Here is a 72,089-nt window from a genome sequence, read left to right as displayed (position 1 = left end):
CAGTCGCTTGGATAGGAATGTGGTGATTTTGTGATTTATGATTCCATGAGCTTAGGGTAGGTTATCTACATATAGTGTTAGGAAGTGGCTTGCAATGGGGGCTAGGGCCCTAAGTGGCTACTAGGGTAACTCGTTGTAAGTTTTTTTAATAATTGAAAGCATTACACCTAATATTGACTTAAATGAACCTAATAAGATAATTGTTTGTTCTCGCCCATGCCTTGAGTGCTAGTACAGACTAGGATGGGAGTAGAGAGAACGCTTGGTTGTGACCTTGCATTTTGTAATATGCCTCATCAGTATGAGAGGATACTAGTGGCCACATAGGGATCACTAGGGGGTCGGGATCTATAGAGAGACTACCAGGGTAACTCTAGCGTGATCCGTGTGATGACACTTTCTTGCTTACATAGTAGGTTCCTACGTGTCTTGTGTGCCTCTGGGATTAGATGTCAATTTGTGATTGGAACCCTTTGAGTTAGTATACTTTTAGGATTCCTAGACTTAGAGAGTATTTGTACTATGTGATTTGATAGCCTATTTGGGACTTGAGATTATCTCCTCAGCGCAGTGGGAGTGGACCATTTAGGTTCCACGTAGTCGGGTGGTAGTGCTTTTTCACTCTTACCATTTGGAATCCGTTTGAGACATCATGGATGATGCATTCTTTCCTTGCATCCATCTTCATTCTGTTCATGGATTATGATGGTGGACAGGTATCCTTATATTGATGATTAGCATATGTTAGATTATGTTATTTACTTATCTTATGTTTTTAATTTCCATGTTAGAATTCTTTCTGCACATGATGTAGTATGTTTTAGGAGTGACATTCCTACTATGTTAATACCGATGATCTCTTCAATGATTTGAAATGTTATACATAGAGGGATGGCTAGGGCCCATGATGGTCTAATGATGCTATTTACTGCTGGAAGGAACCCTGCACTTAGTTAGTTATGTTTGTGATATATGGATATCTTTTATGATGGATGTTTATATCTTCTATGATGATGTATCATGTATGACATGTGGTTTCATTTACTTTATTACACTTGCATCATGAATTAAAATAGGTTGATGTACTTTATTTTCACATATGTATATTCTTTCATATCTTTAATACCCTGTGACATGTACAATGGATGATTGAGCATTCTAAAATGTAATTTTTACTTAAGGACATTTGGACCAAAGTATATTGTTTAAAAAATGTTAGACTTATCATTAATTTATGCGGATGTAGTATTAGATGGAATCATTAATAGTTAAATTAGATGTGATTCAACGTTAAGGAATCCTTGAAGACTGTAACCTTTTATGTAAGTTTATGTTTACTTTCAGTTGAATGATGTTATTGCTTTCACTACTATGTTATGAATAGTTTTAACTTTCATGTTTCAAAAAAAAAATGCTACCAAACTTAGCGAAACTTTAGGTTAATTCTTTTGGATCCCTTGGCAGGGCATTACATTAGAAGTTGGTGTAAAATTAGAAGAATTCAAAAATGGTAGTTCAACTTTCGGGAGGCATAACTTTTGAATCATGTCTCTAATTGATGAATTGTTTACATTTTTAAAAAGCTCTCAATGTTCTCTATAGCCCTATGGACCAAGTTTGATCATCCCCCATTTTTTGGCCCTGTACAAGGCTACTTAGTGCCCCAAATTTGACTTTAAAGTGCTCTTAGGAGGTCTCTAGGAAAATTAAAACTACAATAACTTTCTAACCATAAAGCCTTTTAACCTGATTCTTTTTCTGGAGCATTTTAAATTACAAGTATAATTATCTCTCCAACTTACACCCTCTAACTCATCATAATTTTTGCTCAATTACTAAATAACTCATTTTTTGCATTTACATGTTTCCCAAGGTGCTTAAGGTTCTTAAAAACTCTAACCCAAAAAACTAATAGTGGAACTATGAGAGTTGGAACCTTTATTTGACCCAAATGGGTATTCAAAAATAAAAACACATTAAACAAAAACTATCTCTAAGAATTATTTTTTAGGTGATACAGGAATGCCCTTACACCACTGGATGCTCCTGCATCATATGTAGAAGGCACTACTTTCATGGCATGTATCCAAGGACATCCCAGTATCATGTTGTAGTTCATTTCAATATCTAGGACTTGGAATAGTGTGTTCTCCATGGGAGGACCCACTCTAATAGGTAATATGATAACACCCTTGGAGAAATGTTCACCATCATCATAGGCTTTGACTAGGTGGACCTATTTTTTTACCTCTTTCTATGGTTTTGAGCATTCACACCAAATTTTGAGTCATTCCAAGTCCATATGCATTATTCTTGGGCCCTCTCCATAACTGTCTACCAATTTTCTATGGCTTTCTACCAAGTTTGACCTAGTTTTGACCAATTTTGACTACATTTGACCATGTCTTACTTGGTTGGCCTATTTTTTGACCTCTTTCTAGGGTTTTATGCATACACACCAAGTTTTGGGTCATTCTGAGTCCATTTATACTATTTTCAGCCCCAAAAACATCTTGGGGAGTAATTGGTCATGCCAAGTGCACCCATGGCATAGTTGGTCATGCCAAAGGTACCAATTTTGTTTGACATAAGTTTCTATGGAAATAATAGTCACCTTTACAATTTGTTATTCACAAATTTCCTTTGAAATGATTGATTTGTTTTATTTTTGGGGTTGTTACTTTAGATTGTGAAAAGATTATGCTCTTTTCTTATTTTCTTTCTATTTGATTATGGATTTTAATTATGATGTTATGTTTAGAAAAATCAATAGTAATTTAATGGGAAAGAACAAAAGATGAACAAAGAGAGGCAAGAAGGATGAGACAAACGGAGCATACGAGGAGTTTACATGGAGGTACACCATCTAATGCACTTCATGAAAATGATGAGCATGCAAAAATAAAAATTGACACGATGATAAACGTACCTAATACACAAAATTAAAATGATCAATGTTTGTCAATTCAAATGCATGTGATGAGTGCATCTAATGAATGCAGTGAACATACTCTATTTATAATTAATGTGATGAATGCACCTAATGAATTTGAAGAAGATACACCATTATAATGCACATAATATACCTAACGAAAACTAAGAGCATGCATTTATCTTAACACATCCTATAATAATTCATCAAAAATTAATGTTTCTAATTAACATTGATGAAAATATTGCGAGACCAATGCAGATAACATTTATGAAAGAACTTGTAGAAGAATAGTTGAAAGAATTTGGAATAACTATTTTTGAATCTTAAACCAAAGTGAAATATGCCAATTAGTTTGTTAAATGAGAAAATTCTAAAATTTAGAGAGATAGTGAAATTTTGGGGTTAAGGACAACTAGGAATAGTAGTGAAAGAACCATTGTGAGAAAATTATTTTATGCGTACCAAACCATTGATACAAAAGCATGTACAAAAGATTCTAATGTTACTTGACATGTCCTCACATCATCCATAATAGGAGAGGAAGTTATTTTTCTTTTAATAAGAAAAAAAATTCATTAAGGATATGTAGATCAACATTACATTTCCTTAGAGATGCGAGAGAAAATTGAGGATCCTAACAATAATTCTCTTTGGGCATTCTCGAGTAGACTCCCACGCAAAATAAAAGGTTTTTGTTGATGCACTAAGAATGTTAATTAATAAATTTTGACATGACAACACAAGGGCTTTACCCAACCAAAGAGATGTTGTTAGAAGGAAAATTGGAATTACAAATCATGATCCACATCCAAAACACTATTTAGACATGACTCAAATACAATTTTATGAAAGGTTTCTTCAAAGCTTTCCTCAAAGTAATATTAGCCAATGATTTTTTGAGACGACAAAACTATTTTATGTTAAGATTAATCATTCATGTATTATGCATTATTGTAGGATCCATGTTGAAATTTTCATGCATTATGATATTTATCATTATATATATTGTACTTTGACACTTACGATATTTTGAAGGAATATGGTCTACAAGAACATCCTAAGTCACCTACAAAGTTTATTTCAAGTGTATCATGTAGATGAGATGATGGGTGCATTTATTATATGATGATGTATTTGAAAGGTCTTTGTCCTACATGTGGTGGTTTGCATTAGATGCATAGATTCCTACATGTAGATAGCACACATAAAATTGGTAAAAGCACTACTTTTTATTGAAAATACAAGTCAAACACATATGGTATTAAAGATGGAAATTGATAAAAGTGGTGTGAGTTAGTGAAAATGGATAAATGTATTGTTTATTTTATGAATACTTCACTCGAATGTTCACAAGCACACTAGACCAAAGTGTCCCTAAGGTACATGAAGCAACATTGGGAAATGATTTTTAGAGGCTCGTATCTCACAGCTCATGTGAGGTATCAACAAATTGTCAGGTAGTACAAGACCATATGATGGAAGCCTATAATAACCCATCTTTTTTTTAAGAGATTACCCTTTATTTTACATTGGAAAATTTTCTTAGTTTATATCAAAAGTGAAAATTTTGTCCAGTTGTAAAAAACAATAATAGGAATCTTTGAAACCATTTATTGTGCGATCAAACTATCTACTTTGTTAGCTCTAGTTTTTTGGGAAAATACTAGTGACAACACTATTTCATCCATAGAGTTTCTCAAACATTTAGGAGAACATTGGATTGAAGTGTCCCTAGGGTGCACTACGAAACATTGGGAAGCCATCATTTGAGGCCTATATCCTTGAGCTTCTATGAGGTATCGGTAAATTGTCAAGCGGTAGAAGACAATGTAATGGAGTCCTACAATAATCTTTCATAAATGTAGAATATTCCCCTTCATTTTAATTGGGAAACCCAGTCTTATTTTATATCAAATGTGGTAATGTTTCCTAGTTAGAATGAGCAACAATGGATATCTTTCTAACTATTCACTATGGGATTGAACCATCTACTCCATTAGCTTCAATTGGCTAGTTAAATACTAGTGGCATCCCAATTTTTCCATGTCATCACTCAAATGTTTTAAAGCACACTAGACAGAAGTGTCTCTAAGGTGCACTAAACAACATTTGGCAACTATCTTTTTAGGCCCATATCTTGGATCTTGTAAAAGGTATCAAAAAACCATCTAGTGCTTCATGATCATGTGATGGAGGCCTACAATAACCTATATCACTTGCAAGGAGTAAATTATGAACATTAGTAGTCAATACAAGTAGTAGTAACTATACATTATTTTTTGGATCTACTAATTATGTATTACTAGTCAGTCCACTAATTGTACATTATCAACTAGCATAACTAGTGCAGGAGCACCTAGGGTTAGGATTAGAAACCCTATCAAAACTTGTATTGTAAATGATCCTATCCATTTCATCAATCTATAAAGACTCGAAGAGGGTATGAAGAGTGTGTTAGAGTGGTTTTTGTGACAAAAGGGTGTGTGTTTATCCAGAGAAGTTCACCAAAGTTGGCCAAATTGGGCATAGCATGCCAAAATACCCCACAAAGCTTATAAATGGTAGGAAAGTATGTAGACATGTCTCATGCATCCAAGGAAGACATTTTTCATGAATCCAAGATGATAGAGGAAAAATTACTCAAAAGATGAAAATGTGTCAATGACAACATTGCAACTTTGCAATGTTGTCATGACAACATTTGGACAAAAAGTGAACGATTGCACAATTTTGATTAGGGGTGAATTCCAATAGTTGGAATGGTTTTTTTGGGTTATGTAAGACCAACCATGGAATTTTGGAGCAGTTGGTTGGAGTTTTGATTGAAGTTCAATAAAAAATATAGTGTAATTTTATTATAACTAATCATAGTTTTCCTTACAACTTGAGAAACTCCATTTTAATGGATTGGATTTAAATTTTTCTTGTTGAATCTCGTTAGTAATTTCTTATTCCTTTCTCTATATATACATTGATTTTAGTTTTTGTGGATTTTTGTTTAGTCTAGCAATAATTACAAACTCACTAGCCTGTGTATTGTCAAAACTAGAGTTTGGTTACTAAAAGGATATTTTCTTCAAATTGAACCATGGGAACTTCATGACTCTTTGGGATATGAAAATAACCTCATTGTTCAATATATTAGATTAATGTGTGTATAAATATAGAATTTCAAGTGATGAAGGGGATATCATACAGAATACAACCAAACTTCTACAAATAAAAGGGAAAATCAATTAATGTCCAAAAGGGGACATTACAAGTGGTATTAGAGCATGAACCTACCAGCCTGAAAAACAAAATAAGGAAATAAGAAAGAGCACAGGCAAGAAAATGTACTGCTCGTGAATCGAACTAAGAGGTGTTATTTTTCATTCAATGGATAGTGGGAAAAAATCAGAATCAACGAAGTCAAAGTTTTCACTAACTGGATGTATCGAATATATGCAGTGAAAAAATTTGTTTTCTATTAAAATATAAATCCATCATTGAATAATTTCTTAAAGATCATAATCAATTTAACCAATGGAGTCAGGGGAGTATAAAAATGTATATCACACCTGAAAGAAGATACATATACTATGAGTGCGCTGCAAACTTCAAGACATAATGGCATTTTTGAATATCTAGGAATTTGGAAATAGAACATGGGCACAAAGTTTTAGAAAAAAACAAGCTCCAATATGTTTAAAACCCTACAGTATTGTGGGTGGCAGTCTTGAATCCCACGGCCAAACAAAAGAGAGAATAATTGAAAAATGAGACACCAGATCAGATTGTTTGTTGGGAATAATTGAAAAACATGCTTGAGATAGTAATGGAGAACAAACGAATATCAAAGAGGATTGGGATGAAGAGGCTCCCAACTAAGCATGAATTCAATTCAACAAAAGATAACAAAAATTCAAGGCACGGCAGTGAATTAGATATGGAGAATACCATCGATCAAAGTGGGAAAAAAAAAGCTTGGAAAAAAAATAAGAAAGGAACTGATAAATAATTCTCGCTATGTACATGAAGGACCAACATTAGTACTGTAACCTTCTACCTACAGCCTCCGCGTCATAGGGTACAGACGATACCACAATCATTGTGCCAATCTAACGTCGGTGTTGTTCCACCATATAGCAGGCCACTAGATCTATTATAACAAGTTCTATAATAATTATTTGATAGTCCATCTATACATTGTAACACTCTAAAAAAAATACAAATAAAAGTGGACATAATACTCCTAATTTATAGGAAGATGTCAACAAAGATTGATTTGAAAATGTTTGAGGTGTGCAAGAATTCATCAAGTAAAGCGGTTATGGAGAAATATTTTATTATTGAGAAGTGCAATGAATAATAAAGATATTACTAAAGCAAATAAAATGCATAGCCGCTAAGAAATTTTGAATCCAAAAGAAAAGGAATGGGAAGTTTTATCGCAATATATTAGAGATAGTGGATTTGTTAACAAAGAACTACACTCAACCCACCAAATAACGAGGCAAAGGGAAATTTACATATTTGAGTGAGATAGACAAGATTTTCAATAAAATGATTAAGACTAAGAACCATGGTATTAGCAATTGCGCTCCTTGTTCATCTACAAAAACTAATATAGTTGGCTCAACATGCCTGGAGGGTATGTATGAAGGAAGACTCTTAGAAAAATGGAAGAGATAATGCCAATATTTTACAGTCACTTTTATTACTTAAATCATCGAGCAAGGAAGAATAATAATTCACCAATATGATGAGTTTGATAAAAAGATGAATATTAAAATTCAAAAGTAAATGCTCCTTATTGGCAAGGGATATAAAAAATGAGCATATATTATTACTATTGATAATAATAAAAATTAGACGTTAGTATCTCTGGCTAATAGAAATATCAAAAATTGTGTGTCGCTCCCAAGCATGTATTAAAGAAGGGTGTCAAAATATGGGAAGAAGTATAAAAGAGATTTTAATCAATTAGAGATTGGAGAAAACATAAAAAGCATGCGAATTAAATTGAAAGTAATTCCTTCTAAAGGAAGTCACGTATTTTTCATATTAAAAAAGCCAAAATTAGAGGAGGACCATAAATTATGGAGACCACCAAATATAAAGCCTTGAATCCCGAAATTATAGGGAGTATGATATGAAAGGTATTTCATACTAAGGTAAGTAATTTTTAATTAAAAGTGTTTCTTCTATTCATTGAAGTAGGTTATTATATGAATTTTCTTTTATATTGTTATATACATTTATACATATGAATATATTTGTGCATAGAAACTTAGAAAACATATTTATGTGTTGATTTTATTAATGTTAAAAATAAAAAAATAAAAAAAATTATTTAAAGATGTGATATTATAAGAATAATTAATATAATTCTTATGGAAAGAAATAATGGATCAAGTTCTATAGTACCAGTGTAGGAACCACACTCATCTCTATATGAATGCTTGCATGTGACTATAAAGGTAATGAGGTAAGTTATTTATTTTATTCATATATTTTAATATGAAATAATTGTTAGTGTCTTTGTTATTATTGACACATTTTGTTATTGTGATGAATATTGAAGAGTTTAAATGCTTACTATCAATGATTCTAATCAAATAATTACAAGGAAATGACATTGATTTATAAGTTGATAATCAAATAATGTTGTTAAAATAAAATAAAATTATCTAAGGTCATCATCTTCCAAGATGAGATAAGGCCTGCGATGGAATGGACTGGGGGACATCACTTGAGGTACTGGATGAAGCCTACAGGTACTGGGTAAGGCCTACGGTGACAGGATATCTCAAGGTACATCATACAAAGGCACCTTCTTGGAAATGATGATCGGAGAGAGGTAACGATAATAAGGGTGAACGGTGAGGCCCACTGATTGGGTAACAGGGCACCCTATTATAGTTTCTCCTCCCATACACAAAAATTGATGAGTTAATAAACATATACTTTCAAGTCAGTAAATTGAGACTATAAACACCTTGTCAGGAGATTGATTTATATATAACGTGTACTAATGATTTTTTTGGTTGCACGTTCACAATTAAGGAAATGCATAATGTGTGTCTTATGTGTTTGCATCGTGTTTGCCTCGTGTCTTCATCTGTCTGCATCGTGTCTACTTCATGTTTTCATGATCTATCTACATCATGTATGCTTCGTGTTTTCATTCAATGTATATTTCATAAATCTTTTGGTCTTTTGAATGCAAGTACATTTTGTGTCTATGACAAAGCTTGTGTATGAAAGATTTTGCTTGAGGGCAAGCAAATTCGAGAGGAGAGGACTGTGATTTCCCCACTTTAACATATAATTCAAGTAATAAATAAGTATTATATATTAATATTAATATTAAAATAATAATATTTATAAGTAATATTATATTAAAGTAATATATATAAAGTGATACTATATTATAATCATATAATATTTCATCATATTTATAAATATTATATTATATTATAATCATATAATAATATCATATTAGAATCATAGAATAAGTACGAGTCTAATAAATAAAGATATTATTTAATAAATTAATAATGTATTATAATATAATATAATATTAAAATATATTATATAGTTGATATAATATAATATTAAAATTAATATAATCAAAGCTTAGTAATATATAAATATATAATTTATATAATTATATAATTATTATTATTAATATAAATAACATTATTGAAAGGACATGACTCTATATAATGTATGTATAAATATAAAATTTCAAGTGATGAAGGGGATATCATACAGAATACGACCAAACTTCTACAAATATAAGGGAAAATCAATTAATGTCCAAAAGGGGACATTCCATCCAAGGTTTTATTTTTTGTAGGGGTTATTAGTCTAGCATTTGGAGATTTTTGTTTATTTCTATAGAGTTGGGAGATTTGTAGAGGTGTGAGCTTTAAGATCTAGCGAGTTTGATCGAGTGGGCAAAGGTGATTTGTACAATCAGTTGCAAAAGATTTTGGCTTCCAATAACCCATGTATGTTAAAAATATTACTGCATTTTCAACCCTAGAAAGGGATAGGGATTGTATATTAGTACTTATGTTTGGTAGGGTAGTGTGAATAAATTGAGTTTTTCTCAAAAAGTGGAATACAATTTTCAATCATTTGTAAAAGAGTTTAAATTGTAATATCTTATGTATGTTGAAATTTTCATTATGTTTTCTACCTAAGTAGAATCAATTGGGTTTTAAATTAGCATTTATATTTGGTAACATTATCTAAATAAATAGGGTTTCTCTCATAAAGTGGAATAAGATATGCATAGTCATCTACTAAAAATTTTGATTTGCAATATTATAGGTATGTTGAAAATAATATTTATTTTTCTTCCTTGGAATTTGACCAAATTTTTATATTGGTGCTTACATTCAATGGCATTATGTGAATAACCAAATTTTTGGACCTAGAGTGGAATACATAGCTGCCAACTAAAACTATTGAATTAATACTAAAGGGGTTATTCAAATATCCTTAGCCACGACAATTTGAGCATTATTTGGAGAATAATTTGTAGTTTCTTGGATACTTATGTGTTTTGATTGAAATGTACCTAATTTCCCTTTTGTATGGACTATGAGATGGGATGTAGATTTATTTTTAATTTCATCTTTAAAATCCTTACATTAATTAGTAAATATCTTAGTACATCCTCTTGTCTACTACCAAGCCCTCTACTTTTGTTGAACATTGTTGTTTAAGAAACAACAATGATATAACTCTAAAATAGATTTATCTCTTGAAAGATTGATGTGAATCAATCCCAAGGTTCCTTTAAGTTGTTTGTCAAGCAATTAGTTAGCTCAATTGAAGACTTTGTCAAACAGTCAATTGAGGAATTGAAATCTAAGGCATTGCATTACTTTGATATGAATAATATGTTGGAACATTTTGGGCTCATGATGAATAACTACATGTGATTGGTAAGTGTGCAAAGCTGGCTTGCAAAACTTGCATAACTGAGTAAATTGCTAAAACAAAGATTCTTACAAATGGAATGGACTTAGGAAAGTGTGCAAATGGATTCATCAAGACTTAGAAATGGGAACACAAATTATTTTTAGTATAAAATACAATGGTATAATTGGTTTAGGGTCATCTATCATGGTTTCAAAATTATAGCATCACCAATAGGATCACCGATCAATCTGCACATCTGAATAATAGTGAAACTTTAAAAATTACATTTGAAATCACATTTGTAAACTGATCAACCAAATCCAACACAAGCTCAAATCTAAAACATAGAATGTCCCTGACCCCTATAATATAGCAGTGAAGGTAATTTTGATGTTTTGGTCAATGGGGTCAAATTTATTCAAAGTCAAATAGGACTTCTCGAATTTCTAAATAAAGTGCATCACCAAGACAACAAAGAATAACCAACTTTGGGAACCTTAAAACCCTATCAAAACATGTTAAAATGACTTAAAATCTAAAACATAAATTCTCTTATATGCATGATAAGAATTCCCAAAGTGGATATTCATGTAACTTTACTAGGGGCAAGATATTCAAATGCAAACTGGCCCTGTGAACATTGTTTGACATAGGCGCAAATGCAATTTCTCAAATGTTCCAAATGACATCTCACGAACTGATTTGGAATTGAAAACTAACAACCTAACATGCATGTATATATTGAATGCAATGCGTGGAGCACCTAAAACACATTATAGGCCTCAAAATGGCAGTCGGGTATTTAGGCACAAAAAGCATTTATAGGGAGTACTTATGCAAAGTTTTTAGATACGATACTCAAAATCTATGTGAATTTTTGGGTCTCGATAGGATGGACTCTATTAGGATTCAATGAAATAGTATCAATACATATGAGTCCCTATTAGGAGATTTCAACCCTGGTAAGAGTTGTGCCAACCTTGTTAGGAGTTAAGAGAAAGAAAACTATACTCACAAATCAAATAGCCTCAGACTGTCTTGCTATACAATCTTTAGGATAACATATCCAAGTGCAAAAAAATGACTAAACAACAACTTATTTTCCAATATATTTCCTTTGAAGTTCATAGTTCATCCTCAACATCAATCTCTTCTCTAATCATAGACAAATTCACAATCAACCTTACATATGCAATAACCATTTACACTGGACTACACTAATACTTTACAACAATGAAATAAACTTTCCTTTATACCAAGCCCTAAAAAAAGTATTGAGTTTGCCTTGAGGATTTCTTAATTTATAATTAATAGTATAGGACCATATTAAGATATTACATTTACACATTAAATTTCAAATAACACTTCCCATAAATATATTAGCAATAGTTGACCTTCTATAATGCCCTGCCAAGGGACCCAAAAGAATTAACCTAAAGTTTTACTAAGTTTGCTAAACTTTTTTTTTTTTAAACAGGAAAGATAACATGCACATCAAACACATAGTAGCAGAAACAATAACATACAATCAACTAAAGCATACATAACAAGTTACATTTCTTAAGGATCCCATGATGTTGAATTACATTTAAATCTAATCTACTACTAAATCTAACAACTACCACATCCATATGAAAGAATAATAGAAAGTCCAAAGTTGATAATATACATTTTTTCTGAATGCCTCTTGGCAAATTAATTCGGAACGCTCAATCATCCATTGTACATCTCACAGGGTATGAAAGGCTAAAAGAATATACATATGTAAAAATAAGATACATCATCCTCCTCGAATCCATGATACAAAGTACAATAAAGTAATGAAACCATCCACCATACATGATACATCCATCCATCATAAAAGATATAACATCCAACATGAAATACAACTATCCATCATAAAAACATATCTAACTAAGTGCGCAGTTCCTCCCAACCATCAATATTATCATTAGACCATCATGGGCCCTAGCCATCCCCCGCGCATAATATCCCAAGCCACCTAACAGATCGTCAGTACTATAGTAATAGGGATGTCACTACTAAACATACTACAACATAAGCATAAGGAAATCTAACATACTAATCATCAATATAAGGAAATGCATCAGTAAATAACATCATCTAAACATGATAAACCAGCATCCCAAGAAGCTCTAGCCATGGTGACTATGGATGGATCTCAATGGTAAGAGTGAAAAAGCGCTACCACCTGACCACGTGGAACCTAAATGGCCCACTCCCACCATGCTAAGGAGATAGTCTCAAGTCCCAAATAAGATATCAAATCACATAATCACAAAAACTCTCTAAGTCCAGGAAATCCTAAAAGTATACTAACTCAAAGGTTCTAATAAAGAATGACATCTAATTCGCACAGGCAAACAAGACAAGTAGCAATCTACTATGTAAGCAGCAACTGTCATCGCATGAATCACATAGAAGTTACCCTGGAAATTAGCTTAGGACTCCAGGTTCCCTATTGATCCCTATGTGGCCACTAGTATCCTCTCGTACTGACAAGGCATACTATGAAATGCAAGGTCGCAACCAAGCATTCTCTCTACTCCCATCCTAGTCTGTACTAGCACTCGAGGCATGGTCGAGAACCTACAATTATCTTATTAGGTTCATTTTAATCCCCATATAGTGTAATATTTTCACTTATTAAAACCACTTACAATGAGTTACCCTATTAGCCACTTAGGGCCCCGGCCCCCATTGCAAGCCACTTCCCGACACTACATATAGATAACCTACCCTAGGCTCAATAAAAGCACAAATCCATAATCATATAAAAATCACCTCAATCCTCTACAAGCGACTTGAAAGCATCATAAAGATAAACATGATAATCACATCAGTTCTCCATGAGCAACTGGAAAGCATCAAATGATAAGTTGCAATATCCATCGGTTCTCTAATGAGCAACCAAAAAGTATCCCACAATATCCATTGGTTCTCAACGAGCAACCATAAAGCATCCCAAAATAATACTAACAAAGACTCCAAAATGGTCAAGTCAAACATGACATCATCAAGAACAAAGCAAACACTTCAGTCCCATCAAGGTGACTAGAAAGTAACCCAAGGATAATTGATCAAGACTCAAAAAAGGTTAAGTCAAGTATCTCATAAACATATACCTCAGCTTCACACAAGAAGACTGGGAAGCAATAATAACAGTAAATGCAACCATCTCACAGAGCATAACATCACATCACCATGGTTGGGCATAAAAGATTGAAATCAAACATTAGCATGACATCACAAACACATAACCCCCGAGCCTCTAGTAAACATCCTAGAACTAGTCAAACTAGGACAAACCCCAAAACATAGACAACACATAGAAAACAAAACAATCTCACAGATGGGTTTAACTAATAATATGTTGTTGAGTTAATGTAAGGTTCTTTCAGTTTTCATTTTCAAAGTACATTACAGGTAAAATATTATCAGTTAACCCTTATATGTTAACCCATTCATCTCCTTGAATAAGATATAAAGAAAATTAACCTCCCATTATATTTAAATCAATTCCCTAAAAAAATTAAAAAGGTAATTTTTAAATTATTAAAATAATAATCATTGATTTTAAATAAGATAATTTGCAATTTTATTAAAATCTGAATTATCAATAATTAAATAAATCTACATCTTTGTTTTTAAATAATTTCTATTATTTAAATAAGTCAATTAAATCATATTTAATAAAGTTAATTAATAGTTATTTATAAAATAACTAGCTAATTAACATTTAATTCATTATTAAAACTTTAAAACTATTAATAAATTAAATTATAATCAACAACTATATTAATAAATTATTAATTATTAATTACTTAATAATTAACAAAACTATTTAATAAAATTCATTAATAACTTAATAAATTAAACTATATTAAAATTTATTAATTTTTAATTAAATTTAATAATTATTAAATTAACTATTAATAAAAATCAATACTGATAAACTAAATTTAATATATAAATATAATATAATATAACTATTATTAAATATAATAAATTAAAATTTAATAAAAACTTCACCATACGTTTAGGGCCTACCGGCCATAAATAAGCCATGCGGCCCATTTTCCAAATGCAAGTACAGTGCGTAGGAAAATGTGCAGGTTGGTCGCTGACAGTTATAAGGTAAGGTCCTTTTACCTATGGACAAGGTTTTCAAATTGATCTATTTTTCCTACAATCATATTATATAGATGAAATATAGATTCAAAACAAGAGAGCGATAAGTTCATGCAATGAAATCCAAAGATTCGATTTCAACAAACACAAAGAAGACAAAATTATCAAAATAACATAATTCTAACTGGGTGAACAAACTCAAGAACCTACCTAGTTCTGATGCTAAAATCACAAAACTCAGAAGATTTGCGAGAGAATTCACTTCCATCCAAGAACCTTTTTCTAACAATTTTCCAAATCTGTTTCTTCCAAAATTTGCTCCCAAAACTTACTTCTAAATTTCACGCCCAAATTCCTTCTCCCAAAATTGTTCCCCCCCCCCCCCCCCCCCCCCAAAAAAAAAATGAACCCTCCAATGGTGATAAGGAGTTCTCTCCTTAAATCGGGGCACTAATTGTGCATTCACCCGGGCGAATTCTGTGCTCACTAGACTCGAACTCAAAATTAACTTTTCTTAATCTTTTCTCATGCACATTAAATTGAATAATTTAATAATTTTATTTAATTTTCCACTTGACCTCTTTTTAATTAATTAATTAAGTTTTAAACTCATGCACACATCATTAAAATATCTTTATTAAATTCACATGCTTTATCCTTTTAATTAATTTCTTTTATTTTCAACTCATGCATGCATCATGCGATCTAGAATCTTTTTCATAAATTAATATCTTTTCACATTTAAATTTATTTCAAAACTTAATTGATAAAATATTTATTAACTTAAATAATAATATAATTTAGAATTTATTTTAAAATGAACTCTAAATATATTATTATTAAATTAAATAAATATAATCATGTTCTAAAATTATCCTTATGACTTTTATCTTCAACTTTAATTCTTTTATTTAATTAATTAAATATAATTAAATATTAAAATATCATAATGATTTTCCATTAAATCAAATCATTAATTTAATCTTTTAATTAGACTTAATTAACAAAAAAAATCACCAAGGACTCATAAAACAACATATGAAAACTCATTAAAGAAAAATACATACAAAATCAAACTAAAAGATTATAATCATGAATTAACATCATTCGACGCATTCGGAGGGTACTCAACTCATATACTTGTTCTAGTTTTCAATTAGGACAAATGCCTTAAAGGTTTAAGATTTGGACTCAAGAATTCATCTCCCCTCTCTTACCATTGCGATAATGCGATAGGGTATGCTCATCTTAGAATTTCAAGGAAGTTAATACCTGGTACCTACAACTTGCATAAAATCCATGCATGTGCAAACACAATATTCTAAACTAAACCGGCAATGGTAGGAAGTGGTGCATCATGTAGATCCTGACCAGCAGGTGACTATGACTCCCTTCCTTAACCACATCATAAATGCCATACATAAAGAAAACAAACACGCACACCATGCACATGCAGGTATGGGGTAAGTATCCATAAGAAAACACATGTGATAATAAACCATCTAACTAATCATCATTCATAACTGAAAATATTGTATTAATCATCATGCATACATGAAATATAGCGTACCAAATAATCTCTAAAAACAATGCTACTAATAATCAAGCATAAAATTGGCCTAGAAGAGTTTGCAATGATAATAGAAATGTGAACTAGGGGCAGGCACTACACCTTCTATGAATGATGCACTAAATAGTCTTCACAAATTTCCACAGGATGAACATCTAATTCCACCAAGTTAACTGTAGCATCATGAACATTTCTTCTACCATAATCCAATCCCATTGAACTATCTTCATCTCTACCAAAAGGATATAACATAATTTCCAATACACACTTATGAGAAACTTTCTTTGAGAGTGATCTCCAAAAAAATTATAACTCATGAAAATCTTCATATCTCTTTCCATGAACATAGACATAGCATTAGAACACATTATAGAATTCTCCTCTAAGTATGCATAACATAACTCATTGACCATTAACCTTTTTGAATGAATCTTCCTCTACAACATTGGCCAAACTATCTTGAAAATTGATATGTTGACAACAACGGAAAACATTTCCATGAATGCAACACATAAGTACTCAATCATCTCCCTAACATATAACAAACTCCCCCATACAACAACATCAAGTATTCATGCTTAACAATCTTCCCCTTTGGCATTAATGGCAATATATGATAAAAAACATCAAAGTACCATGAATACCAAAATACATTTCTTCCTCATCTACATTTACTCCCCCATTCATGTTGCTCATGAATACAAACATTCATCTCTCTCTTTCATATGGGTTGTAAAGATTTTTTCATGTTATAATATCCCCCATTGATCAACAATGTATATCTCTCCCATGCATGAAGAAGGTGTTAATCTCCTCCATACATGAAGAAGGTTTTTCATGTATTACTCTCCCCCACTAAAAAAGAAGGTTTTTCATGTGATACTCTTCCCGGTTGACATCAATGAAAAAGGTGTCACTATGCCAATTTTTAAAGTTCAATAATCTCTAATCCAATCTGAAAAATCTCAAGTGTCCAAAGACACTATTTAATACCATTACCAAGAGTCTTTAATAACTTAGCTCAAAAATAGATATTTCCCTATAGGAGAAGCATCAAGAATTCAATCCAAGCAAAAGATTAGTGCTCTGATTCTCATTGGATTGATGCAATCTATACATCAACTACTCTGAATAAGTTTGGGGCATGACCCCAAGCATGCGTCTAAAATACTCGAATGTATCCTTAGCCAAAGGTTTAGTAAATATGTCTTCTATCTTCTCCTTTGTGCTAACATACTCTAGTCTAATCTCTTTCTCTTCTACCTTTTCTCTCAAAAAGTGATAATTGAAATGTGCTTTGTCTTTGAATGTAACAGTAGATTCTTTAGCATGCTAACAATACTTGTGTTACCACAATGTCTAATAACATTCTCAACAACATCAATTCCAATATCCTTCAACATTTTTTTCATCCAAATTATCTGATTACAATTATTTTTTGTAACTACATATTCTACATATGTTGTACTTTGTGAAATACAATATTTTTTCTCACTTAGCCAAGAAACCAATCTTCCTCCCAAGAAAAATGTTGCACCACTATTCTTTGTCTATCATTTACACTTCCTGCCCAATCAGCATTAGTGTATGCACATAATGTGAAATCATGTGATCTTTCATACCATAACCCATAATTTGAATTTCCCTTCAAATATTAAAAATTTATTTTTTTGTTGCAAGATGTGTCTATTTAGGATTGTTAGAGTAAAGCGTTGATTTAATTTCATTTATTAAATTCGCTTTACTCCCTTCTTAAGATTTTACTTTATGCACCTTTTGCATCTCTATTTAATAATTATTTAGTAATTATTAAATAGTTTTTCCTTTTTAGGTTTCCCTTTTTGGGTTTTGATCTCCTTTTATAAGGATTGATCTCCTTTGTATTTGATCATCTTTTTCATTTCTGAAAATACATTAGCACATTTTTCAGAGCAAAACCCTTTGCCTCCTCTTGTCTTTTTCTTCTGTGATAAGTTTTTGCATGCAGGTATTCGAAGGCTTTGTCAATTTGTGTTGATCAAATCCTTCATGGTATCAGAGCCCCAGATCTTCATGCCCTTGTTCTATTCGTGAGAGTTTTTTGGCATCAGATCTGACGTTAGTTTTCATATTTGAGCTTTCAACATTTTTTATTGGATCTGGGGAGTTACTGATTTTCGTGGCACTTTGAGCAAAAATGGATATCACCGTTGAGCTCAGAGTGTTCGAAAATCCCCATTTCCATATAAAATACATCCAGTTTGGACACTGTTGAAATTTGAGGCAAATTTTTTTTTTTTTTTTTTGCTTCAAAGTCGTTTTCACCTGGACATGCTTCTTGACACAAAGGCAATTTTTTGATTTTATTTATCGAAAAAAAAGTCTTTGTAATTTTTTACAAGAGGCATGAATGGTTTGCAGGCAATCTCTATGCCATTTCTTTTGACTGGCCCCATGATTGTTGGCATCGATAGGTCACGTTGGACCTCCTTCTTCTCAAGCCCCACATTTTGGAGCACATGCAACAAGCTTTCTATTCAATTTTTGGTCATTGGTTGGACCTCTGGAGTGTGATCTCAATAGCATTAGTGTCTTTGTTTTTGGCCCCATCTGTATTTGGAGAATTTGTGGGAGTTTGGAGCTGTGATCTTTGGTGGTTCCTATGGTTTATCATGCCATTTTTATTTTTTTTTGGGAAATTTTGATGGCTGCAGATGTAGGTGGCAGAGGAGCATCCATCCTTGGCTCCAACAGCGCCACCCAACTGCTCCTCTGCTCCTTTGGTGTATATGTGTTGGCTCATTTCTTAGCGGCTTTCTTGGCAGAGTCCAAGCTATCCAAGATTGAGTGCATTTGATGGAGATTTTTATTTGATGCATCTAATTTCATGGTGGAGCAGATTTGCATATGAATGGGATTTGTTGATGCTACTGATCTCGGTCTGTGTGTGGTTTAAGCCACTGATATACGTCTCAATGGTGGAGCAGATTTGCATGTGAATGGGATTTGTTGATGTCGTTGATCTTGGTCTGTGTGTGGTGCTATTTGGAGGAGTTTGAGTTGGCCGTCATGTTGATTAGGAGTCAGAGGCGTGAAAGGAGGCGTGATTTTCTTGAGCTCCATCAGCAGTCTTCTTGCGTTTGAAGCAAGATCTTGGTCATTCAAGCCACTTTTTTGGCATTCTCTATGACTTTGGATCTGCTCCCATATTTACAGGCATTCATTGGTGATTTTAGGCATCCATGGAAAATGAAGAAGCAAGTGATTGGTGGCAGTTTTATTTCTTGTTTGGACAGTTGCACCTCCACGCCTTCATCTTGGGCGTCATCATATGTGTTTCAGCGTGATTTCTAGTTGGCCTATTTTTTGGGCTCCATCACCATGCCCCAAGATCATCGGTGACCATCCTAGCTAGCTCTGCCCACCTTTTTGTTTGGTGTTACATTTCTTGGTGGGCCTATTTGAGTTCTTGAGATGCATGAGCTTTTTGAAGACAAATTGATTGTGTGCTTTGGACCTATGTGCTTTTGGTGGGGAGTTTGGAGCTGATTGTTTAGTACATTTTGGATGCTGAATGTTGTGGAGTAGCTTACCTTTTCTTGCTGCCGCTCTACCGCCCCCGAGCAGCCTCTCCACACTATCGTCCTCCGACAGCCCTGCCTCCTACACATGAGCCTCAGTTCCTCAGTGGTGGCCAAACCTTGTCCATGAGGAGGAGCAACTTTCTCCTTGACCTACCCTATCAGCAGTTAAGATGCACCAGGGCATGAATCAGGAGCTGTAGGTTGCAGTCCTTGATTACTTTAGGCTTGGGGAGGTTATTTGCATGGGTGTGACACCTTCTTGGACATAAAGGTTGAAGGCATAGTCTTTTATTGAGCTATGATTTTTTTCACCAAGATGAAGCATTTGAACCAATTTTGCCATTCATGAGGCATGTTTGAAGCTTTTTCCGACAACACAAGATTGGACTCATTTTTTTAAAGCTTAGGCAGCCATGACTACGTACCATACTATGAACTTATGAGAGGTATATTCCAATTTTCACATGTGCTTCTTGGCCACCAAATTTTCACTCTGGCACCGGCTCTTTTACAAGCGACATTGTTCTTCACATTGTCTTGTTTCCGGCAGCTGGATTTATTTTCCAGTCATTTTTATAGAATTTTTTTTTGCCTCGATAGCCCTTTAACTGTCAAATTTGGGCTCATCAGTTGCTGATGTCAACACCATGTCAACACTGGATCACTACTTCCTCTCACATCGGCCTTTGTTTGGACCAATCTTCACTTTTTCACTCATATCTCGGGCATATGAACTCTATTTTTTGCAAACGAGATATCGTTGGAAAGCTAGTTCCAAGCCCATCATAGTGGAATAGTTAGTTTTCAGTTTTGATGCATTTTTTATAGCTTTTTCTGCTATCAAAGTCAGGGGTACAATTTTTCACTCCGAGAGGCATATCTTGAGCATCTGATCTCTGATTTCAAAATTCTTTATATCGTTGGAAAGCTCTTTCTAAGCTCTTTCTACTGATGCATGTTGTTTTTCCACATTTTTCTCCAAGCACATTCTATTCAGTCTTCTGCATTTTTGCATTCTGGTAGATATCTTGGTTGTTTGAGGTCCGGGGATCGATTTCTTTGCTTCAAATGATTTGTCATGACTTGTACTATCTACTGTATTAGTCTTATGTCTCTTCTGGTCTATTTAGACATCATTTGTATGCATTCTTGCAAATGCACTGAGATAAAGTGCCTATTTGCATCTATATTTTCGTTTCAGTTGTTTGTCTTTGTTTGCCTTCTAATTCGAGCAGTGTCATTTGAGGACACTCGTATTGATTACTGTATTATTGGGACTCATTATGTCTTGTGTCTTATTGTACATGCACTACTTTGATAAAGTGTCATGGGGGGTTGATGTTTTGCCTTTGTTTGCCATCTTCCTTTGTCCAGTGAGTGTCCCTTCCATGACATTAGCCTCATGACGTGTCTGAGATTGATCACCTCAGTACACACACATGTACTATTTTGTGAATCTTGATCGTGGTTCCTTAACATGCAGTTCTTTCGGCCCACTTTCTCAGTTCCCTGTCACCTCTCCATGTCTGCATTAGGGGGGGATTCTACTATTGTTTCTCATGCTTCCTTGGTTTGATTGATTAGCTCTTCAGGCTTTGGTGTTTCATGCCATCTGTATCTTTGAGTTCAGTTGTTTTCCTTTGTGTGCCTCCTAATTCGATGCAAATTATAGTCTTCTCTCCCTGGTCAGGTTCTATTTTAGTGGAGGTTTTACAGATCAGCAGTTGTTACTTTTGACAGAGCTTTGCAGCTTCTACATGCTTCAATGATGTTCTCCATGATCATCTTTTGTTCCTATCTTTTGGGACATTCCCTAGTTTGGAGGCTTCTTCAGTCCTTCACTAGTTTCTTTTCAGCATGTTTTCCATCTCTTTTTGGAGTAGAGTTTTTCCCATGTGATTTTCTCTATTTCTCCTCTTTACAGAGATTTGGTTGTACTTGGGTACCTCATCAGGCTTTGTTTGCTAGGACCCATTTCTACTTTTAGTAGTAGTTTCTAGGTTTTTAGCTACTCCCTAAGTTTATCTTAAGGGGGGGTGTTAGAGTAATTAGATATTTCCTAATTAACTCTAGTTGCTTAAGCTAAACTTTAGGCATCTAATAATTAATTCTTTTATTAATTATTTTGATGCAATCTAGGTTAGACCTTTTTTAGGGTTTTGATCTCCTTTATAAGGACGATCTTTCATTGTAAACATTAACTTGAGAATTCATTATTGATATTAGCAATCTTTCTTTTTGCTCATCATGAATGTCTCGTCTATGGATCTGGAAATTCTTGCCTCCATAGCTTTGTGCTTTTCTCTTCTGTAATAGGTGTTTGCATGAAGGTGTTTCTTGGGAGCTGTGGGGTTGATCTTTCATCAACTTCAATAAGGATATGCTTGAAATGTCACCACAATTCTAATTGTATTAGTTATATTAGGTCTAGTATGTGTCAAATATTGCAACCCTCCAATCATCGATCTATATCTTCTTTGTTTTGCACTAGGAGATTCATACTTACTTGATGACTTACATGTTGTCACAATAGGTGTTCTAAAAGGTTTACAATTTTCCAATTCAAAACTTTTCAACAAGTCCTTAAGATACTTATCTTGTGATATTAAAATGACATCTTTATTTTAAACAAACTATAATTTCAAGAAATATTTGATCTCACCAAACATACTCACCTCAAATTCTTTATTCTTCTCTTCTGGAAATGTCTTTCTAGCTTCATCATTGCCTATAAAAATGATAGCATCCACAAATACTACAATAATCAGCAAACCATCTTCATTCTTTCTTAAATAGAAATTATTGTTCGCATTATCTTTCACAAATCTCAAACTAATCAAATATTTATCCAACCTCACATACCTTGCAAGCTTTGGGTGTTTTTTTTAGTCCATATAGTGCTTTCTTCAATCTGCAAACCATGTCCTTTTCTTCTGTCAAAGGAAATCTAGTAGGTTGTTCAATGTATACCTCTTCATCAAGTTCTCCATTAACAAAAGATGACTTAACATCCATTTGATAAACCTTCAAAAAAATAGCTACATATGCCAAAAACATTCTAACTCCCTCTAATCTAGCAATAGGTGCAAATTTTCCTCAAAATCAATTTATTCTTGTTGTGAATAACCATTTTGTTATGGTGTCTTATGAGCTGAAAGTTGTCTCTTTATATCACTATCCTCAGAAAAGATGTTAAATTCATTTGAAATGAATTCTCCACCTCTGTCATGATCTCAAACACTTAATCTTTAAGCCAGATTCATTCTCAACTCTACTCTTAAATATCCTGAATCTATCAAAAGCTTCGTAAGTTTTTCTAAGAAATTCTACCCACATCATTCTAGTAAAATCATCAATAAGAAGTATAAAGTACCTTTCACTATTGAATGCCCTTGTTCTTTTAAGACCACTTAGATCTGTATGCATAATCTCCAACTTCATTGTAATAGTAAACATTTTTCTTGGAAATCAACTTTCTTCTACTTTGTCAACACCCATTCCTTGCAATTATGTTAGAAGGTTTCACAATCTTAGGCACATATCTATCTACAAATGTTGTACTAATATTCACAATGTTATCAAACTTAATGTGAAAAAATATTTTATTTTGTAACCAACTTTCATCCACTTTAGCAACCAAATATGTCATCTCTATAGGTTTCAACTGAAAAACATCACCTCGTGTTCTTGTAACTGTACTAATCAAGGTACCATCTTTATCTTTGATAATTCAAGTCTTCTCTGCAAACTATAACTAATATACATTTTCAACATGTTGTCCAACACTAAAAAGATTATGTTTCAATCCATCCATAAAGTAAATACCATAAATGGTAGTTTTTCCATCAAGTGCAATAGATCATTTTCCTTTAATGTGGCATGCTACATTATTTAAAACTCTAACTATTCTTCCATCATAATTATTGAAATCAACAAATTTATCCATATCTTCAATCATATGATGATAACATCCACTATCTATAATCAAATCAAACTTGTTTTCTTCTCAACATGTGATACCAAGGCTTTTTCTTCTCTAACTTCTTGTTTCTCAAGGTTTCATCGGTTAATAGAAACAAATCCTATCTCATCATCTTCATCATTACTATTGCCTAGTAAATTTACCATCTTAAAATCAAGCTCATCATCTTCATTGATAAGAAGCAATCATGAGGTATTCTAGACTTGTAAGGCTTCCTAGGCATGTTCTTATTTTCTCTCTTAGGATATTTAGATGAATAATGACCTTTTTTTTTACATTTCCAACAAACAAGAATTTTGTTACCTTTAGTTTCTCCCTTCATAATCAATACAATTCCTTTATCAATCTTCATGTCTTCTTCTTGTTTTACTCTAGCATACTCTCCACTTGTAAGTGTACGTGTCTCTCTGTGCACACTGAAAGAGATCTCAACTCTAGGTAATCCTTCATTTTGTTTCATCCACAATTAAGATGCATGTAAATTTCCAAGAAGAATTTCTTTTGTAAAGTTAGGTGTGTAAAGAATAACTTCTTCAATCATGTGTTCCTTATGATGATAAGCAAGTGTTAAGGTTTTCACAATCTTCCCACAAGCTCATCTTTTGTCTTAATTCCACCACAACTTCTAATTCTTGCAATAATCTCAAATATTATACTATAGTATCCTCTTATATTTTTTCCTTCATACATTTAATAACTTTAAAACATACATATCCAACTCTACAATCTAGACTTCTTTGCATATTTATCACCTTCAAATATCTTTTGTAATCTAATTTGAATTTCATTTGCAAGATTTAAAGATTTTAACTTTACATATTCAAATTTTGGAAGAGATGAAAATAGTGCTTCTTTAACAATCAAGTTTTTCATAATAGATCTTCATCATATTGCTCACAAGATTCAAGATAATCATCATTTACTACATCCTTCTACTTGTGTGTAACCGGCCAAAATTCTGGACCCATGCATAACAAAAGAGTTTTCATCTTTTTTCCTTCTAACTATCATAGCTTACTACATCAAACTTTAGACTTTCTTTCCTGAAATAAGATGCCTTGAATCTCCTTAAGTTGTTATATTTTTCCTTCAAGGACCTAGTGCTCTCATACCATTATTAGAAAGTAAAGTAAATAGGTAACTGAGAGTGGGGGGTGAATCAGTTGTGTTTAAAACAACTTTATCAAATCTAAAATATATAATCAAAAGATGCAACAACCATAGAAAGATAATCGTGCACAATAACACTAGATTTGTTAACTAGGGAAACCCTTGATCAGAGGGAAACCCTAGTGGGAATGATACCCAGAAGATTATGTACTAGTATAATAGTTTCTTGTAAAAGGATGGACTTTGTTATGATCCAATGAAATATAATTAGTACATATGAGTCCCTATTAGGAGACTTTAAATCTCTTTCAAGAGATTCCAACCCTGTTAGGAGCTCCACCAACCCTAGTAGGAGTTGAAAGGAGGACAATTGAACCGACTGTTCAAACAGCCTCATACTGTCTTTACTAAATAATCCTTAGGATATCATATCCAATTGCATGAACTTACTAGACAACAACTTATTTTCCAATACAGTTCCTTTGAAGTTCATAGTACATCCTCAACATCGATCTCTACTCTAATCACATCCAAATTCTTATTCAAGATCATGTTTAAAATAACCATTTACACTAGACCACACGGACACTTTGCCATAAGGAAACAAACTTTCCTTTATACAAAGTTGTAAAAAAAGTATTGAGTTGACTTTGAGGCTTTCTCAATTTACAAAGAATAGTATAGGACCATATTAAGATATTACATTTACAAGTTACATTACAAATAACACTTCTCATAAAGATATTAACAATAGTTGACCCTTTTGGAACAATACATTGAAAAGTCTTCACAAATCTCCATAGGATGAACATCTAATTCTACCAAATTAATCATAAAATCTTGAACATGTCTTCTACCATAATCCAATCCCACTAAACTATCTTCAATTTTACCAAAAAGATATAACAGAATTTCTAGTATACGCTTATCAGAAACTCTCTCTAAGATCAGTCTCCACAAAATCTTTTGTAACTCATACAAATATGCATATTTCTTTTTGCAAACATAAACATAGCATCAGAACATGTTCTTGAATTCTCTTCTAGGTTTGTAGAACATAACTCACTGACCACAAACCTTGCCAAACAAATCTTCCTCTGCAACTCTAATTGAATTATCCAGAAAATTAATATGTTGACATCAATGTCAAACACTGGCATGAATGCAACACATAAGCACTCAATCATCTATTTGATGTACTAAAAAACTCTCCCATACAACAACATCAAGCATTTATGTTTAACATGATCTACATCCTAGAATTGTGTGTAATTTTCTTATATACACTTATTAACTATGAAAATAAAATTAAATGATTTTGATTCTTTCATTGATTGTCTTAGTGTAGTTGTTTTTGTATTTTCCTTTTCTTCCCCTTCCCAAAACACTGGTATGAAGAGTCAACTTGTAAAATCCCATAGGTTTTTCTACAGGATGTAATTTTCCCCACTCCCATGAAGCTTCTTGACTACCCTTATTTAGGTGCAAGCCTCTTAGGAATCAAGAAAACTAGTTGGGGATGTGAAAATGATATTAATGAGTGGTCGATGTCTAATATCCATCATAATAGAGTAGCTTTTCCTCACCCAAGTCTTCCTAATATCCTCCAACAACCTTGGAGTACATTTTGTCTAGGCGAGTTGCTCATAGCTTATGATCACTAGGGGTGTAAGTGAAGGACCCACAATGGCTATTTATTTCACTATGTGTTTGAAATAAAAGGAATGAGCCACAAAAAATGGGATAGCATTGGCAAAAGTGAATTTAGCAATGGATGACTCTATAGCTTCTCATGGTTGTGTATTAAACATACTATCAGTTATTCCTCCCTTTGCACCACCACTTGCCTCCCTCTGTACACTTTTCTTAAGACTAGCACTAATAGTGGATGACATAAGCCTTGATAATTTTGCACGTGATTAAACTTGGCAAACCTTGGTTCCCCATATTAGAATCCATGTGCAATCTATAGCACTCTATTCTCTCCTCTTTAATTAAATCTAGCTAGGCTATAACCTCATAGCATGCAGTACCCAAAAAAATGAGACTTCACTATTGTATAACTAACTCAAGTCATCCAAACAAATAGGACAATGCCACCCACTAGTCCCCCCTTGTTTTTTAATTGTTGACCCCTTGTTCTAACATATTGGATGAGATTTTTTATTTTTAAGAAGGCCCTTTAAATATTTACTCGTGGTTTTTTAAGGGCACTTGAACAAGTCAAGTCGTTGCCCACTATTAGCTTCAACACTTTGATTTTGACCTCTACTCTCAACACCCATTTCCAATTCATCCTCATTAGTACTACCATCACCACTACTCATTTTAATTTTCTTTGAGAATGAAGAATGAACATCACTACTTTAACAATAGAAAAAAAAATTAAAAGCATAATTTGCACTCTCCTCTCCTTGTTGCTCCTTCAAATTCCCCTTTGTTGTTGTGAGACTTAGACAAAGAATGAGAGAAATTGGAAATAAAATGGAAGTAAAGACCTTTTAGTGTCATGTTTAGTCTTTTAGGGATAAAGAGGAGGGGGCCATATTTTAATTTTAAAAAAGACACCTTTCAAAAAATTACTTCTTACTTTCCTATGTGTTTTCATTGAGGATATCCAACCATCCTAAGGGTTGTTGAGGAAAAGCTAAAGTGTCCCTTATTGTCCCTGAGACATTCAGACATCTCTCCCCTCCCAACCCTAATTTTGGATATCCCCTATATTTGTGTTTTGTCCCCTACTTGTCTACCCATCCCAAAAACATCCCTAGTATGATTTAGGGGTTTTTAGACTGAACATGTGTCCTTAAGTAATACAAGTTCACTCCCAAATAGTTGATTTTGGTTTGAAACACTTATTGATTTCCTTTCTTATGCAGAAAGGACATTTTATTTAGTGTGTGAGGTCACGAGAAGAGGGGTATAAATAGGTTGTGGAGAAGGGTGTCAACAATATGCACATCAAACATAAAAAGTTCTTCACTATTTGTGGTCAATGTTGGGAAAATTTTGACTATATTCTCTATCATTGAGAGGAGGTTGTGATAGGTGGACATCTTCAAAAGTAGTGGTATTACATTTAATTTCAAACTATCAAAAAAATAAACATTGTTCTAACTTAATTGAGTGTGCTTTTTTATTTACAAAAATAGGTGAGGACATGTGGGGGCCATGAGGAAGCACAATTAGCTCTTATAGTTTACAAATTACTTGTTTCTTAAATAAAACTATCATAGTCAGCAGTATTGTGAATGTGGTTAGAAGACGACAAAGAAAACATAGAATTTGTCTTACTCATGGACTATGGAGAAATAGGGATGGGTGTAAAACTTGTCATGGGAGGTACTAAAACAATGTTATGTATTCCTCATGTTCTTCCAACTTATCATTGTGAAGACCTATAAAACATCTTCATTTGTCCTTGGTGAACTATTATTTTCAAAAATTTGATATGGGAATTGTTGTGACCCTTTTCACAACATCAACCTATTGCAAATGGGGACCCTACCTTTTTCTTTGATAGTTATTTATATTTTAGTTTTAGACTTAGTATGAAAACATTTTGAAGTCTCAAATGTTAATAGGGTAGAAATTTGGGCAATTTTGAAGTACAAATTAGTTTTGGTTACAAGTTGTGATCCATACTTAGTTGAAACTTGATCTCAAATCAAGAAAGAAAGCTTGGGAAACATATCAACTAGATTGAGTGTTGGTTGAAACCAAAGAAAAAAGGATGAGTTTTGATTTGAATGGGTCTAATTTCCAACACAACTTTCTAGCACCAATCATAGTGTTGGATCACAAAACAGGTTCTATTATCAACCTCTTCTTGAGGCTCCAAGCCCAAAAGCACCATGATTTCTCCCAAACATTTTGGGGCTCCAAACTTTGCAAATCAAAATATGTTGGATTCAAATAGAAATTATTTGTAATGATTGAGTTCAATTATAAAACCTAGTGTGTAATCTCAAGAGAAAATGAAGAACATGTTATATATTTTATATTTTTAGACATATTTTTGTTGACGTTTTGCATTCTTGTAGAGATCAAACTTATGATGGAGTCAAGAAAGATCGTATTTATAACCCATCCAACATTTTGGGGCAAAGTTTGAGTCGCAAAACCAAGTTTAACTTAATCAAAATCAAAATGATGGGTGAAAATTTTGAGTTACTATGATGAAAATTAGAACAAGGTGAGGAAACCAATCCTTTCATCAAGTGTTTTGAACACTTAGGAAAAAAATTGTGTCAAATTTAGTGTGAAGCCCAAGTATGGCTAGAATTCTACTCACATTTTGGGGCTCCAAGCCCAAAGACATCAAGGATTCCACCTAGAAGTTAGGGCTCTAATCCCAAGCAATGCCAAAATTCTACCCAGCTGTTTGGGCTTCATCTTAAGAGCTTTCAAGAAATTTGATTGCCATCAAATTAAAACTATAAATCTCAAAGTTTGGTCAGCCTTGTGAAAAGAATAGCAAGTTGGAAACAAAGCGAAAGTCAAATCTAATTGTCCAATGTTATGAAAGAAAAAGCTCAATTGTATTATGAGGATAGGTAAGGAAAGGAGATGGACAAGTTACAAAATTAGTTGGATTTGTAATCAGATCAGCCCATGTGAAGCCTTCCATAGACGATCCTCTTGAAAGTAAAGCATGTTAAGGAGAAGTCAAACACTTCATTTCAAATCATCAATGCAATTCAAAGCCCAAATTACAAGAGCATAGAAGGCCATATAAGGTGTAAAAAAAAATTTTAAAAATTGCAAATTAAACAATCTTTAGCAAGATATTGTGAACCAAACTCATTGGAAATAGAAGGATTAAAGGTGAAAATCCAAAGTATCTCTTAGCTTTTGTTAGCAAACAAATATGTCATTGTGTGAAAAGAATAGCAAGTTGAAAACAAAGCTAAAGTCAAATCTAATCACCCAATATTATGAAAGAAAAAGTTCAATTGCATTATGAGGACAAGGAAAGGAAATGAACAAGTTACAATATTAGTTCGATTTGAAATCAGATCAACCCATATGAGGACATGCCTCTTAAATTAAAGCCTATTAAGGAGAAGTCAAACACTTCATTTCAAATCATCAATGCAATGTAAAGCCCAAATTACAAGAGCATAGCAAACCATATAAGGTACAAATATCAAAAATGATATTGCAAATCAAACAATCTTTAACAAATGATTGAGAACTAGGCAGAGCATGAGGAAAAAGGCCACTGAGGCTCTTTTTTTAGCTTCAGCGGACATTATCCAAAGTATTGCAGAAGCAGGTAAAGAGGTGGCAAATATCATCAAAGAGCTGTTGTAGGTGCTAGTTATGGAGCAGGTGTGTATTTAATTCTAAAAGAATTAAATGTAGATGTTATACATTTACCATTTCCTCTAATTATTTATGGGAGAGAATTACCAAGGGTTGTTCAAAACACAAGGTAACAACTTCCCAGTCATAGGTTGAAAGGTGCAAAAAATTACATACTTGAAACCTTAAAGAGACTCATAATTCTTTCAATATTTTGATCAAGTATGACTTCAAAACAAATTTGAAATGATAAAGTTGTGAAATGAAGTGGTTTCCTAGACAAATGGGAAGTTAGATGCTACAAGCTAAATGAAGATTTAGATTAAAAATTAGAAAACAATTATGTAAAAGGCATGAGGTTAAAATTATGTAAATCATGTGTAAGATGTTTTCATAAATTGATTTCCTTCAAATTTGATTGAAAGTGTCTAGGTTAATGATCAAATGAATGTATGAAGAAGGAATAATTCAATGACAAGGAAGATCCATTCCAATGTTTAGGGTACATGGATGAGGAAATCCAATCAAAAGATGACTTTCAATATGAAGATGGCAAACCAAAGAATGTTTGAACCTCTTCATGTGCAAGAATGATCTCAACACCAAGGTAAACATGAGAGCATCAACAAGGCCTTAAGGCATTGAAATCAAAATGAAGATGGAAGGGCAAGTACAAAGTCAATAATCGCGAGGCTCGAAGGAGAAACAATGGAAATGAAAAAGAAATATGAAAGGAATAAGTGTTAATAAAATGATCAATGTTGTTTATCCAAAATTGTTGGAAACCTCAAGAAAAGGTGATGATCGAATTGCAAACATAAATGTCTCAAGGAATAAGGAAAGCTAAGATACAAATCAAACTCAAGCCCTCAAGAAGGATCAAGGCCAAGATACCATGATAAGTACAACTTCAAGAATATTTGGCTGGGAATATTTCAAAATTTTGGGGGATGAAATAGAGTTAAACAAAAATTGCAAGATGGACATGAAAAGGTGTCACTCCCTCATCTTCAACCAATCAAAAGATTCCACTTGGCATGTCCAAGATCACTCAACTTATTCCAAGCAGCACGTGGATTGCATTTAATGTATTCTCTCCATTGAATTTTCTCTTTGGTTCATCCTCAAATGAGTGTGTTCAAAAGCAATGTAACTTTTTATTGGTTATAATTTAATGCTTGTAAGCAATAATTGCAACAAAAAAAATTGAATCAAGGTCATTTAGATTAATCTTAGTCATTGAGCTTGAAGCATATGAGTCATTGATTGTACTTGGAGCCTCTATATAAGGCTTTCTCAATCATTTGTAAAGGGGCGAAACATGAAGAAATTGTTGCTAAAATAATTCTTAATACATTGTTGTTTCATGGTGAATACTTGTGATGTTTTGGATTGTTGCACATTTTTCACATTTCTCACTTAAAGTTAAAAGTTGTTTAACTAGAAGTTCAATGGTTAAATAGTTATATGAAATATATTATTGTTGGTGAATCATGGTGAAACTTAATGTTCATACTTTTTTGGTACTCGTTGATTGCAATTAACAATGTAAGGTCAAATTGAACTTCATTGAAGGCATGTCGCTTTAATTGCTTGGCATTTGTTGATTTGCAGATTTCATAGTTTTGATGAACATAAGTAATTTGAAAACCATCTATGCACCCTTAGAAGATATCACCCTCCTTAGCGTAGTTTTTTAAGTTGGCAAAGTAATGATTGATTTAGTTTCCACCACATCATCAATATTATCTTACAGTAGCAGAGTTAGAGCTAGAAGTAGCTTACATTCCTAAACCTGTATCTCATTTGCATTTTTTATTTAAATCATTGTTAAGATTAGTTTGAAGAGCTCAAATTGACATAACTGTTGCATTTAGAAAGTTGATAGATCCTCCACAAGAGAACAACATAAGTCCCCATATGGTTACCAACAAACCCTTTCATAAAACTGAGTTGTGTCCATCACCAAAGTTGCAAGTACGCAATATAAACCTTGGGTTCACTTTACTTGATCCAACTATATTCTACATTGTTTAGCACCTACTTCCTTTTTCAAGAGAGGATTAAATATTTGGTATTTCACCTTGTAATAAGTGTTCTATATTGCAAGTTAAGGTGGTCAAAAAACTCTCATCACCAAGTGCATATTATTTGTACTTGCATGGCTAGAAATGTTTTCTCATTGAAGATTACATCTCTACTACGACCAATATTTATGGCAATTGAACCCCACAATCTGAACCTATATTGGTCCTTATTGTAATCAACAAAGACATGTCATCTTGATTTATCATCCAATTTCGTTCGCTTCTCCTTAAGGACATGAGTGAAGCCTCAAAGCCAAACACCTCTAGGTAATTGTAGGAAATTTGTCTTCCTAGCTATCTCTCCTTCATAATGCTAAAATCCAAGCATGATGAAGGTGATTGATTAATTAAATAAACTTCTATATTACATGCCTTCACCCAAAATTCTTTGCCCAACCTATATTAGAGAGCACACAACAAGTTCTCTCTAAATTTGCTCTATTCGACCTCTCTGTTGCACCATTTTCTTGAGAGGTGAAAGGAACCACTTTAAGTCTCATTTGCTTGAGAGGCGAAAGGAACCATTTTAAGTCCACAAAAATTATCGAACTATGAAGAACAAAATTCTCTCCCGTTATCTATTTGTAGAGATTTTATATTGTGCTTAGTTTGATTCTCAACAATGGCTTTAAGAAAATTAATTTGCTAAATACCCCTAATTTTCTATTTAGCATATAAATATATAGTACAACATCAAGAAAAGTAACAAATAGGTTGCCCCTCCAATAGAGGTTACCTTTGTAGGAATGAAGCCATCTGAGTGTACAAGATCCAAAGGTGTTGCCCTTTTGTCATTAGTGGTCTTAAAGTTGTTGATCCGCCTTTTGCTTGCCATAGAGGAAACACTCACAAAACTTCAAATCAACGAATTTCTGACCTGGAAGCTGATCCATTCTAAGCATAAACTTCAAGTCCCCTTTTTTCTCATATTACCATGCCTCGTATGCCAAAGCTTCCTCCCACTGTCTACAACTGTCATTGCAACTCCCACATCAATGTGGCTCTTTAGCATATATAGACTACTTTTCTTCATTTCCCTTTGCAATCAAGACTCCCTTGGCCACCTTCCAAGCATTTGAAGGGAAATTGATGTTCACCCATGAGCATAAAGTTGGACCATGGATATCAAATTTCTTTTCCATTTAGGAATATGTCTTAACATCCTTGTTAACAGCAATTTGTTGTAATTTTCCAGTTGCAACATAACACTTTTGCCAACTATTCCGCATGCTTTGTTATCACCAAAATTACCCTTCAAAACTAACCTTTGTGATAGTTTGGTTAAGCCTCTTGACGTGGAGTAGCATACAAAGAGGCATTGGAATCCAACACCCATGAATTTGGTGTGGTGTCACTTGCAGAAAAAACTAGAACTCCTCTATCTGTCTTATGCAGTATTGGCTTCATTGTCCTTTACTTTTTTGATGCCTTTTAGTATGACCAGCAATTCTGTTTAGTGTGACATGCTTTGCCACAAAACTAACAATCACCATTCTTACCTTGACTTTGATCTTCTTGCAGTTACGAATATCTTTTTTTGATTATTTCTACCTCTATCTTGAGGCCTTCTCCTATTGACAACAGTCAGGGCATCATCAAATGAGGGTTCTTGAATTTTCCTCCTCATGTCTTCACTAAAAAGAGTGCCTGCAACCTCACTTGCTCTTGGAAGCCATGGAAGTGCTGACTGTCATTACTACTTCCCAGTGGCTCAGTAAATAGCATGATAACAGGATAGTATTAATTTTATCATACAAATTAATACCCACCAAAATCAATTGGGTGAAGAAAAGATATTCAAGTGGTTTTGACAAAATCAATCCTTCTTTCATTTATAAATTATAAAATTTATACATTATATAAAGATAATTTGATGTTGGAGCCATCTCATACATGGCTGAATGTTTGCCCCATAACTCCTGCAATGTCTTCTCAACCGAGACATTAAAAAGAATATGGCTTGACAAGGAAAGAAAACTTGTGGCCCTCACTTTCTTGTGCAGTTTCTCCCAGTCTTCATCTGTCATTGACTTCGGTTTCTTAGCTTTTCCTTCTAGTGCAAATGAACAATCCAAAAGATCCTACTTAAGTAGCAGTAATTCCATCTGCAGTTTCTATAGCCCGAATTCCTACCCAGCGAATTCCTATCTTTCATTTATCCACTTCCTTCATTATTCCAAAAATTCTTCACTGATCTCCAACCAACTTCACCATTGAGCTCTAATACCCATTGTTAATGATTTGAAAGCACATTAAAGAATAACAGATAGATTATGAAAACTAAAAACAAAACAATCATAAAGACAACACCAAGAATTGTAGTGGTTCACCATAAAAAATGATTACATCCACTTTGAAGTAGGAGAGGAATTTATTACAATCTCTGTTTTTGGTTAGAGATAGAACAGCACTGTATTTTCCAGCTAATTACATACATCATAGGATATGCAGCCATGGATATTAAAAGTCTTCGAAACAGCAAATGAAAGGCTTGGAAGAGCAAGCGAAAACCCATTGCGCTTCAACAAACCAACAGCTGTAGCATTCAGTCATCACTTGGACATATAATATAGATTGGTAAGGTTCATTAAAGATCCTCAGTCTAGAAACAATTGATGTTTCCAGACATGTTGGTAAGGTTCATTAAAGATCCTCAGTCTAGAAACAATTGATGTTTCCGGACATGCTGCTATGGAATTAGGACTTCCCACAATTTAAATATATTTGTACCACACTGATAGATTTTCTACAATTGACGTATGCAAATTGGATAGGTGTAACATATCCATTGTCTATCACACAAATGAGCATCTAATTGAATGCATCTTCAATATCACCCTCTACATGCTCCCCTTCCTCAAGATTGCAGAACTCCAGGAAGTGTGTGGTTCTATGATCCTCATGGTAAAAGTCTCGAGGAGTTTGCAGCTTAACTCTGTAGTTCATACTGACCGTATGCTTGACACCCATGAAGTTGTAATTCCACGGGCCATTATCTGGAACCTGCACATACATGAGATATTGCATCCATGGATTAGGATTTTTGAAATCTGCAGAAACACAACTCGTCAAACAAAGAATATTTTATAATACATTTCGCATGTTTAGCTCAGTAATTCCGACATAAATGGGAAATTGATATTTTAGCTCAGTAATTTGTCTTATAATGAAGACCAGTACTATTGCTTTCCAGTAGAAGATAGCAAGATACAAATCTATCACCAAAACATGCAATACCTTGAGAAATCTGGAACATTGTACAGCTAAGAGGTACATGAACAAGAACAAAGATTGTCTTTCATTCTAGTGTATTTCACTGTGTCATTCAAAAATATGAAATAACAAAAAAATTAAAACTAGTTAAAAATTGTCAGCTTTGAAAATTTTAAAAAAATCTAAAAAATTTTGTGACTTGTCCCACATCAAATGACAGTTAACAATTTAATTTTGTGAGGCCTCACACAATTTGCCCTAGTATGGATGACATACTTGCATTGTGGTGCTTTTAATTTGATGTTTTGAGGTAGTTTCAAGACTAAAGGGTTATGCCATTTTACTATCAGCATTTTGATGATTTGCACTTATTAGAACCTATTTGATATATTTAATGGTTTCATTTCACGTTCTAAATTATTTCAATTGCTTTAATGGAAACTGAATTGCATAAATACCTGAATGTCAAATTGTAATGTTCAAATGAAAATTAGCGCCTAAGGATAGATTTAGATTTGCAAATGAACCCAACTCATATGCCTTGTAACTTAATAGTCATGAATTTAGTATTTCATCACTATGATAGAGAATAGATTATGAGGTTGTTCGGAGTGTTAATCTGATCATGTTACATAAGAATCTGTTATTGTGTATGAAATGATTGAGCACATATGGATATAGTTTTATGACCTGATACTATTAGATTTTTGATGTGATGCGAAATGTTAATTTGATTATGATGATTTATGATTTGTAGATAAACATTAATTCAAGATGAAGGATTATGATATGCAAATAAATCTAATTTGATAATGAGGACTACAAGACATATGGTTACATTCAGAAATTGGTTTTATAGTATGATGACATAATTAAGGAAACATTCTAACAGTTTGAGGAATTAACCCTAGAAACTCACACACAAACCCTCATAATGTGATAAAGGGATATTGCTAGGAATGTCATTATTTTTAACCTGTTTGAAAGGATACTAGTTAACAAGTCAGCACAATAATGATTTTCACTTGTGACATATATACTAAGATCCATTTTACATGTTTTAATGATTTAATAAACTTAACTTTGGTGTTTCATTGCTATGATAGATAAGGATTGTGATGGTATTTAGAATGGTAATTTTGTTATGATTAGAAAAATTATTGTTATACATATCTTGATATTTCAATGTTTTGAAAATTTTATGGAAACATTTAGATGGAAGTTAACTAAATATGTTATGTAATTAAGTGATATTGGATTATTCTGCACTTATCATTTCTATATTATTTCATTGGGCTACTGACATTAAGTTGAGTATACAAGAAAGTTGAACCATGGAGATTATTCAGGGAAACAAGGTTCAAACCTATGTAAACACGGTAAAGCCAAGGTGAATCTTTGGAAGATTCAAAACCTCATTGTATTGTGTTTATTTCGTAATGTGATTGAGCATGGGTGTTATAAGTTTAAATATCATGATTAATTAGCGACATGTCATCGTGATGTGTAAAGTATTTAATGTGTGTGTGTGTGTCATTTGACACTTGTGTTGTCTATGTGTAAATGACATGTCATATAGGATTTTTGGGCATGAAGTCACTTAACCTAAACTTAATTCCATTATGAAATAAAATCCACCCACCTTGGAGAGTGTTAGGATGAGTCACCTTCTTGATGGGATTCAAATTAAATTTGAAAGGAACCTTAGAGAGTCTAAAAGTGGTTCCCAAGTGTTATTTTGTTAAAAATAAGTCACCCACATGGTAGTAGTATAGGTTGGGGGTCTAAAAATAACCATAAGTTGGCCTAGGGGACTTAGGAGACCCTCTAAACTAGTCATTTTCAAGCCAATTCGAAAATCAGAGTATCACATGACTTCTTTCATCATTCCACCACTTAAGTTCCTATTGGTAGGAAGGTACAAGGGTGTAAGAGGGATAGGTGGGGATGGAAGTGGAGGCCTTTTTAGAGAGCTTGTGCCAAACTTAGAGGTTGGGCACCCACTCTCTAATTGTAGAGACAGATCTAGGGTTTTGGAAGAGGAAGCTTGGGAGCCAAGGAATGAAAGACCCTCATCACCATTTCATAACCATAGCTTGGAAGGAGGTTAGTGCTTCATGCCATGTTATCTTTCATCTCATGGAAGTTAGAAATGGAAATTGTAAGAGTGTTTCTTGTAGGATTTATGTGTTTGCATATGGTGCATGTTGTAAGTGTTGTGTATGTGAGTGAGCATGTTGAATCTACTTGCATTTGGTTTTTTTTTCTTGGATGGTGGTTGTGGTTTGAATGTTGTGTTGGGTGTGAAGGCTTCACTCACCCTTGGGAGGGAAGAGAAGCCTTGGGTGAAGGGCATAAGTTGGGCTCATCGGTGTAGTTGAGAGAATTACCTCATGAAGAGGATTTGTTTATATCATGGAGTATGGGCTCCGTTAAGGCCATGAATCTTGTTATTTTGGGAGGTACAAGGAGGTTTATGTGAATGGGGAGGAGATGTTTTGTTTTGAAGGCCTTGATGAGGCAAAATGCAATGGCAATGTGTTTATTTTGGCAATATTTTGTTACAAGATTCAAGAAGAGTTGGCAGATTAACGGATTTCCGGATGATTGATTGATTAACAGAGGAACAAATGTGTTCCTTATAAAGAATTACAAGGACATTGTTTCTAAAAGAAACAACGTAGACTGAAGACGGAATTAAAAACAAAACTAGAGACAGGATAGGAAACATTCCTATCTGGACTGAAGAAAAAAGAGACGTGATAGGAAACATTCCTATCTAGACTAAAAGGCGGACTACAGACAAGTAGTTGACTATTATAGAAAGTATAAGATATTATCTTAATACCCTCCCTTAATGGTCAACGTACGGATGTCGGAACATTCTGTGATAATTGAGACCCTCCCTGGATCTACAGAATGCTGAAACCAAGAAGCTTTGCCAGAAGAGTGCTATGACTCAAAATAAGTTGCAATTACAAAACTTCATTTTTGTGGAAAAAACGGTAAAACCCAAAATCTCACGCAACCTTGCGTATTACAGACAACTTGAAATGATTTTTGAGGAGAAAATCAACAAACCCAAAAAAAAAAAACAGATTCAGAAGGCAAAAAATGCAGCTTCGCCTTGATCAGGAAGCTCGACAACTTGTGTTGTTGTTTCATGCAGCTCCTTCAGATATTTCCAGATTTCTACAGCTGACTTGCCGGAAGGAATCTGCGGTAGCTGATCATCGATAACAGAGAACTTGAGAAGCATAATAGCCTCTCGATTGCGATCATCAAACTTGTCCTGTTCTGCTTGGTCGGAGGTCGGAGGAGACTTGGTGCCTAGAACAAGTTCATCCAAACGACGATATTCGAAGATGGCGATGATGCGCTGCTTCCAGGTTCCATAATTGCGACCATTGAATTTGGAATTATGTTCGAGCAGAATATTTGTCAGAGATGCCATGGCACGTTTTTCAATGAAAATCTGTGAAAATCTGTGAAGGCACGTTCTTCGAGGCAAAAGTACAAAAGACCCAGAAGAATCAGAGAATGACCCAAAAAAGAGCTCGAAAAACCCAGAAGGAATCTATTGTCGTTTTCTAGATCCGCTGGCTCGAAAATCGACACACAAAAATTGAGGCACCCAGAAAAAACGGACGACAACCTAATTGAGCTCTCGAAAAACCCACCAAGAATCTTTAAACAAAATATTTTTCCGACCCCAAAAATTAGGGTTTCAAAAAAAAATGGCCCTGGCTGAAAAAAGCTTGAAAAAACTTCAGATTTCTTGATAAAAATGGTCGTTTTTTGTTACAGAGTTCTATTAGAGGCAAAGGCCACACTGAAGACTGGAGTTTTAACTCCACAAATGGTCGAGATTGCAGGTTGTTGCAGATAATCGTCCACGATTTCCACACGTTTTGCAGATGACGGGAGTTGCAGAAAAACGTGTTTGAAAGTCACGATTTTTAGGGCAGACTGGTCGAAATCTTAGACACAGAAACCTCAGACAAAAAACCTCAAAAAAAAACCCTAGTTGAAAGCTCAAGGTTTTTAGAAAGCAAGGATCACAAAATAATTTCAAAAATTGGCTCTGATACCATGTTACAAGATTCAAGAAGAGTTGGTAGATTAATGGATTTCCGAATGATTGATTGATTAACAGAAGAACAAATGTGTTCCTTATAAAGAATTACAAAGACATTGTTTCTAAAAGAAACAACATAGACTGAAGACGGAATTAGAAACAAAACTAGAGACAGGATAGGAAACATTCCTATCTAGACTGAAAGGCGGACTACAGACAAGTAGTTGACTATTATAGAAAGTATAAGATATTATCTTAATAAAGGAGGTTTATGTGAATGAGGGGAAGATGTTTTAAGTTGAAGGCCTTGATAAGGCAAAATGCAATGGCACTATGTTGTGTATATTTTGTTATGATATCTCCTCTTTGAAGAGCCCACCTTCACCCAATGTTTATGATTCCATCTGTGAATCATTGTGCAAGCCTTGGTTGGGAATTGTAAATGTGTTATTAAACTGTGGTTTTCATGTTGGTTCTTGTTAATGTGATGATGTTTGAATGTATCCCGGTTGAGCCTTGTTTCCCCTAGCGTGGGGGTGGCCTCCTTGAGGCCTAGGTTGGGAGGTGAGCCTCCATGGTTCTACAGTTTGTCCCTTATTTGCAGGTTTTGCTTGAAGCCTTGGATATTTGGAGTTTGTGAAGTTCTACCTTGCATAGAAGAAAAGCACATTATTGTATTTGTATTGCAATGGAGGACTATTCCATTTTGTTTTGTCAAATGAATTTATTTGTATTAAGAAAGGATGTTATTGGTTTCATACATATGCCAATAGAGAGATTACGAACCATCTTTCTTGTGAAGGTCCTTCTATTGTGTATCTTGATAAGATGATCCCACCACCCTATTTCTTGCTTGATATTGTGTTAAACATGAGGTAAAAGTTTCATTGTTTTGAAAATGTTGTTTTGTTACTTGGATAAAATGTATTGATGATAATAGATTTGAACCATGATATACATTGGAAGGTTTAATAGGATGGTATCATTTTGTTATTCATATTTCTTCAAGTCTCGTATGTAGATGTGGAAGTAATTGTATTCAATCTTGGATCATATTGGTGTGGATTTTGTTCTAATTTGATAATGAACATGTAGTCATAATGGAGATAACATCAATACAACTGGAATTATTTGAAGTTCATGGAAATACATGTAGATGTTGCATTGGTTCTCATATAATTATATCTTGTAAAATTAAAATGTTAGTAATAAAGAAGTTGATGTATATATATATATATCAACTATAGAATTCACTATATAAAATGAGCATTGAAATTTATAGTGAGATGACCAAATCATAACAATTCAGTTATAGGTATCCATAGGGAAGGAGTGAAGTTATTTAGACAATATAAGTTTATCTGCCAAACAAGACCTGTAGGGGCTTGTTATCTTGCTGGAAAATGTATGGGATCTCAAGAAAAAGATCTCTTCCAATAATGCAGACAATAAAATAATATAATCAGAATATAATATTGTATTTTTCTCTACCAATATCTTTTAAGAATAAATATATAAGACTAACTGTCATATTTATATTGCTCTTAAAGAAGCTAGCAAAACAAAAATTAGTACAGGACAGTCTATCCATTAACCTAGAGCCTAAAAAAAAAATGCACATATATCAAAAAAGGAAAAAAAGATATATTAAAATCAAGTCAATCCCACTAGAAAGTAGGAGACCATAATATATGTATAGCAAAAAATATATATATTTAATATGCATGGGAGGGAAGGGGCCCCGCGTTCCCGTCTACTCCCCCACATGCTTTTCCAAGCCCATGAGCGCTTAAGGCGCTGCCCAACCTGACATAAGTCAGGTTTACTTCAAAAGCCGCCCACCCTAATAAAGGCCTTGGTCAGCTGAAAACGTAAGGAGCCATATTTGGATAGGTGGACACACATTCATAAGTAAAAAGGGTTTGATATGTTTTAAATAAGTCATGTCAAGGAGGTAATTCGCATAAATATAGGGAAATGGAAGTCAAAGGGGACGTGGCACATGGTTTGAATGGGTTATTATTAAATTGGTAATAATGTGTGTTGGTCTTAGTAAGGGGAAAAGAGAGTACAGTGCAAGTGTAGGGTAGTTGAAATGATCTATAGTGTATAGTTAATAATAGTTAGTGGTTAGAGGTAGTAATTTTAAGGCATTTGGCTATATATTATAAAGTGTGGAATTATGGTAGTTAGATTAAAATTTAGAAATAGTGTTAAAATAAGTAAGTTAGTTTAATATTTAGTAATAGTGCTAAGTAAGAAGGCATGGTAAATAATACAAGTTATGGAATGATATGGTTAGACAATTTAAAATAGTATTGGTGTAACTAAAGTTGAATTAATTAGAAAATTATGTGATCGGTGTAGTGGAATCATTGAATAACAAATTAAATGTTATAATTGTCATAAATGTTTGGGTGTAAGGATTTAAGTATCACATTATATCATTGACACACGCAAAATATGTGAATCATGATGAAGACCCAATACTAAACATGTATGCCGAAAACATTCATCTAAGAGTCGTAATCTTGAAGTGTATGTTGAACATTATAGATACATACAGAGTTATATATATAATTTGAATATCTTATGTTACGTGTATCTTTTTGCATCAATGGAATATAATACTTGGTGGTTGGGTTCCCGCTCAATTAGAATGTATGTACTAGGTTAAAGGGTATAATCATGGGATGTACATCGTCCTTAAAAAATAAAATTTAATTGTGTTTTCGCCTTGTAAAAATTAGGGCATGACAATTTTTTTTTAAAATGTAATCCTAAAGTTTTAATAGCCATGGTTTTTGATAATAGTAAAAGACCGAGTGTTTGGAAAGGACCTGAGCCCTTTTACAATGAATTAGCTATTATTAAATAGGAACATGTTCCATGAGTTATGTAATAATCAAACCACCAAAAACCAATAGCAACAGAAAACAAGAAATGAAACGGCAACAACACATCACAGAACCCAGAGAAATGCCGAGGGAGCACCTCCAATGATATCAACAAGCTTCTGGAAGCCTGAGGTAGCCTACCCTTCTCATCAAAAAGTTGACTTGGTCCACAAAGAAGCCTAAAGGATGTGATTGTAGATAACAATGGTTTCAGCATTCCAGGTGATAGATCCCATTCTCCTTGCAGGGCCCTCCCACTTGATATGCCTTTTCCTTTTTTGCAGTTCATTTTGATGTGCATAGAGACTAGTAGCTGAATTTTACACAAGATTTTTGGTGGTGCACACAACTTGGGAGATATTTTTGTTCAATACATAATGAATTCTCAGAACACCAGAGAATTTGTTAGTTTCTTGCCAATTCTTATCATTGAAATGGTCTCTGGCATCCTCCTTGTCTGTCTTAAAAGCACCTCAATCTTGTAGACTCTATTTCTAGAGTCCTAATGTTCACATCAAAACTACTTCAAAATATTGATATACAGATTTAAACTATCATCCCGTGTGTCAATGGGGCTTTTCAGATTGAAATACTTAGAATAGTTTGGGTTTTGCACCTTATCCTACTTGCACAGGAGATCAAAGGAGATGTGGAGGTGGTGCCTAGACTTAGACATCTGCAATTGGATTTGAAGAATGAACAAATTAAAATCATAATTGTAATTTATCAAGAGTCAAAGGGGGTACCAAGGTGTGTGTCCCATGAAGCAATAAGATATATAACGGACATCATTTCAATGAGAAGAGGGCAAGTAAACAATCACAGCCGAGGAGAACGCAAACCCTCAAAGGAAAAACTAAGAAATTAAAGGAATAAAACCCTCAATTTCTCCCTCAAGTTAGTGGATGGAAACCCATAACTTGTCTAGAATCAAGGAAAAACATTTATTAAGGAAAAATAGCTTGCGAATTGGAAGAAGAAACATGGCAGAAGGTCGAGATAAGATTATTTTTAAAAATATGTCAAAGTGAGTCTGAATATGATAATAATGAAGTATTTTGTTTTTCATTTACTTATATTTCTAAATATAAACAATATTAATATTTTGTACATGTAAATAATGTTAGAGGTGATCGGAAGGAAATGTTTTAAAAAGGACCATTATATTAGGATTCTGAGATTTGGAAGTGCATGAATTTTCACCCATAAAAAGAATATAAATGGAGTTGGAAACATCTGCATCGGGAATAGAGGAATTGAGAAGAGGATTGAGTGAGTAATACTCTTCTAAAATTCTCTTGCCCTCACCCATTAGTTAGTAAGTTGATTTTACTATGGGTACAAGACTTAGTATCGATGGCAACCAAAATAGAAAATTCCGCCTGTTAAGGAATCTTCAATGGGACCAAAATAGTGACCTTAGAAGCACGAAATTAAGTGTAGGGAAGCTTACCCACTTCAGGGTGTGTAAATGTGAAAGAGAAGTCAACCCTGCACCTAGGGATAAGGGTGGAGGAAGTAGTTGAGGGGAAGAGACGACATAGGAAGTAGGAGTAAGCTGTCTCTCTACTGAGTTGACAACCCTGGGAAAGAGTTGGGGAAGCAAAAATTGCATAAAATATTGAAGAGAATAAGATAAAAGAAAATAAGAATTGGAACGTGGCAAGTATATCCTTCTATGCCTACCTGTAAGAGTGAAATATCTTGAGAAGCTGTGAGCTACTTCCATCTAGGGCTTGGGGGCATCTTTTTTCCTGAAGACATTCTAAAATTTAAATCATTCTAAAACCTCCATATGCTGGTGATCCCTAAACTTGATCACTTTCTACAATTTGAGTTCCTCCATTGGTAAATCAGTAGCCATGGTGCTAAGCTCTTTTGAAATATTGAATAAAATTCCTCTATCATAAACCATTCTATTCCTCGAAGATCTTGCAAACTCATATCGAAGCACATGGTCAGACCCGTTGATTGCTTTGGTCTTTCCTTAGAATCCTTCATTGGGAATACAATAAAATCCTTCAAATCTATGAAGTAGAATGCCAGATTGTTGATATAGATGCAAAGGCACACCAGTCTTACAAGACGAATAATGATTTCCTCGTCTTCTTTCACTCAATGCAATAACTGGAAAAGGAGAAGCCCTAGTCTTCAAATTGAATTGTGAGCATGTTTTCCTAACACGTAACCCACCAAAAGAAACTAATCTTAGGGATGAGATTATAGTTCCATATGAATTTCCAGTTGTAGTCAGGTGTCTGAAGGTCAATGAGCAGATTAAGCCAAATTTGACGAAGTAGAAGACAAATATCCACATTGTTTCATGGGCATCCTCTCAAATTTAAAAAATCCCAAAGTTGATTGGACCATGTAAAAAGAGACAGTTAATCCCCAGTGTAAGCAGGATAAGGTGTAAGGAGATCTTTAAGATGACGAGGAAGCCAAAGACCAACTTGATGATGAGGTTTGGCAAGAAGTTAACATTTTTTCTGTCATATTCCAAAAATGAGAAGCTAGAGTAGAATATCCTCACCATTCCAAGAATCCAAGACGAGTTGAAAAAAAACTTGCTCAAGTTGTGGCTACTAGTCTCAAAGCACTCTAGAGAAAACTACAAAAAAGAAATAAGTGTAACAAGCTAAGACCATGGCATAGACTGTTGAAACATTGTTATTGAAGAGGATTCCATGAAAGCTTCTTTGCTGCACAAAATGAACTTTCTAAGGAATGGCAGGCTACTTGAAGCCTGCAGAAGCTTGCTGACATCAACTATGAGGTGCTCTCTTGGTTTTCCTCTAGTTCTATGTTGTGTTTGTCAGAGATTTGAGACAGAATTACAAAAGAAGATATTATTCAAATAATGTGTCTAATCCCTTTTTCATCCCATTGAATACATATTACATATACATATGATTTCCATATCCTATAGTATATAAACCCTCCTAAACAAATTTCATACAAATAATGAACTGGACACAGAATTGTTGTCTACACATACTTTAGGGATGCATATTGCCATCTGGATCTTAATGCAAATGATCACCTACATGTGAGAACTTATACCCATTTTCACTTTGAATGAGCTCATCTATGACCGAGCATACTTCCAAAAGGTACAACAGCAGGGGGATCTCTGCAGTCACCTGCTCTCCTGTACAGCTGTTTACAATATTTGATGCCCATATTCTCCTCCTTTCAAACTTTAACACTTCCAACTGCAGTAATCCCAACTCTTGTGGCTCATGTTCTTGATCCAAATGAAAGACACAACTTGTTAACTTTTCATGGTTTTCCCACAAGTTTATCACAAACATAGACACGAACAGGAACACACACATCTGTTCACCTCATGTGGTTTTTTGGACGACCACTAACCATTTTGAGATCCATGAACAGTATTCCTTAACTGCATTTGTTCAATTCAACATTTAACACTAAGTGGTTACATTAAAAAATAGAACACGTGAAAAAGAATAACTACTGTTGTTGATTGTGTCACTCAATCTCCAACTACAAAGAAAACTCACAAACACATGATAGAAATAAAAGGCCACCACAGCTGATAAGCGGCCCCAACATTGATGATTGATGAAAGGATGCTAAGCATCCAACCTCCAATTGATTTGCTACTAACAAATTTTTATTTTGAAGCTCAACTTTAAAATTCCCAATGAAGATGGGTGTCATTTACAAGAGATAATGCATCTAATTACAATTTAATCAATTTTATTTTATTTTATTTCTCATTGAAATGGACCGTATTATAAACAAAATGATGCAACATGTAACATATTTTCATTATGACTAATATAAACCCAAGCCTCAATTTTCAATTCATACCTAATGCGTGTTGAATTTTAAATGAATTGAGTAGTGACTTCATTTTACCCTTCGGAAGACAACTCAACATTGCAATAAAGTCCTCTCTGTGCAGTGGAAATACAACAAGCAATTATAGACACTAAAAGAAGGTCTTCCAAGCAGCCTCATCTCTCACTCTGAAGCTCTGAAGAATCACAACAGTGAGGGAAAAGCACATTAATAAAGGATTTTTGGGAAGAAACTTCTACACAGCCAAATGGAGGTAAAAATATTGCAATCTTGCTTAGCTACCAGTGCATTTTCTACAAGCAGCAACCTTGCTATGTAGTTTTAAGTGCCAGAATAGATGAGGTAAATCAATAGAAGGCACTCTTAAAATATTTGATTAGGGCTGAATATCCCAAATGAATGTCACTAGTTAAAACTTTACAAATCATTTATTATAACTGAAGCCAACTTTCCTCACACTAGAAGGGCAAACAAATGGCTCTTACAATTGACTGTCATAATTGCCCTCTTTCCCAATTCATTCAATTTTTATTAGACTTTCTACTATTGATATAAATATATAACCAAATATTTTACCTTTCCAGGACAAATGCGCAGGAAAAATGGAAAATAAAGGGTTCACAATTGTAGGTATTGCTTTGATGCAATGAATGAATATGCCAAGATCTAGAACCTCGATGAATAGCACAAGAGAGAAAATAATATGATAAGAATAAGTTGTATTTTCACCAATATGATTAATTGAATCAAGAATAATGAATGAGCTAACTAAACTTAATTGACCTAAAATGTACAAGTGTCTCCTTATATAGGCAACGCAATAAAAGACTATGATATAGAGATGATAAGCTATCACCCACACAAGGTGGAATCGCATGTCGACCAAAGGTGGATCATCCTCTATTGTGCACTGAGGTATGTCCAATATGTGGAGGATGATAACTGACAAATGCACTAAAGGTGGATCTCACACATAAAGTGGAACGTCATCACAACTTTCACCACCTAAAGTTGAATTTCTCCTACACCATGTGCAACTAAAAGTGCAAACTCCTCAGTGTCTTGTATGCAAACTAAAAGAACCAACTCAGTCGGCCAAAGAACCACAACAAGCCACACTTTTGGAGAAATAAAACAACATAACTATTCTTGAGGAGAAAACCACTAACTAAAAACTACACTGACACACCACACAAGCATTTTGAGCATGTCCTCCGAACCGCAATAGCAGAAAGCTGCAAAGTATTCTCCAAACCCATCCTAATAAACAATTAGATGGTCAGGAAACTTAAATTACCAACCACATAATCTCCAATGCTGAGAACTTGAAACCATAAGAGTACAATATTCTCAAAACACAAACATTATATCCAACACTACAAGCTCTTATCGGCATGATGCTTTGAGGAGAACATCAAACAATTAATCCTCTCTTGAGATAAGGTCATCTCATGCTAAGTTTGCATAGTAAGATCATGAAATGACTTCAAGGTTCCTTCTAATGTGGATACTTGCTCAGCAAAATAATGTGGTTTGTTGGTAATCACTTGGGGACTTACATTATTCATTCAATGAATGTCAACTTCTTGCACTTCTAAAGATTTAGCTTCATAGTGTGCAATGAAAATACAGTTTGATTCTCCAACTTCCCCTTTAACTTAAACTTAACTTTTACTTCTACTTCTAACTATGAATGGAAAGAATCATTAATGTCTTGGACTCTACTAGCTGTAAGACTCCCCCCACCTAGTGCAAGCTTGTAAAGAACACTTGAATGCTTTTCAAATCAATATTTCTTCTCCAATCCCATCAAATTGATGCAAACTGAAGATTTAACATCAATTGAAGTTAAGTGCATTCAATCATCGGCTTACCACACAAAGCACTCCTACCATTAGCAAGGGACTAGTGGCCCGAATTTGTTTTTAGGTCAAGCAAATAAATATGCACAACAACTTCTATTCAACTAAACTAGTTCAACATGAAAGGAAACCTACTCCAAGTGGAAGATTATCAATTGCTTTGACAAGCATTACAGCAATTACAATGAAAAACCAAGGATGAATTATCAATTACTTTGACAAGCATTATAGCAACAACTTCATCAAGTCTCTCCCTTAGCTAATCTACTTCAGTCTCCTACAAAAATAGTTCTTACTCTAATCTCCTAAGATCATGAATTACAAATGAGAAGGCATTGGCTTTTTACAGTAGTCATTAGAACGAAGGGCCAAGATCAAGGACTAGGGTTTAATCCTACAAACTTCAATTAAAGTTGCCAAACTTATAACCAATTACACGAGGGCACCACATCATGGATCAATGAGAAAATTACAATGATTTTTACAACCAATGAGAAAATTGGACACTTGGCATAAATTGATTGCTTGTGCTTAATCCGAAATTTTCTGATTGGAGGAAACTAGTTGCCATCTCATCATCCTTGTCTTCTAGATCTATTTAATCCTTTGATGAAGAGAATACCTCTTAAAGCTCAACATTTCTAACTTTGATTAACTTTTTTGAAACTATCAACTACTCTTGAGGATGACTGTGATAACGTTTATGACTTCATCTTTCAAGTTTTCTCCATCCTTTGAAATCTTTCCTAATGGTCTCACTTGAAATTGATTGCATCTTTGTGAACCCAAGAACTTGACCTTTCTTGATTCTCTTTGAAGATGTCCTCATGTAGTTAGATCTTCTTTGCTTCCCTGAATCTCCTTTGAAATATCCCAAATGGATATTTGCTCTGCTGCTACTATTTGTCTAATTATATAAATTATATTTTCCTGTAGATTTTTCTTTGATCTTATAGAGCTAGACAAAAGTTGTAGAAGAAGGTTGTTTCTTTTTGTATTTTTCAGAATATATGTATTCCAATGAATAAATAACAGTAACTGATAAAATAAAAGTGATAGAAATCATATGCAGCAATGCATACTATTCTGGAAATGATTCTAAAACTGTACCAGCAGAGTGATTTATTTCAGAATAGTACCAATACAGATATACTTCAAACAAGGTTGACACCTACTGAAGATGGGAACCAGTTACAACCAAACAAGTTCAAATGATAAAGCCCAAGCTGCTGCAATAAAACAACTCCATTCTGCTGCAAATAAACACTTCAAAATTCCTCTTGCGAGCTACTATAAGTAAAAGCCACGCTGAACCAAAGTGGCCGCCTTCCCAATAAATCCACTACCTGCAAAGTGTGACTACAATACTAGAAATTGATCCTTTGTTGTGATCACACTATATGCATAAGAACCTTCAAATCTGATCTTGTTGAGGGTTACGTCCCAACAAATCTGCTCTCAACACTAAGGTTTGCGTCCTAAGTGAGGAATGCTCTTCTAGAGCAATGACATCCAAAATAGGTTGACAAAATGATAAAATACTCATCTTTAGGTTGCCTTCTCCTTATATCCCCTCTCCAAGGCAATTCGAACCCTAAAAAAACCCTAAAGTGCATTTCATTTGAACTTTATAATATAACATTATTTTCCCAATAAAGGCGTCCAAATAGAAGGAAATCATTACTTTATTAATGACAAATAGCTACAAGCATCAAATAAGTCCTAGGAAGTGATAATCAAATACCAAAGACTGAGCTCTTTCCAACAAGCTATCACACATAGGAAAATCGATCCAAATGGAGCCATCAAACTCCTTATTACTCCAAAATGGCTAAAAACTTAGCCTTATTTAAATTATTAAAATGCTAACTTAGGAGAATATTTAAATATATTAAAATATTTCCCAAGTAGCCAAGAAACACCCCAAACACCTCTAAAAAATGAATCTGAGTTTGTCACCTCCCTGTGACTGATGCTAGACAACCTGCGCCAACTGGCAGGCACACCCTCAAACCTAGGGATACTCCTAAAAAATAGGGAACACACCCAAATCTCCTGAAATTGAGACCAAGGGGTGATCTCATAGAACCTCAACTCTAGAAACATCACCACCTCCTAAAAGGTAGGAATATCCTCTTACAATCAAGGAACTGCCTCCTAAAATCAAGGAACTACTCTCAACTGATCTACTACTACCTGTAATACCAAATCTGGACACGAAAAACCCTGACTGAGTCCCTACTCACCACTGCCAACCTACGAGACTCCATAATAGGCTAACTCTCATGTCATTGCTAGACAAAGCTAAATAGGGGACATGACAAATCCTCCCCTCTCAGAGATGCTTACCCACAAGCAACTACAAAGCTGGATGCTGTAAAATAATCCCAACCTCCCAAGTGGCGTCCTCTATAGGGAGACCTCTCCAACGAATCAGATACTCTCGAATCACATTGCTTCTCAGCTGGCATTGCCTCTCTTCCAAGATCTGGAGGTGGTATAATATGTTTTCCCAATGCCTTTTTCAAACTCGACACGTGGAACACATTATGAATCCTACTACCAAATGGTAACTCAATCTCATATGCAACCTCTCCAACACGCTTGATAATCCTGTATGGTCCATAAAAACAAGGTTTGAGCTTCTCAGCTCCACCCCTTTTAAGGGTGCTCTATCGATAAGGCTACAGTCATAGGTACAACATATCCCCTACCTCAAATATTCTCTCAATCCTCTATCGATTAGCATAGACCTTCTACTGATTCTGTTCCTGCTGAAGATTCTCTCTAAGAAATCTCATGATGTCCTAGTTCTCCTATACCCAATCCTGTGCCAAAGGAACCTTGTTGTCACTAATCACTAGATCAACAAAAGATAGAGCATCATAACTGTAGAGGGCTCTAAATGGAGTCATAGCAATCAACATATGATACATCGTATTATAACAATAATTGCCCAAGTGCAACCAATGCACAAAACATCAAGATCTTCAAAGTGTAGCATCTCACCATGAATCCACTGGAGGAATGTATTATACATGTTGATTCCTGGATTCCAAACCAATTTCTAAAAACATGCAACATATTCATATTGCACCTCTCTAAATAGATGCACAAACCCATATTGCCAATGCCTCTCAGTGAGGTCCCTACTAACAATCCTTGAACCTAATGCAATCCGGAGAAATTGACAAAATAACATGCTCAACCATAGCATGCGACCCTCCATATCTCTCAAACATACAACCAGTTGTTCCATTCTGACAAAAATGCCCAAACACTCCAAACAATGAAGCAATATATAGAAGTTTGTGTAAAGTGATGTATCTCGCAAATCAATACCTAGGTCGCATAATAAAACACAAGTCGTACTGTGTGATGTAGAAGAACTTTATATTATCACCATCACTATCAAATAACCCTTTGTGTATGCAGGACACCATAACTATGAGTGAGTAATAGCTTGCATGCTCAAAAACTATCAACAACGGCCACCCTATCTCACTGTCATAACTCTGACCAGCAACACAGATGATATCAATCACACTATCAAACCAATTCCAATCAACAACAAACACTCCCAACTCCATCACTAACCTATAGGGGCACCTCCCAACACTCCCATACTGTTGAAAACCTAATGTAGACAATGAAAAACTTGGATGAGTCATAAGATCCCCACTAGGATAGTCACTAATCCTCAATGGATTGAAGAGTACAAAGTCACCAATCAGCAAGGTTATTTCTGCCCCGTCAAGGAAACCATGAGGCCACCTCTTAACAGAAGTATGTGTCATCCATGCCTATAAGGGACAATTCTAAAGTGGCCGGCCCACCAAGTGTATACTCAACTTCACAATCATACTCCAAGATTGAGCTCCTCATATCATTTGTGTCATCAAGATCAAGAGCCTCCTCATCATCCAATTCAAAGAGTGGGTTATCTAAAATCAAATCAGCACTCATCTTGGAAAAAGGGTTATCAGAAATGACTGAATGTATGTCATCAACTTCTTCAAGACTAAAGGCAACAAACTCACGAGAATGGGAAGTAAAATTGTTGCTACCCAAACTCAAAATTTTGAAATCCTCCTCTATACCTTCTTTGGAATCATCTTGTATATCCTCAGTATTAATGGAACTACTCAAGTGGTTCCTCTTCCTCATTCACCTCATGAATATGTTGTCTATCTAAACGGGTTGTTGCAAGAGGCAGGTTTTTTTATTGAGCTGAAGTAGAATGTAGTAGACTCAGCTCCACACAATGTTCCTCCCACTGATTTTCTGATTTTGTACGTAAAGCATGGATTAAACTCAATTCCCTACTCAGTTCTTCAATATGATTCTCCACCATGAGGAGAGCTACTTGAGAATTTCCCAAAGTTTCTCTAACCTTTAAAAGTTCTGAAATAAGCTGATCAATCTCCTCTTCTTCCCCCTCAAAGCAATAGAGTAAATAACACCAAGGTCAAGAAGATGATCTCTATCTTAAAGGAAGTTAACGTAATTATTCTTCATTGCCTCCATGGCTGTCTTAAGCACATGTAAATTAGAGATTGATGAAGCCTCTTCTTTGCATTTATGTCTTCCCTCAAGTTGGACCTTCCAAATGTAGCTCTCTACTAACTTGTGAGAACTATCAAAATGTGACAAGGCTGCAATGACCTTTTATTCACCAACCTTCAATTGGCTCTCCAAAATAAGCTTATGGACATGTGTAAATCCATAAGCAATGGATGTGGACTACCATTGAAGAGTAGGGCTTTCTTCAATATCCTCTTTTGATACCCCCTAGAGATCTTCATCTAGCAATTCCTCTTGCTGGTTATTGTTGGTTTATGTTTCCTTTGTTAACTTATCTTCTCTCCCAATACTTTCTTTTCTATCTTTTGATTCTTCTTTCCTTCCTTGCTGCTGGTATGAACTTTTGGTTACCAAATCATCCTCCGCATCTAGTATACCCATAAATTGTGTAAATGCAAACATGTCTTATATCTCCTTAGGAAGAGAACGATACTGATAGTAGTTGCTCATTATTGCATCATTGAAAGCCTTAGTAGGAGGCCTCTTACTTGTACCTGTTGACGGAGATGAAACCTTAGAGCACCTATTTCTCATTCTAGCCATGGTATTCACCTGCAACTAACCCAACCGACTGGCAGGAACTTGGCTCTAATACCACTGAAATATCCCAAATGGATATTTGCTCTGCTGTTACTATTTGTTTAATTATATAAATTATATTTTCCTATAGATTTTTCTTTGATCTTATAGAGCTAGACAAAAGTTGTAGAAGAAGGTTGTGTCTTTTTGTATTTTTCAGAATATATGTATTACAAAGAATAAATAACAGTAACTAATAAAATAGAAGTGATAGAAATCATATGTAGCAATACATACTATTCTGGAAATGATTTTTAAACCGTACAAGTAGAGTCTGATTTATTTCATAATAGTACCAATACAGATGTACTTCAAACAAGGTTGACACCATCTGAAGATGGGAACCAGCTACAACCAAACAAGTTCAAATGATAGAGCCCAAGCTGCTGTAATAAAACAACTCCATTCTGCTGCAAATAAACATTTCAAAATTCCTCCTGCGAACTACTATAACAAAAAGCTAGGCTGAACCAAAATGGCTGCCTTCCCAATAAATTCACTGCCTTCAAAGTGTGATTGCAATGCTAGAAATTGATCCTTTGCCCTGATCAAACTGTAGGCATAAGAACCTTCAAATTTGATCTTGTTAAGGGCTACGTCCCAACAAATCTGCTCTCAACACTAGGGTTTGCATCCTAAGTGAGGAATGCTCTTCCAATGCAATGGCATCCAAAATAGGTTCACAAAATGATATTTGCCTTCTCCTTATTTCCCCTCTCCAAGGCAATTCGAACTCTAAAAGAACCCTAAATTGGATTTCATTTGAACTTTATAATATAACATTATTTTCCCAATAAAGGCCTCCAAATAGAAGGAAATCATTACTTTATTAATGACAAATAGCTACAAGCATCAAATAAGTCCCGAGAAGTGATAATCAAATACTAGAGACTGAGCTCTTTCCAACAAGCTATCACACATAGGCAAATCAATCCAAATGGAGCTAGAAAACTCCTTATTACTCCAAAATGGCTAAAAACTTAGCCTTATTTAAATTATTAAAATGCTAACTTAGGAGAATATTTAAATATATTAAAATATTTCCCAAGTAGCCAAGAAACAACCCAAACACCTCTAAAACATGAAACTGAGTTTGTCACCTGCCTGTGACTGATGTCGGACAACCTAGGCCAACTAGCAATCACACCCTCAAATCTAGGGATACTCCTAAAAAATAGAGAACACACCCAAATCTCCTGAAATTGAAACCAAGGGTTGATCTCATAGAACCTCAACTCTAGAAACGTCACCACCTCCTAAAAGGTAGGAATCTCCTCCTAAAATCAAGGAATTGCCTCCTAAAATCAAGGAACTGCTCTCAACCGATTTACTACTGCCTGTAATACCAAATCTGGACGCTGAAAACCTTAACGGAGTCCCTAATCACCACTGCTAGCCTACAAGACTCCATAATAGGCCTCCAGTCTACGAGACTCTATAATAGGCTAACTCTCATGTCACTGCGAGACAGAGCTAAAGAGGGGACATGACATCCTCTTGATTTCAATCTGAATTTGCAGGTTGATAGCTTGAACATGAATCTTTCCTTCTCACTTGAGTCTCAGAGCTTAAGCCATCTTCTTGTAGCATCTACTTGGTTCTTCTCTTGATATCTCAAGCTCAACTTGGACATCATCTCCATCTTTCGCCTTGCAAAACAAAAAAGAAAGCCTCACTAAGTTCGTAAAAGAAATCTGAAAATAAAATCACATCAAAATAATGAACACAATGGATTTCTCTTATTCAAACTAAGCATTTTTATCTTTTTGCAATGATCAATGACTCGGGTATTCCTAAAGGCTTGGAATACAAAGATGTAGGGTAGAAATCCTAAGGCGACATGATTTCCATAGTGGGAATCCTCTGGTTAGAGTATGCCCACCAAGCATGATAAAAAGAATTGTCCTGATTTCAGCCACTTAACGTTAAAATTCATTTCTTCTACAACTCTCGGACCTACCCATTTGATTTGTCTTACATTTTGCATGAGGAAAATAAGGTTAAAGGGAAAGGGGGAAATTCCAAGCTAGGAGAATTATTGTGGTGGGAATCCTCTGGAGAGAGTATTTCCACGGTGAGAATCCTTTGATCAGAGTATTTCCACCAAACATGATTTAGCTTCCCCTTCCACAATTTCCAACACTTCCCTTATTATCAATCAATTTTGCCTCAACTCATCATTCTTCACCTTTAACACTTGCTTGGAGTCAATTTTGGCACAAAGTAAAAAGGGGGAAGTTTGGGTTTGAGAGGATTAATGTGGTGGGAATCCTTTGGCCAAAGGATTTCCACCAAACAAGATTTCCTTAAAATGAAATTACCAAAACTTATCCCATTTCAACCTCTCCTTGACAATCTCTCACTCCACTTTCTTTCTGATGTTAAGTTCATGCCTTGGACCAGATTTTGAGTGTCTTGGACAAGGGCACTGGGAGATAGGGAGACTTGGAGGTCTCCGGTACTGGTATGGCAATTTTCAAAAATAGGAGACAGGGGTACTTGGAGACAACAATTTTTTTTAATAGTTTAAAGAGTCTCATACAAAATACACAATAGTAATACAGTAAAACTAGAAGACTAAAGTAAATACTAATAGTAATGTTACATTAATATAGAGTCAAATATTTCAAAACTTACATAATAACATTATTGTATCTCATAGTCATACTTGTGAATGTTAAGACTGCAAATAGGCAAATGCTGGTGGCCTAATTTAGTAGGAGTTGCTCAAGTTAGGCAAGGCCTATAGCAATATAAGGCAGGTCACTTCTCATTTTGATTATGTTATAAGGATTTGGTAAAATGTTACCTTTTGATGTTCTTAGTCTCTTTTTAATTGATAGAGTGTAGATAGTTCTCAATACCAATAATGAATTTTGGCATGTCCTTGATATGGATTGGAAAGCCTAATATGCTAATTTCTTCATATATCTATACAATATCTTGAGGGATGTGTTAGCACAACTGGCATTTCTATCAAAATAGATTAGAATATCAGACATGGTGCAAAAAGGTCTACAGAAATCTTAATCTGAAAGTGCAGATTGGATTGCCGATGGAAAAGAAACACATTCATTTGATACTTAACTGTTTTGCTTATAGTGACAGATTTTCTTTGATTGATACAGTTTCAGGGTGACAGGCATGAGTCGATCTGTAGCTGGTTTGTTGTTTTCAAGTAGTGGTCTTCTATTTTGTAGAATCTGAAAATAATTTATCGTGATCAAAATCTTATTCATAAACCTGCTCTTAATCAGTTTGATATGTAAAATTGTGGCAATAGACCTATTTGTGAAGTTTTGTGTTCAGAATGGCTAGGAATGAATGCATCAGTTTGGTTAACAAAATGGCACCAAATGAACCCATCAGTCTGCATATACTGGTTCTATTAGACCGGTTTAAATTCTGGCTATACAATTAGAACTGTTACAACTGTCTTTACAATAATTTGCAATTACTGTTTAATTCTACCATCTGATTCTTCAGCAATGAAAGGTTTGTTTTTGTTTATAATAATATGGTTGAAACTGTCAACCGATTCCTATATGGTTAAAACTGAGAACTGTCCAAATAGTTATTAACCAATTTGGAAGCCGTACAAACAATGGATAAAAAACATTGGTCTTAATTTTTGCATTAAAAAACATTAAAATGAGGGCTAAAACACAGAAAATAATTTGATATTATATTTTACATTAATTTTTTATAAGGAGACTTTGGGGAGACTTCACTTTTTGGATTAGGAGACTCGGAGACTTCAAGAGACTTCGTTATAAAGTCTCCAACCTTTTTTGAGGTCTCCAGAGACACAAAAAGTCTCTGAGACCCATCTCCATCTCCGAGACATGTCTTTTGGGGGGGAGACGGGTCTCCCCGTAACCATGGTCTTGGAAGGTGGAGGAAATTTGGGCTTAGGAGGACTAATGTTACGGGAATTCTAAGGGGAGAGTATTTCCAAGAAGGGAGTCCTCTACGGAGAGGATTTCCAACAAACATGATTTTGCCACTTAGACTCCCAAAACTTAATATTTCGTACCCCTCATGCTATTCATTTTCAAGTTGCCATACCTTAACGTGATTTTGGATCAATTTTGAGTTGTTGATGAGAAGGGTGGAAATCCTAAGGAAAGAGGATTTCCAGGGTAGGAATCCTCTTGAGAGAGGATTTCCACCAAACATGATTGCAGCAGTTACCCTTGGGAAAATTACCATTTTTCTTTCTCTTCATTATTTTAACATTGCATTAATCAGTTTGCTACCTTAGTAAGAGTCCTTGACAACCATGTTTGCACCACATCCCTTTGTCCTAAGGCAAAATTGTGAGAATTTCGGGGAGAGATGATAGCTGATTAAAATCCTGGAGTTTGAGGATTTCCATGGGGGATGTCCTCTGATCAAAGGATTTTCACCACTTTCCAAATTTCTCCCATTTCCCAAGCATGTAAATGTTTCTCACTTCGAAATTAGAATAAAACTCTACCCCTCCACCAGGACTTAGGCTATGAAAATACCTCAAAAGGACACCTAAAACCCCTACATAAAACCCAAGACTCAACTAAACCGCACTGCCACAACAAGAGAAAAAGACAAGAGGGGGTCTCTTTTTGCAATGGGGCGATGGTGTGAAAACCTCATAACAGCTCTCATAACAAATTGTTGAGGAATGTGAAGCATTCTTCAATACAAGCTTCAAATACTCTTTCATACATATTCCATCTTCTAACATTGTAGCATTCTGGAAACATCAAATGCTTAGTCAGGAGCAACATCAGAGAACACAGAGACGTCTGAAGTTCTGAACACATCTTACCAACAACTTTCTCAAGCCAGGTTAGCATCAATCACAACATCAACACATAATTCCAGCAAAACTGCCATTGTCCTAGTGCTGAACATAAGGCATAATAGCATCTCCAAACTTGTTGCTACTAGCTGGCATAAAGCATCCCCTTTAGCAAATCAATTCACACTTAGAAATTATGCATGATTTAATACCATGTCACAGATATGAGGCAGAATTATAGAAGATGAAAAGATCATTCAAACAATACATTTGTCATCTCTTTTTCATTCCACTCGATACATATTACATATATATAGGATTTCCATATCCTATATTGTAAAAAAACTCCAAAATGAATTTCATATATATAAAGAATTATTTTAACAACTCATATACATACAGTATCTCATATATTCTCCTACACATAATATTCTACACATCACACTAAGAATAATAATAAGTTGTTTCTAAACAACTTAAAATTTATTTCACTTAAAAATTTATTATATCAATTAAAATTCTCTTCTTGATTTTTGTTCCTATTGTTCCTGGGTGGTTTTGATTTTTCTTTGTTGTAAAAGAATTCAGGCCCTATCAGAAACCTGTCCTTTTGCAATTATCAAAAACAATGGAATGTTAAAATTACATTTATTTTAAAAAATTAGAATTGTTCACTGTCATCTGATGTGGAATAAAAAAATTTAGATTTTCAAAATGTCCACAGTTAACAGTTTTCCTAAATTAAAATGTATAGATGCTTCATATTTTCAATTAACGCAGTCAAATACAAATTAGAAAAAGATTTCTAAAATTCCATTATTTCCATCAAATTCTTTAGAATTTATTATTTATTTTCTTGTTAATTATACATGGGAGTTCTCGGATTAAGACTTCACCAAAATTAGTTCAGCATAAAGAAAAATACAGAAGAAATTTAATTATAACCCACAGCTAAAACTAAAACAAATGAAGCTAACCAAAAAAGAGACTTGGCATTGCTATAAAAAATGTTAGAAAATATACCATATAAAAGCCAAGGAAGCGGTCACTCAGAAGTATTTGTACTTTTTCATAATGAGTCGGTAGATATCCATGCGGATTGCTTCCGGTGTCTTTGCTAAGTCGTCCCCATTCATATCCTGTTGGTGTGAGTTTGTATGCTGTCAAGGAGCAGGAGCCAGGAGTGAAGCTGCATGTTAGAATTATGCATTTTTCTCCATCCCATTGCTTATTGTTTTCTAGGATTCGAGCATGACATGTTAAGTCCTGAAGTTTCACAAACAGAAAATAAGAAATATTAACATATTTACAGTGTATAAAGTCAACCTGCCTAAAACTAACAAGTACAGCACTGAACACAACAAACCTGCGGTGATAACTGTGGAAATTCATTTGGTTGTGTATGCATCCATCCTAAAGGTTCTAGATCATTCAGAAAATCATGCTCAGGCAAAGCCAAGGGCAGATGTACTTGTTGATGTGTACCCCATTGTGGAGGCATAGCTATGCAACGAATTTCCTTCACCTGTGGATTGTCTGGGGGACTTACACCATAGAGATAGCCAGCTATCTGGGTTCTAAGGTCTGCAATGCAAATGAATTTCTTCAATATGTTCTTGGGAATGATGTATGTATAACCAGTTTCCTGTTCAAATTACCAAACTCACCAATTATTAGATCATGAAAAAATATAAAAATCAAATTTCCACAGGAAACAACACATCAATTCTACCTTGATATCATCTGAATTCACATAGATATGATTCACTCTAAGATAGAGGTTTGTTGCAGATATAGCCCTAACTCGCCAATCTGTTTTAGAACCAAAAGCAGCCTGCTCATATGGACTCGTGGTTGTAACAATCAACTCGTCACCATGCACATTTGTAGTTCTAGTTGTAATAGCAGTGAGTTGGCTTGTTTCCTTTGCCTGTAAACAATCAGATTCCAATTTATTCACTTTATTACTGTTGACAACATTCATTTCAGAATGCAAAACATTCTCATTCAGCTAGATCAACTGAAAAAGGATCTCTCACCTGTTTTTCAAGTTCTGCAATCTGTTGCCTTTGTTGAGATGGTGGGGTTATTTCAGCTCCAAGTAGAACATCCCTTTTTTCAATTTCAGTTAATGCTGACGTATTAATATTATTTTTCTTACCATAGTCAGACAGGATCAGGTCACACAAAGCACCATGAACCTGAATTAGCAATATTAAAATTTGTTTCAGGTAACAGTCCTCTGCTTTTAATATTAGCAGAACTTACACCTTATCATAATAGAAACCCTGCAACAAATAGAACTGTAGACCATCTATAGGAAAAATTATGGCTTCATAAAATGTTTACCTTTGACCATTGAGCTTCAGAGAGGTTTGGCCAAATGTGATGTGGCTCAGTAACAACTGTCTTGTCAGGTTTCAACAACATCTTCGCTTTCTCACTATTCACATGAAGGGCCCGAAGTATCAAATTTAGACGATGAAATGCTGTGTATGTAGCACTAGTCTTTAACCAATCATCATAAATGTTAAAGAGAAGCATTTGGGGTTCAGTAGCTTTCAAAATCAGATCACCAAACTTTACAATTTTTAAGCATGCTTGGAAAGGCAACTGAAGCTCACTGCCTTTGATGACAATGTTGGGAAAGTCAAGTAAGTGAACTTCCAACGGATCAAGCATTCCCTTACGTGTAACAATTATCTGTTTTGGTTGCTCCTCAACGGGTAATGACCTTACCAATGCAGCTACTTCTTCAGCTGTCTTCCATTTTGCTAGCTGACCAAGCCGCTTCTGCCCTGCCCACACACTACTATGGATAACCTGCAGTATCCAATTTTTTATATATGTTAGAATTATGCCCTTATAATCCTATCCCTTATAAAAAAATATTATTTGAGTGACACCTCAAACATTTAAGGTAGCAGCACACATTAAACACAAATGACATGCTGGAAGGGAAACAAACCTTCAAAAATAGTTGCCCAGTCCTTGGGTTGAATATGAAAATTGCCCCATTGATGGGCTTTGTTGTAAGGTTTCCTTCAAAAGTTTTATGAATAGTGACACGATATACGTTTGTATCATCCACAAACCATATGATTTGGTTGCTGAAGATTTCTCCATAATTCTGAGAAGATAAGTATGGTTCTGTGGGCTCGGAAGAATAAAGCTGTAGACCTTTTCTTATGCGCTCCCTCAATACATAAAGTGCAGGATTTGACTGCAAAAAATTTAGAATGTATACATGAGCACTTCAAAAACATAGAAGAAATGATATTGTATGGAATTCATCACATCATATGATAGTACTGATTTACCTTCATTATTTTATTCATAGCTTGGGCTAGAAGAGGCTTTAAACCCGGAAACCAATTACCAAATGCAGACTGTAGATTGTAGGCAAGATCAATGGCAATCATTACACCTGAAACAAATTTGACTCAGATTTAGCTCTTTAACATTTCAAAATTGAAATCTATCTTGACCTTGAATTTCACAAAAAAAGCAATCACAATCTACATGATTCATCAGGATTCTCTCTTATCATGTAGCTCTAATTTTTAAAGATACAGATGCTATTTTAACAATAATTTCCAGAGGTGCATACCAGTAGGCGATGGATAGATTGACATGTTGTCTGTTGTGTAATCCAAGAACTTGGCTCTTGTATATCTCTCTATGTCATGGGAATCATAGTCGCCCCAACGAAGTTGCACATCAATCCAATACTTATTACTTGCCTTCTGATCAAAAATATCCTTTGACTCTGCAACAAGGCTAGGTCTACACATTGGCCATTTATAAGCTGCAAAGAGAAGAATATCAGCACAAGAGCTGTTCATCTTATAACTTTTACGAGGATGTATAGTTTCCTTTTGGACAGTCTCAATTTCCAAAACATCTAGCTCTTGGTCAAGGACCTGACAGAGATCCATAACAACACTCTCATGTACTTTCTGCCACAGATGAGCTCTAAATATCTGTATCAATGATATTTTCAGTGTTGGGATTTTCCCATGCATGAAAATTCCCGTCAAATCTAGCTGCACTTGGAAACCCACATAAACATTGGCACGATTTATGGTAGGAGACCACCAGAGAGTAAATCTTCGATTTGGAATTTGATTCAACCCTGATCTTTGTGCATTTGTCAGCTTTTTGTACTTCATTGACTCCTCAAAACCAGATGCTTTCTCCCAAAACAAACCTTCCCATGTTGGAAAGCTTCATCACACAAGGAAGGAAGCATCAGAATTGTCCAACAAGAATTAGAAATGGTCAACGACTAGAAATAGTCACTACCTAAAAGGCAATCTTATATATCCATTAAAAAAATCACAAAAATGGAAGTGAGGGAATAGAACAAATATTAGAACTTACTATGTTCCCTTGAAGAGAGTATGCTCCAGAATGCCTTCAACTCCTCCAAGTGCCTGAATAACATCTGTTCGATAATTATTCAAATTCCACAGCTTCCCATCATGGCGCTGATGGGTCCACCAAAATGGATTTTGCTTCAAAACCTGATACTGTTTAAAGTCTGTTCGTACCCTCCATCCTTTATCATATGCTAGTGTATGCCGATCTTTCTGAAAGAGAGTATTAATGCGAGGGATACCTCTATCCCATGAGTCCTGCGACAACCAAAAAATATGAGTACCATGAATTGGGCAGATTCAGTAACCAAAGCCTCAGAAAGTGAGAAGTGAAAGGATACCTCAAGATCCTCAAGTGTTAACCACCTATTCTGAGCCTGTGCCTCTTGCCTTTTTAAAGCATATTCTGCCCAGACACGTTGAGAATCTATGAACTCGCTTTCCCAGGGCTGCAATACAAAATACTTTCAAGTTCAGCCCCTAAAAGCTAAACATAGAATGATACAGAAAGGGCAATTGTCAATTTTTACCTGTATGTATCGATATAAATTAGGAATAAGTTGATCTTCTTCGTGGGTCATACCACTACGGAAATGTGTTACACCAACATCTGTCTGTTGGCTATAACGCAGGTCACTTTGAGGAATCAAAATATGTCCCATAGACAACATTCCCAGTCCTCCAATTTCTTTGGGTGTATAGAAGATGACAGGAGGAAACCTAATCCACAAAAAATCAAATATTAGAATGAAAATGCATATCTAACCAAGTAACTTCAAATTTGTCTCTACATGTCCTTTGTACAATAACCTGTGCGAAGACAGACAACATACCTGCTAGGCATCTTGGAATTCAAACCAATTTTAATGCGAGTTTGAATTTTATTTTCACATTTCACTAGGAGATCAAGAAGTTCTTGTGTATGCACAGTTGCCTCACGGAAGTATGTCATAAGCCCTGCAGAGCTCAAAAATACATAAGCAACCATAAAATAAAACCCAGACAGTATCTAAAAAGTAATATGGAAGCCCCTATAAAAACCACATCACACTTATAACTAAGTTGAACAAGGAACTATGCAAGCAAGGAGAAGATAGTACAGAGTGAATCAGACACTAACAAGTAAAACATCTACCTATAAGTGCAGTATTCCACTTGTTTACAATTTTTGTGAAAGTTGTTGATCCTGATGACATGAGGATCTGCCTAACACGATTCTCAAACACCTTCATGTATTCATCATCAACACGCAAGAAAGCAACAGCAGTGCGCTCTTTAGTTTGTTCATTTTGCAGATTCCAGACTCCATCCTTTAAGGTGCTGAATGCTTCTTGTGTCATTCTTATCTTAGGCAATATACGAACTTCAAATCCACACCTACATATTACACATAACTAGCTATGAATAGTTTATATAATTCATGTAAAATGGAACTACTTGACAAAAATAGAAATTAAAAGACCTAGATGAGTTGTGTAAGACATACATGCTGAAAAGCAAATTAGGATTGTCCTTGCTGTACACAGAAACAAAACTGTTCTCCCACTCTAATGTTGTTATACTACGAGGAAGTCTGTTCTTTATATCCCAAAATACACTCCTTCCAAGATTAACTGCAATGCATGAAAAGTATTTGCTATGTAAATACAAACTGCAATACGACTTGATTTATTCCTGAAAAAACAAAATGAAAATAAATATTACCATCATGTTTCATCAGCCTCATTCGAGCATCTGTAGGCCAGCACTTCTTATTGTTATAACCAATCATGTTTACATTATTTGGATCCGGATGTTCAGTAAGGTAACGCTGAATAAGGTCTCTTGCTTCTTCATGAGTGAATCTAAAAAGCATGTGCACCTTTTCAATATAGCGGGAATATAATCTTATTGGATGCATCATCTCCACTTTTGTATCCCAGTAAGTAATGAACTCATTTGGCATCTGTGGGGAACCAGCCATTTCAGTTGCCCGAGTCAAACCAAGAACCAGGAGATCAAGAACAAGACCATAATATTGCACAACAAAAGATGCACACTGAAGGCCTCGTATTAAGCCATATGAATTTGTATGGCTCATATCTTTGTATGATAAAACCACATTGTTCTTCGCAGTGACATAATCAGCAATATTATGATCAAGCACCAAACGCAAAAGCCTGCAAATTGGATTCATTTTGAATGACATAATCAGAACATCATCAAGAAATTATGTTGTGTATTTGTGTTTTTTCCTAGAATAAAAATCACAATGCAAAAGATAATAACACACCTGTTCAACATTGTCAAATCTATCTTTTCAAAGAACTTCTCAAATTTTGTCTGTAGCATCACAACACATTGGCCTTCACTAGTATCCCATATATCCTGTAAATTATTTATACCTTGACACCATTTATAAACCAACAGAGGAGGTGGCTCTGAATCTGCAGGTTTAATCCAATTTGGAAACAGATGGCGTTTGTCCCCTTCATACCAGAGATACTGATCGAGATATGCATCTGTGATTTTCTCCAGAGGTTCAATTTCATAAACAGGAATCAGGTAGCTGTACAAGTCCAAAAACTCAATTCCTACCTGCAGCATGTAGCCCATTGTTAGCCATTAAACAAGTAGAAGAAATATCTCAATCTGAACAATACTTATGCCAGTAATGGTTAAAAGCATAGCTTACTTCTTTAAAGGAGCGTTGAGTAAGCAGATGACGTTTAATACGTGATAAAGCTTCATGAGGATTGTCATATGCCTGTTCAATAAGACCTAGCTCTTCTCTCTGCTGCTGATTTAATCTGACTGCAACACTGAAAGACTCTTTCAAGCGCTCCAATGCCAGTATCAGAAGTTTGGTATCATGCTTATATGACAATGGTGGAAAAGGAATAGGAGAAAACTTTCTAGATTCCAACCAATGCACTGTAGTGGTATAGATAGCCACAGCTTCATCTGGAGTCACATATGGACCATCTTTCAAGTAATTATGCTGTCGTTCCTGCAGGGAAAATAACCAAATCGATAAGCCGTGATAACTGTAGAAGCTCCAAGTTTACCAAACATGCCTTATATATGTTAAGTATTTGAACACAAAGCAAGCGCAGGGACTGTTAGTCCCAAATAAGATTTAGAACAAATACCTGTTCTGCTTTAAGCCATAGACGTGTGAGCCTTCCCAGGTTTTTGCGACAAACAGTCTTGTCCACAGTTGCACCACGCCGAATACGTTCACGATTATAGTGTGCAACATTTGTCCACCAATCTGCTTTCGATTTAACATAATGAAGAATCATATTCTCAATAGGCACTGGCAAACCTGGTACCTACACCATCAAAGCAACTGTCTATTAGTAAACATGCAATAGTAGTAAATAGAGAGAATGAGGAAGAATATCTTTGCATAGCAGTAAAAGTACCTTCCAAGGGATGTTTGCTTTCCAACAACGCCAAGCTTCACTCAGATGCTGCAAGATAGTGCGAGCTTTGTTCTGTTTGATACCCTCTGTAACAGTACCATCAATTATGTAAGAATATCATATGACAAGGCACCTAAAGAAACTTCAATAAATTCATCATAGAACAAAAATGAACCTCTGTGCCAAATAGAGCTAGGAGATTTTTAAACCAACTGCAGATCAATGGTATCACCAACGGCATAATACAATCACAAGAAGTGATATTAAATCCCTATAGAACTAGGGAAAGATTTGTATAAAATGATTAGAGAACCCTCACTGAGGAAAAAAAACATGGCCAACACTATCAACTAAATGATTTCTTCAAGTGGAGGATTTCTAGCAGTAACCTGCTCTGTTGTTATCTATCCAATAAAAAAAAAATGGAATTTAGAATATATCAATTAAAAGACTGGCATTTCTCAGAATTACCTGGCATTGCATCAAGAACATCATGCATGACAGCTGCTCTAAGTTCCAAGTCAAAATGACTATCAACCCTTTGTTTGGTCACAGTCTTTGCTACTCCCTTTGAATGACGGCCTTCAAACTGTCGAGCAAGCAAGTTCCCAAGCCATCTTTCCAACAATGGCACAATGCCACGTAGGAAAAACAACCACACCCTCCACATTGGAGCCCAAAAACCACAACCAGGCCCCTTCCCAACAGGTCCAGTATTAAAGCGATAGTAAATTAGATGCTTTAAATCCTTGCACATCCTGATTTGTCGCATCAAACGATACTTGTAACGATACATACCAGTCAACTGTCCTACATGTGAAAATGTATACTGCAATCCATCTGCCAACTGAAAAGCATCTACATTTCCCAGCCGAAATTGTATATTGGCATCCACAACAAGCTTTGTTAATCTCAGAATCTCACGACATAAGTGAAAAGCATTTCCAAATCGTGATTTTTTACGCTCTTTGGTTGTGAGTGTCTTCACAGGTTTCAGGTTGAAATTATAGTCTAGATGAAGATAATTCAAGTTCTTTCGATGAATAAGAAGATTCAGCATGTTGTATCCCTGCCTGCAAACCTGAAGTCCTGCCTCTGCCCAGTCCAACTCAGTTGTCTGGAAAAACTTAGTAGCTTGGAGGGAACGGAACAAGTACTTCTTTTTCTGAGCCTTTGGTGGCCTATGGTGCAATTCATTCAATACATAACACTTCAACAGCTTCTGATAGCTCACTCGAACCTTCACTGGATATGTGGGAGGACTGAATCACAATAAAGTTCAGAGAAATTATTTAATAATGCATCTAAACATTTATGATAGAGAAGCATGAAAGAGAATTTATAAGTGTGTGATGCACCAAAGAAATAGAACATTATGAGAACATACCAGTGCTCTTTATACCAATTGGAGACAAGAGGAATGTCCTCAGCTCGTCGTGTCCGACCTGATCTCATATTGAAAGGCCGTGGAGCAAATAATAATGAGATACCTGCAGCTGTTGCATAAGTATAAAGTGGTGTATTATACAACAATGGCTCAACAGCTTCAGGAAGAAAGAAGTCATCATTATCCTCTTCTTCGTAAGTTTTCTTATCCTGACGATCAGTCCTATGAAAGGAAATTGGATGGATCAAAGGATCAAAATAAAAAGCTGGTAAATCAGGATCGTCTGCCTTTATGTACATGACCATAGGAGTATGATACCCACAAAGCTTCACTTTCCTTGGCCTGTTGTTGTAGAGATAAGGAAATGCAATTCTATACTCTGTCCGATGTGAACAGCGGACAATAAGCTTATTGATATCGTTAAACTCATTCCAGTCCTCATCACATTTATCCATATCTCGGTACAACGGCTCAAACTTTGGACCACCTGTTGATAGAAAAGATGCATAAGTCTTGATGGAAAATGGTGAATAAAAGCAACTACAAAAAATAAGGAAAAAAATATACACTAGAACTAATAATCAGATTAGTTATATGATGCATGATACCTGGTATGCACATGTTCAATGCTTTTGCAGTGAAAAATGAATGCACGTCAAAAAGATAAAAATAGTTTTTATCAATCAAGTCAGAAAGTAGCTGCCCTGCAAGTCGATGCAAAGTTGCCATGATTGGAAGCGGCAACTGCCACTTTCTATAACTAGGACCATTGACAAATTTTGTTTTCGCCAGAGGCTTATGATCATAGAACCATGTACATACGGGAGAATCTTCTTCCTCATCAAGCTCCAGCTGGATAGGCTCCAAAGGATCCACATCTAACAAATTGTCTGCATAATCTAAAGGTGGTTCCTCATCATCAAATGGTGGAAAGCGCATTCTTTTAAAATGTCGCCGATCTCTTTTCTCTCTCCGCATCATGATCCACATTGTACCCCACTGCAAGTGTAAACAAGACTCCAATAAAAGGTTTTATGATTAAAAATAAGAGGAAGAATGTATTAGAAAATGTCAAAATTTAATTTTAGAAATTTACCTGAGCCATGAATATTGGTTCAACAACCCAGGGTATTTCATTAACAAATGTAATAGCCCCAGTAATATGGTATAACACCTTCACATCTCGGACCTTTACAGACATATATTTCAAACACATGAACCAAATGATAATCAGAAACTCCAGGGCAATATATAGATAAAACTGTAGCATACATAAATTCAATCCAAAATGTAGACTATTACCTGCTCCCAAGGCATAGGCATGTTTTCAAGAAGCTTGTACACTGCATGAGGAACAAATTTAAGAGCTCCAAGATAAACACGTTTATCATGTCGATATTTTTTGGAAGACATATCTCCGTGATCTCTGTCATTATCCAAAACATCAATCACTAAAGGAGAATTAAGAAGAAATCGTAACATTACTCATGTCGTCCGCGACTAAACACTGAACTAAATAAAGCACCAAAACAAAAAGACACTGCTCTTACCTGATAATTTTACGTACGTACTCCGGTGGCATGTCCTCCTTTTGAGTCTCCACAAAACCAAACTTCCGCTTATCACCATATCTCCTGGAGTTAAGCTGCATCCACTTGCGGGCCTTCTCTTCCAGCATGGCCTCCGCATCGGAGGCATTCAGAGGAGGGCCGTATGGCGGCTGAGGCATTCCTTTAGACGGTGTTGTCCCGGGCGGCGCCATGTGAGAGCTCCCCGCTACCACTGCTCTCTCACCACTCCACATCTTTCCAATCAGAAGCTTAAACCCTGACTAAATACACAAGCATTTACTTTCTCCCTTTCAAAACCTTTGTCAATTGTTGTCGCATGAGGTCCCCTGTATGGGCCTCCAAGCCCAGAAAAACGCAGTCACCCAGAAAATGTAAGTGAAAGGAAAAGGGTTGACGTCTTCACCCCACGAAATATGAGAGAGTTCTTGATGTCTGCCATAATAGTGGACAAAGATTCTTTGAAGCTACATGCACAGCGTAATGACTGCCATATTAATGTCTGCCATAATAGTGGACAAGATTCTTTGAAGACGTTATACAAGTGGAGAATGCCTCTCGCCGTAATTGGCCGGCTGACCGATATTCTCTCTGTATGAGTTACTCTGCCATATTAATGTCTGCCATAATAGTGGACAAGATTCTTTGAAGACGTTATACAAGTGGAGAATGCCTCTCGCCGTAATTGGCCGGCTGACCGATATTCTCTCTGTATGAGTTACTCTGCCATATTTATGTCTGCCATAATAGTGGACAAGATTCTTTGAAGACGTTATACAAGTGGAGAATGCCTCTCGCCGTAATTGGCCGGCTGACCGATATTCTCTCTGTATGAGTTTCCAGGCCCACAATTTCCCAAAGCCAGAAACTGGAAGTGAAACAGAAAAGGGGGTATTAATCACGTATTAGAGTAAAGACTTCTTGTAACAAACTATGAAAGAGTTTCTTGTTCTCCAATTTTTCTATTTGTACACCAATGCTTAACCGAAAATTTCCTGATGATGAGAATTTGAATTCATTGGTGGGTCACTACTCCCTATAAAAAGCCATGCTTTGTCTCTCCCCTCATTCCGGCAATCACCGTCTTGCATTGTTTCTGATTTCCATTAATTTGTATCATTAATGGAACACTGACACAAATTAATGGAAAGCAGAAACATTTCTACAAATCAATAGTCTTCTATTAATTTCAGTTAATTGGAACCCTGATACAAATCAATCGTCCGCTAATTGAAATGCTGATACAATTTAATCGCAATCAGTCAATCATCTTGCATTTTCCAATTAGGGTGTTGGACACATTTGGGGCACTGGCTTGTGTATGAATAATTTCCATTTAAGTGATTGTATAGTTTCTTTGAGGAACATTGAGTGGTTTCTACACGAAATGTAAAGAATTGTTTAGAATAGAATACATGACAATTACCGAAATGTTCTATTTAGCGGATCTAACAAAATCAATATTTTTAAATTAAAATATACTATTGCTATTGCTATTAAGAGTTGCATTGTTTTATATATATAAATTTAGTAAATATTATATAAAAAATTTAAAAACTTATGTATTAAAATTTTAAAAATCTTAAATTTCCTGATTAAAAATCTAGTAATTTAAATATTGTGATTTTACAATGCATTACATTAAGTTCAATATTGTTTTGAAAAAAAATTTAAAAATTAAATTCCAAATGTAACTTTTATATTCTACATTTAATAATTTATAATAAGATTTATGACAAAATTACTTTTAGTTTTATTGACTATTTTCATATTATATATTTATATCATGTTTAAATTATTAATCAATAACATATATGATATAAATTGATTTAATATTGTACAATAATGCATACGTTAACTTGGTATTCTCTTCAATTACTCATTTATCAATTAAATATAATCATGTAATAATAAAGATATACTATTCATTTTAGCTAATAATGATGTAAAAGGCCCCACAAGAGAGCTTAAAATAGCACTCATAGAAGAGTGGCAATTTGTAGTCGTGAAACTTATATATTATTATTATTAGGTATTTGTGTTGTTTTATTTTAATTGCACTATGTATAATATATTATTATTATTATTATATATATAACTACATTTCATTATGATACCTATTTAAGATGTTTTAATAATAATGATTCACTAAAAACAAAGAAAATTAAATAAGTTTTCAAGTATTGTTTTTGGATTTTTATATCAAATTTTTTGAAATGTTATAATTCGTTTCTATGTTAATTGATTGCTATAATAAATAAAACATAGAAAAATAACAGAAAAATAAATAGTGTTATTGTGCATCTTGTTGATTTTTCTTTTAAATCAAAAAAACTTGTGCTATAGACAATACTTGCAACATGTTTTTCAAAATCTTGAGCAATTACTTTCTCTACTAGGAGAGTTATAATAGTGACTAATATAACTAGCTTTAGAAATTCAAAGCACTATAGAATCTGACAATTGAAAAGTTGATAACAGACTTTACAACTTGAAAATGGATAAGCCAGTATGTATTCCAAGGCCGCAGTGGGACTGTCCTATTATAGGACCAATTGAATCAACCACAATGCGACATGTCTTCATATTTGATTGTTCATGTGTCGAGCAATCTCTAAAGACACTGATAGGCGAGGACTTTCTGAAAAATGCTTCAGAAAAAATTTTCTATGGTGATATTGTTTCACGATTCTTGTTGAATTGTATGGACTTCGTACAAGAAACAACAATTGTTGAGAAACTAGCAAATGCTTATGTACGAGAGTACTTTGTACGATCGACAAGATACCATGAAGCAATTTGTGCATATCGAGGAACTCCACATGCATCTATCGTTGGCAGCCTCTTTTCTCATAAAGCAATTGAAGAGTGTGAGGTTGCATCATGCATTTATAG

The 72,089-nt window shown here is 34.7% G+C and overlaps 1 protein-coding gene across 1 annotated transcript; it reads right to left on the bottom strand.

The window, feature by feature from the left end:
* Positions 1–34,924: 34,924 nt before the first annotated feature.
* LOC149575856 (pre-mRNA-processing-splicing factor 8A-like) lies at positions 34,925–69,535 on the bottom strand. The gene is made up of 26 exons (XM_089815803.1): positions 69,177–69,535; positions 68,929–69,052; positions 68,723–68,815; positions 68,235–68,625; positions 67,627–68,113; positions 66,711–67,501; positions 66,240–66,325; positions 65,964–66,146; positions 65,507–65,821; positions 65,105–65,409; positions 64,537–64,991; positions 64,319–64,445; positions 63,968–64,209; positions 63,666–63,789; positions 63,363–63,552; positions 63,174–63,281; positions 62,837–63,090; positions 62,064–62,680; positions 61,774–61,880; positions 61,422–61,676; positions 60,803–61,276; positions 60,493–60,654; positions 60,186–60,383; positions 59,820–60,098; positions 59,477–59,719; positions 34,925–35,629 (listed from the first exon to the last, which is right to left on the bottom strand). The coding sequence occupies exons 1-26, from the start codon at positions 69,428–69,430 to the stop codon at positions 35,438–35,440; spliced, it is 7,056 nt and encodes a 2,351-aa protein (XP_089671929.1). The 5' UTR covers positions 69,431–69,535; the 3' UTR covers positions 34,925–35,437.
* Between the last annotated feature and the right edge of the window lie 2,554 nt (positions 69,536–72,089).

Source organism: Cupressus sempervirens, chromosome 1 (assembly GCF_028749045.1).
Source record: "Cupressus sempervirens isolate cs-2001-9-10 chromosome 1, ASM2874904v1, whole genome shotgun sequence".
Classification (NCBI taxonomy): domain Eukaryota; kingdom Viridiplantae; phylum Streptophyta; class Pinopsida; order Cupressales; family Cupressaceae; genus Cupressus; species Cupressus sempervirens.
The sequence above is the reverse complement of the archived record's forward strand: the minus strand, read 5'-3'. Positions and strand labels throughout refer to the sequence as shown.

What these genes read in the sequence shown, in the direction of transcription:
- LOC149575856 (XM_089815803.1), bottom strand. Translation starts at nt 69,430, where the DNA reads ATGTGGAGTGGTGAGAGAGCAGTGGTAGCGGGGAGCTCTCACATGGCG. An exon ending in TAACACTTGAGGATCTTGAG is followed by an intron (nt 63,091 to 63,173) that starts GTATCCTTTCAC and finishes TGGTTGTCGCAG; the next exon opens with GACTCATGGGATAGAGGTAT. An exon ending in GCTTCCTTGGCTTTTATATG is followed by an intron (nt 35,630 to 59,476) that starts GTATATTTTCTA and finishes ATGTATGTGCAG; the next exon opens with GTTCCAGATAATGGCCCGTG.